Raw genomic sequence first — 72089 nt, 5'->3', positions numbered from 1 at the left:
CTATGTCTCGTCCACTGCAATACATTTACTCTCCATTCTTTCATGACCGCCACCCTGAACCTCATATCATCAGATCGTTTTCAGCTCCATTAAAATCATTTGCTCCATTCTGTGTCATAGATGTGGGATTCACTAAGACCCTCCTATGACGGATCGCTTCTTGTCGACATCAGCTCATTATCTAGGAAGTCGATCTAGGAACAACTCTTTTAGTACTTTGAAGCTTGCATGCCTCAATGGCAAGTTTCTCACTTCTGGCTATAGGTTTACATCAATGGCCTTCGATCAAAAGATTTTGCGTGGTGTTCGACGCCAAGTCCCTTATTAAAACCACATGAATTGTACTATAGTACCTTGAGGGTCATCATCATTATCGGTAATTCCTCTCGTGCCTATTAATAGCTTACATCATTGGCTGGTAATCAGGCGATGTATTTCCATGTTCGACTCCAAAACATCTCTCACATGGATCGACTTGTACTTTGAGTGAAGATCGAACGAGAATGAAGACCCCGCATCTATTTTCATCCATCCGGGCTGTGATATATATTCAAGAGAATAAAGACATCAAGTGTACATCATTGTTGCACAGATAATCATCCAATCAAAGGATGATGGCTCTACCAGAATCATCAGTCTGCACTTAGATGATTGTCTGTCTTATGTACATGAAAATGAATTTATAAAGCTGAGCATGGGAATGCTCGCCTCAGCTAGATCATGAAAGTATTATGAAGATAATGTATTGTATTGTATCTTATTACAGGTCACCTTCTAGCTCGAAAAAACTTCAGACCCTCGTGATAAATCATTTCACCCGACATCAAAAGATTAACGACCTCATGCTTTAGGGGGAAAATGTTATAGACATTTTTGGGCACTGCAACCCCAATCAATTATGTCCATAAACCAAGGGCTCCTAAGTCCCTAAAAGTGTTGTTCCATCCCCTAAAAGAATAAGGTCAGATGATTACATCATCTCCCAGAAGTTCTCCATGAAAAACTACTCAGAACTGGTCAAAACTGGACCATCTCACCTGCTCCTTGGTAAAAGTGCGTTGCATCCCACCTAATTGCACACGGGAGGTGCGATGCATACTTAAAATCCATTCTATGGGGTGTGATGGGCGAGAGTGGAAAAATGGCAGAGTCAATTTGTGAGGTGGATGATCATGGAATCTTCCAGAAACTTCTCCTGTGACACTTGCCTCTCTACATTCACTCAGGGATGAGTAAGAGATCATCAATCTCCAAGTGGAATCAAGAAATATCATAGAGAGGACACTAATAAAATCTCAGAAGCTGAATCACCCCCCTTACAAACATCTATATATGGATCCCTCATCCCAGAGATCCAGAGGCTGTAATTTTGTATCTTGTAAGGAAGTGTTGTTGGTTTCTTGGTGTAACATCATAGTGTTGGGTGATCTAATCTTTTCATGAGGTGAAGAAGGGCTTTCTTGCTAAGAGGATGATGCTGGGTCAAAACAATTGGTTGTAATCCTCTTTGTTATTCTTGATATTAATAAAGCTATTCAATTTTTCCTCCACATTCTTGTATGATTGATGATATATGCATTTGTGTGGTTAATATATATCTGGTCCTATATTTTTTATGATAGTAGATCTCTTTTATTGGATAGTTTTATGTTGCTTTGATTCCATAGGTGCTCTTTGAAACTGGGTAGACGAGGAAGCGAGTGGTAAATATCTATCAGAAAGGAAAGGAATCAAGTAAGGAACCAAGCGCAAGACAGAGGTTGGTCTCCTTTGTTCCCCTCTTATCTACTTCTCATAAAGGAAAACAAAAGTAGTTTTAGTTTGTTTGTTTCTAAGATAGCTACCAATATTAGTGGGACTAGCAGCTCTACATAGACACTAGATTTCCTGATAACAAGTGCTCAACCTAGAGTGGATGATGACTGTGAGAATGGATGATTAGTTGGGTAGTTTATAAAGGAATTCACATGCAAAGAAAGCTCATGCATGCTTTCCACTTGTCAAGAAATGAGTGAGTAAGTTAATTGAAGTGAAGTGGCCTCCTATTTTCTAGGAGTGTGATCACCATGCAAACAAGAAGGGAGCATGCAATACAAAAAAGAGGACACAGTCACAGATAACAAGGAGTGCGATGGAGCTAAATACTACTAGGGCACAATCACTGATAACAATATGTGTGCTCTCCTAGTCGACTAGGAGTGAACTCTATTGATTTAAGGGAGTGCACTCCACGGAGAGTTAAGAGTGTTCTCATGCCTAGGAGGGTGCATTTTCCTCCAACAGTGGCTTTGCGAATGCCGCATTTTGAGAGTGCACTTTCTCTTAGAGAAAATATGTTCTTTTTTTCTTTTGTGTGTTAAAATTTTTAAGTGAAAGGATTTAATCACTAAGTCAATCAAAGCTATTTATTTTCCTATCTCTAGAAAGATGACACAAGCACTTCTAAAGATAATATGATGACACTTAGAAAAATTTGACCCGGGAGGAAAAGCGACACTTAGGAATAGTTGAAGGATAGTCAAAACTTAGAAAAACATGAAGAAATAACCAAAAAGCACAAGATAGCTTGAATTGATAGTTCGGGTAAGCTCCAAAATCGACCAAGGAAAATTTTTAGAGGGACATTGTCATACTGACAACACTTTGCGACACACTAGGAGATCTACAACTTCTCTATTTTGGTCTTACCTTTATGCGCAGAATCTCAACCCTTCAAGAAGTATTGATTCACTCAGTCGATTGTCTTAGATTCCTCATTTAAATTGATTATAGATATAGTTTCCTCTATTCCATGATTCAGTCAAAAACATTACCAAACTTGATAAACTATAATTATTTCGATCCAGGAGAGGGTAATATAGTAATGGTGAGTTAAAGATATTCAGAGTCTTAGTTTTGATCTCCAGTGTTGTTCCATTGCCAACAGGCATGTTCAGTACCCTGACAAAGTCACTATAGGAACACAAGCATTGATTTCCTTCCAACGAGCCTATTCAATGTCCTGATGTAGTTTCTTTCTTTACCTCTCTACGCAGGAAACAATTATTGCCTTTCACCCCTTATTTTATAAGTTCAAATACGCATTAAGAACTTGTTATTTGCTAGGGTAGAATAGGGATCCTATTTTATTGAGAGAAAGAGAGGTTTCTTCTTTGGAGAAGGGTATATACACCTCTTATACGAATTTTCTTGCTATTGGTTTTCTGCTTTCCTTCCACTATTTGATTGAATCATCAAGAAGAAGACCATTCAATTAACAAGCTGAATGTAAGAATGAAGGTACTAAATAGACCTGAGCATCATGGTTTTCCTTATGGTTTTTTTGTTGACTGGATCATATTTTCCATTTAGACATCATCAACTATAAAATATGTAAAGGCCCAAACAAAGAAGAAAAGAAACAGGCTATCCATGAATTGAACATCACTACAATTTTCCTTTCCCAAAGATTTAGCCACATCATCTCAAAGCTCATGAAACAAATTTATTCAAATAAAACAAAGACATGAAAAAGACAAGAAAACATGGCATATTAAGATGAAAAACAAATAATACAATCCAAATTAACAACATGCAACCTAACCTAACCTAAACTAAAGCTAGAAGATTTGTGTTACATAAAATGGATATTCCAATGCAACCATAGAAGCTTCTCCAGACCCTTTAGTCGAAATATATCATTGAGTAAAAGAAACATAAAATAAATTGAAGTAAGGAAGTTAAAAAACAAAAACATCTGCATAGAAACATGAAGGAATAGAGTGCAAGCACAACGATGTAAGTCCACTGACTACTCTACTTAACAAAAGGAACCACAAAAACACTTATTTGGCTCATATCCATATAAATCTTGATTAAATGCATAAAGGTACTTACTATGAGCTATATAAATCATCAAATACGACTCCTCCAACCAATCTACAGTAGGGTCATAAAAACAACGATATTGAAAACCTTGCAGAGGTAAGTTAACAATATACATATTTGCATCATATGCAAGATCAATGACATGTTGTAGATAACATGGAAATTGGCAATGGTCAGTGTTAATGTGTGTGTCAAGCTTGATAATTGATGAGGATAAAGGAACATTAGATTGAAAGATATGATAGTCATTTTCCACAATATTTGCTTCCAAATTCTAGATCAAATATTTGCAAAAGGACGATGCTTTAATTAGATTTAGTGCACCCAATCATGGATTCTATCTTAAGGGGTTAAGAATTCAACATGAACATACTGAGCATCCTTCAAGAATGAATCCATATCCCATGAAAGAATACTAATAACATAATTATGTGAGAGAATTTTAACCCGACAAAATTCTAAAGTTTCATTGGGATAGCAAGGCCCTGACATAACCATCAGTGTAGACTCAAGTGCCTCGACTTTCTGAAAATCAAGTTTCCATTGGAAGAATCCTCATTATTTACATTAAAAAATGAACCAAATCAGAGTTTCTTGAATCCAAAGTTTCATGGAATGATTGATCGAGACATTGACATACATCTTTAATAATTAACATATCATGTTCTTGACTAGGGATGAATATACCTAAAAGAAATCCTTCAATGATGAAATTTAACTCCAATTGAAAACATGCAAATATTAGACTTCCTAAGAAAGAAAACATTCATGCATAAAACTTGGGAAATCACTCAAACAATTAGAAACAAGATTGTCAACACAAGGTCTGTCAAGGGGTTCAATCCGATTAAAGGATTCAAGATTGACATGTTGTTTATCAATACTATGAGACGAATGATTGAAAGAATAGGGAAGATAATCATATTGGGAAAGAGAATATAGAAAGAGTGACTTCGCATCAACAAGATCATCAGCATTAGGAAGATTTGTTGAACTAGGTCCATTGATTTAATTTTCTAATTTCCTAATTTGAATAGGTTCAACAAAAGGTACAAGATAAGGGGGAGGACAAGGAATAAAAGGAACAATAGGTTCCCCCTCTAAATTTATAGATTCTTCTTGGAAAGGATTATTAGGTAGATCAGTTTGAAAATATTTCCTTGAAATCCTTACGAAGAACCAAAAATTCTCATCCAAAGACTCCCAATGTATGTCCCCATTAGGAAATTCATAAAAAAGGTGAATAAATCAATTGGAAAATACTTCTAAAGATTCATTTGATTCCATCCTAAGCTGATCGATTCTACTATAAAAATATTGATAATTGTACTTGTCAAAAACCTGACGAGTGCATTAACCAGTTGTTTAAAAGAATGGATAGAAGTAGTAAGTAGAGAATAACACCATTGCTTGGCACGATCATCCAATGTAAGGGTAAAAACCTAGAAAGAATATCTTAAGAATAAAATATGCTTGAAAAAAAAAATTAAAAAAATTCAATCACATAATCAAGAAGGGTTGTATGACCCTTTCCATCAAACTTTAAATGCAACAAGTTATGAAGAAATTTCACAGGGATTGAAAGATATAAAGCATTTAAAAATAACCTAAGGGTAATGATTCAAGATTAAGCCATTTAAGATAAGAGATTAAACTATACTTAGTGGGCTCAACTCGTCATCTAGCTCTCCTTCTAATTCCAAGATGCTGATGGCATTGGATGCCTCCAACATACATTGGTGTCCCTGATGTGGAGTCCGAATTAGACCTCACACCGTTTGGTGTAGGAGCCCCATTTGGATATAATGTTCAACCACCATTGCAAGTGATCTTAAAAGGAAGCCTTAGCTACACAACACACAAAAGATATCATAAACAGAAATTTGGGGTAGAAAGTACGTAAGCTTTGTGAGGCATCAAATGTAAGGTGTAAAAGGATCTTCCATGGGAAAGATGAGAGATGGGCCTCTAATATGAAAGTAATAGTACTATCCTAAGAGAGACACATGAGAAAATGAAAAGATTTGTTGATTAACTTTAAAATTAGTTCACAAGATAAGAATGATCACATTAACACATAACAACACCCGTTCAACAAGATTCATATCTAAAGCAACGAAATAGTTCATTATCTTTAGTATGTATAACACAATATATATCAGAAACATCTAAAGAGTAGTCTTACGACATTTATGATACATGCATGAAAGAGTGTTGGCTCAAAGAACTTCCGATTATTAATGAAAGATCTAAGTACATTGTTACATTGATGACACACTAGCTCCAACAGTGGAACATGAAGCTACAAATTTCTTCTCCAAAAGAATGATCTTCTCCCTTATGCCAACTAGAGAAGCCGAGGCCCAATCTCTAAAATTCTAAGACCTTTTCTTGAGTTATGAGGACCTATTTATAATAAATTCTAGCAAATATTTAGTTTCCTCATGACTCTTTGACTTCCAAAACCTATGGACTTCCGTGTGACTCTTCATATCCCACATGTGACTCTTGAAATTCTTTATGTTGGATTCATTATTCATAAAAGAAAAATACATACAAATGGTGGCTATATAGTGCAAAACTATATTAGGAAAAAACTATTACGAGGAAAGCATCCTCATGTAGAAGAAAGAGACAAATTAGTAGTTGGAGCAGGGAGTTCATTTGTGATGAAGGAATTCCATGCTCTAAATTTTTTTGTGATGATTTTAACTCTGATTGGTAGATCTGCAATATATCACATCTTCACCTCAAAAGAATATGACAATATGGATTTGGAGCTTTCGTGTTTGCTATTCCACAACTATGATAACTTCATATGAAGTTTAGCTAGTCCAATTTCATAATGTATAATGAAATTCTTGGTGATCTCCAAGCCTTCTTTATTTTTCAATTCCTTGATTTGTTCAATAAATTGTTTAATATCCTTCATATGGACATCCATGTCTCTTATTTCTCGTAGAGCTCCCATGGAAGGAATTTTTTGTTTCTATGTCAGGGACTCTAAGCCACTATATAGTCAAGCATAAGAAACTATGTTATTGGTCACCTATTCACTAAGTTGGGTGTAGTTATGAGTATGAATTCTTAACTATGCTCTGTCCACCTCGGTAGCTAATCGGTCTTTCTTGAACAACCATTCTGGAACATCTAGATATTTGACACCACATTCCTGTATCAAGTCTACAACTTTATTTGTAACTTTCAGAAGCTTCAGGATATTTTGAGATTTCTTATAAATATTGACCAGGGGTGCCATCAAATCATGCAAGAGAATCATCTCAATATATATATGTTGTGTGGTGTCTTCCATTGGCTTTAATTTTTCAAAAATGGTTGACTTGAGCTCCACCATGTTGATACTAGTAGAAGACATCCATTGATTCTCTATAGTAAGGCCATCAACATGTTTCTTTGTAGTAGCTAGCTCTCTTCTCAATGATGCATTCTTGCTCCTAAGATATTTTGTATTGTCTTAAGCTACTACTGCAAAGGATAAATTAGTTGCCATGACACCATGAGGATTTCTCCTAGTGTTACCTGCTATCAACCGTCTTTGTGGATACAGATACCGGATTAGCAAGATAATTAGGAAAATACCTTCACCACTCTTGTACAATCTTCCTCTTTAGTTGGTCAAAGTTAAAAATGGAGCGATCCATAACCCTATCATATATTGGAAGAATAATTCTTTTTTCATCAAATGAGAGATGGGCACTAGTGAGAGAAGGCTCTGATGGAGTATTAGGATCATCTGCCATGGGTTTAATGGAATTATCCTCCTCCACCAACTCTGCTTCTATTTCATGGGCCAACTATTCTTCCTCTATTATATGTGTGGCTTTTTACTCATGTGATCACTTTGTTATTCTTCTTCCTCTATTCTTTTCCTTTCCTCTTCTGCTTATTGTTGCTTCAGGAAGTCATCTTGCTTCCTCTTTTCTTCCTCTTCCTTCTGTAAGTGCTCCTCCTCTCTTCTGCGCTTTTCTTCCATCTATTTTTCTTATTCTAACCTCCTCTTATTCTCTTGTTGTTTCTTTTCTTGTTCTACCTCAATTGTGCCTTTACACATAAAATCAAATTTGAATTTATTATTGGTCACTACCACTTGATATTGTTTTATCCTCTTTCTAGGTACTATAATGTTCACTTGGGTAGTTTTTGTTAATTTTTCGTAGGGTTACATTGTTCTTTGCTTTGATAATTGCATTTCTTCATTAATACATTAAGTTCACTTCATATGATCATTACAGTATTCATATCTACACCATTATTCATCAGCATGTGAAATTATGTAGAAAGGACAACATCATCATCATCATCAATGGAAAGGAACATAATGGAACAATAGAAGAAACACATGCACACACATAGAGACACTGGGATTGGTCTGAGACCAGGGAAAAACCCACTATGGGGAAAACCCTTGCAAATATTATTCTTAGATCATCATCAAATGATTCAGCGAAAGAGAGTACAATTATCCATAAATTTATTTATGCAACAAAACAACTATGATATCCATGAAATTAATCTAATCATGCTTATAATCAAAACCATGAATCTGAGGACTATAATGTGTTGTCACTGATTGTAGTCAACTATGGGATACTTCTATCACTGAGCCAAACACTGCAAAACAAGGTTGCACACTGATAACTCATCTTTATGTCCTAGGCACATGAATAAGGATTTGTTCGAGTGTCTAAGACAAATCTGGACGCTCTTAGGAGAACTAGATGAATGAATATAGGGCTAATCTTGATGCTCCCAAGTGAACTATGTACAGGCATCCGAGGACCAACCATACCCAAATCTACCTCAAAAACTAGACTCTCTATTTAGGCTTTTGTTTAAGCATCTATGGAAGCCTAGACACTCCCTTGAGGCTACTATTCTAGCATCTATGGAAGCTTGGATTCTCCCTAGGCTATTTTGTTCATGCGTTCGGGATCCAAACTGAACTACGAAAATCCTAACCTCCTGGACGCTCCCTTAGATACTGTGGACGAGAATGCAAGACTTACCATATGTTATCTTGACCATATTGTGCCATTTTCCAAGGATGAAAATCTATATTTATGAGCCAGCATCCAAGATCTAGAAACCCTAGAGACGTGCAAGCTTTTACCTTATAGTTTTGGACCCTTTGCATGAGTTTTTCTTCGACAAAACTATTTGAACCAAGACAGTAAGAGAAGAGAATATGACTTGATCAAATATGTCGAAATGAGCTTGAGGTATCTTCTATTTACAGGCTTTCATGAAGGTCCAATTGGGGTTGAGGCCGACCTATACAATTGTACATGTGCTTAGGGCCGACCCAATCAGATATACATGAATAAATAAATAAATTTAAAAACAAACTTTGGCTTGTCCAAATAAGGTTATCTTTAGCTTGATTTTGGTCCTCTCAAAAAGAGGAATATATTGCAATTATTATCTTCATCATATGTGTTGTCCAAATTGGAATTTGACCACAATTTCAAAAATTAACACTCCCTCTCAACCAGGGAGAATTTCACCTACCAATATCTATCCATCGATCAATATACCATTATGCAATCTTCAAGTGGCATAACATATGAGAATTGATCATCTCTATCATGTAGTCATCATGCCATAACCACCTCAAGTATCTCATAATCACAAATCATCAATATACATCTTGATCGATCCCTTACTTATTCCTGCTTATCTTTTGATTATTCTTGCTCATATGTTGAACATTCTCAAATCTAGAAGAAGAATAGTTTGTTACCATAGGGGAGCTTAAGCTACCATCCTATATCCATCAAGCTACTATCCATAATTTCTGCCAGCGAGCTACTACCTGGAATATCATCATCAATCATGATCAAAGAGCATATGATCAATGAGCACATCTCAACCTGGAACCACATCTTGAACCATAATATCATGGGGGAGATATATGTACAACCCCATATCGAGAAATAGTATATCCAAATACACAAGCGAGCACATCTCCATCCTGGGATCACATCAGGGAGCTCAATCTCAATCGAAAACCGTATAGGGTTATCTGAACCCATCCTATTGCCTACTGATATTCCCATTGATGAACCTGAATAGTCATGTGGTAGAACACCTACATAATAATAGACTTCGGTTTTGCACCCCAAGAACACTATCAAATCGTTGGCCAAAGGAGGAGTGGTATTCCTGACAAGCATTTCTTATCGGTATGATGCTAACATTGGGTATACTCTACAACAACCAAACATGGGAGTAGCATTCTCCGAACTTATGAAGATAGGGGAGTAACATCTCCAACCCTATGGGTAATATATAGAGGTGATAATCTATTGTACAAAGTTCCCTCAACCCCAAGAGCCCTCTATCTTAATTCCTCACCCTGGGAGCTCAGACAGGGAGGGAAAGTTGGCTCATTGTCCTCGATCAGCGCTGCTCTCCTCATATTAAAATATGGTATATTCTTATATTAATAGAAGTTTTTTCCTATTGATTCAAGACATCAAATCAAATATCGTGTTAGATCATAAATAATCATATAATTCAAAAAAGGATACCATCATCATCCTCCCTCTAAAGGAGGTTTAAATCACAAGCGTAATCTTTCCTCAAACAACTGCATTGACTCAATATATGAAAGTATCTCAATCCCAACAATATATATGGGATTCTCTTTCAATCAAAAAGTATCCATGTCATATCCAAATCATGCTCAAACAACTCGCTAAGGAGCTTCTACATCCTGCCTCACACCTAGCCATGCTAGCAACATCATATTTAACCTTAGTCATGTTATGAACCTCTCATCCAACATATCATGGAAGATATCATACTAAAGAAACATCCAAATGTGCTCATTAATAATAATATCAAATATCAACAATACATCCATGCAGTCACATATCATTAAAGAAATATCTCAGCCTAAAAATAGAACATCTCATGTAGATATTTCAAAGGATGCTCAGTGGAAATTCTATGTGAATGAAGTAGCTCGCTCATGAATTTATTAAGGTTCTATGCACATCATATCTATACAGATGGACTTTCAAAATGTAACATCAATGCTTCAATAAATTGATGGTTACCAAGTTGTTACACTAAAAAATGTCACCATGACTACTTACAGTTAGTATGGCTCAAATCAACAGTCATGCTACCCTCTTAGGCAAGCCTTATGCCTCTGCTATCCATCTCAAACTCAAAGAAGAGAGAAAGTCTTGTAAAAAATGTGTTTATCTCTGGGGTCGCAGGTTCTCTCAAGCCTTACCTGCGGGGACGCTCACAATGTTCACAAAGTCTGCGTCTTTGGACGCTCTGTATGTCAAAGGACAGGTGCGTCCTTCTGTAAAAGGCAAAATGCGCAAGTTTCATCTTAAAAAAGTTACTTGTGGTTACTTCTAGAACTTTCTAGAGGTCGGTTTGATGAAATGGATGCGCCTCCAGTTGGTTCATGTATCTCTATTAAGGAGGAACTTATCCCATCAATAAGGGAGCTATCCCACCCAAAGAGGGGGATTATCCCATTGATGGTGGACCTGAATAACCTCTTTACAGCACTATAAATAAAGACCTTGGGCCAGAAGGAGGAGAGGTTGGAGCTATACATTTTCTTTGGGTAAATGCTGTAGGATTTAGGACTCCCATTTAGAACCTTCTGAGGAGAGATTGTCTTTGCTTGATTCTACTTGGAAGTGGGTGAGCTTTGTCAAAGTAGAGGAAAACCCTTGATGGACCCTGGGAGGAACTTGCACAACACCAAGGCCAAGTTGTAAGAGTTTCTTTGTTTCGTTATTAATACAAACTGGTTTATTTTTCTCAATAGCTTGTGTTAATGAGTTATTTCATGTGTTCCTTGGTCTGCATGTTGAATATATGTTTCATTATATGAAATGCAAGTGCTTGGTAATTGTTTGATTGTTTGTGGTTGCAGGAATTGATGTGAAGGAGGAGCTCATCCGGATCGGCAAGGACGGACTACAACAACAGCGTTTTGGAATAAGGTAAGCCTAAACACTTGTAGTTTTCATGTTTTAAAAGGTATATTTAGAGAAAGATCACTCCATTTTGTCTTGTTTGTCGCTAGAGAGTTTAGACTCCTAGGGAGGTCAGTTGTGTCCGCACAAACGACTTTTTCCGCCACGACAAATTGGCGACTCCGCTGGGGAAATCACACATCAATGAGAAAGTCTTTTCCTTTGTGTGAACTTTGCTCTGAGAAAATCATTTTTATTTTCTGGTTTTTGACTGTGAGAATTAGTATTTGGGTGGCTTAGCTTTAGATTTAGTTAGATTTGGTTTTTCTTAACTTTTCCCGAAGGACGCACCCTCTGAGTATTGCACAGTGCGTCTTTGGACGCGCTGTTGCCGTTTGCACAGAGCGGGCCCGCGCCTGTGATAACGGGTTGCCTGCGTCCTCCTGTAAAATTTAGGAAAATTCCATTTTTTGCTATAATTGCTTTTAGATTTTGATTTTTCTTAGTATTTTCTGCCCAGATCCTTTAGTACCCTATCGAAAATTTTCACCTGAACTTGTTTTGTGAGCTTTGAGTGTTTTAGTGGATTTCAACGAAGTTTAGGCCTAGGGTTTGATTTTGGGATAGGTCCTGTAGTGACTTTGACGATAGAAAGTTGTCCAGCCTTAGATCTCTCTGGTTTGTCAGCCTTCTTAGAAGTCGGGCCTGTCGTAAAGTCTCCTTGTGTGAGCAGCTTGCCATTTAAGTTGTTTTGGGTCAAATTTCGAATTACTTGTTTATAAAGTGTTGATTTCCATTTTACAAAAGAACAAAAAGATTAGAGTTTTGTTTTGGCTAGTTTTTGATTCTGCAATAAGCTAGTCCTTGATTTGATTGTGATCAAGTAAAACACCTTAGAATAATCATTGTTGGTTTTGGCCTCGTTAAGATTGCTTAGCGTAAATTTACCTTTTAGTTTGCTTGTGAGTGAATTTTCATAGATTTTAATAGTTGTTAAGACTGATTTTTGTTACCTTAGATTTATTTGCTTTATTAAAAGAAAAATACAAAAACATCTTCTTTAAAAGTCTTGTTTCAAGTAGCTTTTGTTTTTGAAAGAGAAAAAGAGTTTTTTCGTGCATGTAAAGAGCGGTCATGTTTTTATGCTTGGAAAAGACAAACGAATTGTTTCTTTGATTGTCTTCAATTAAGAAGTTGCTTTTATAAAGATTGCATTCTCTCAACTTTTTAGTTAAGCAATTCATCGAAAAGTAAAGTAGTGGGTAAATCATCCTAGGTGCATTTTGTAGTGGTTTCGAGTCGAGTCAACACACCACTGGTTTCACTTCCATCACCTTTTGACTTAAGAAACAACCTTAAAAGTAACGCTTAAATTAAAATCAATCTAGTAATTTTTATTTTTCTAGGGCTCTGAAACACCAACATAGCTTAGGCTAAGGTCTTGGAGTAGGTGAGTACTTAACTCTCCAAGACTACAAAACCAAACAGATAGTTTATCTTGAGTAGAATAAATCCAATTGTTTCAGTTGCACTCTGGGAAAGCTCCTCTTAAAGGAGAAGCACGAGCTCGTGTCCGAACCAGTGAGGGGATCATTCCCCCCTCGTTGGGAACGACGCCAGACAGTACGTATTACAAACGGTAAACCTCGGATTAACCATTGTCGAGGAGCCAGGGGTCACTTATCGGTAAACCTTGGATTATTGTCAAGGAGCCGGTAAGGGGATTGAGCTTGTTACTCTGCCCTTGCGTGCTGTCGGAGTTTAGACTGTTCCCCCAGGTGTAATTGTTGTGATTTGTAACTTTAGTGACTATAATCTTTAGGGTTCTACCGAGGTGACGGTGGAGGGAAGGTCCCACTATACCTGGAGTAGACGTCGGTTATACTCACTTGGATTTTCCGGGGGGTTCACTTCACTTCGAGACGGTTAAAGTGGAGGAACTTGTGCCGGTCTATTCATTAAGCAGGTTGCCGGGGTAACTATTCCACCCGCCATTTCTGTACTGAATCCTGCGAGGTTGGGCCTAATCACCAACTAGCGCTTTTGGTCCGGAAGACTACTGTTTGTGTTTGGTTTGACGCTCTAGATTATTTAGGCGTGTGCTTCACATTTGTTTGCTTCTTTAGAAGACTTTAGGTGGTTTGATTTGAAATTTTTACTTTGTTTTCGTGTGTTGTAGTTAAAAATCTTTAATTGTGGCGGAATTACCGAGACAGTCCCGTAGACTTCGGGGCAAGTCTCCTGAGATTGTTACCGGAATAGATTTGTTAAGAAAACTCCGTAAATCGCGGGGTGAATCTCCTGAAGACATTCCGGGTCAGTACGAAGGGTTAAAGGTCCTTGTAACTCCTCCTAGTGACAGTAGAGTAGGTTCACCTGAAGAAGGAGAATCTTCCTTGGTAGTCCATCCAGATTACCAAAGTTTAGAAACAGGTTACAATCCCGAAACTGTTACAGTTTCCGAGCTTGCTGGTAGTTTTTCATCTGCCAGTGAAACAGGCGAAGAACCTGAAATTTCCGAACCTGTTACTCCAACTTCTAGTGTCCCTGATTCACCGAGAATAGAAAGAATTATCACCGAAAATCTTCCTTCTGGTTTGATTGCTATAGAAGAACTTGCTCCAGAAGAAGATATAGGTGTCTCTCACCTTGAAGGTCAACTTACTATTGATCTAAGGGAGCGTGAATCCATCTTTTACAGTCCTCCTAGAAGTACTTCTTGGTACCTTGCATTAACCAATTTGTTAGACAACTCAGTAGGTTTTTCTACACCTCGTACTCCTTTTCCACCTGGAGGTAGTTATACTCCTGTAAATATGTCTGGTCAGTCGTCCGTGTTTACTCAAAGTCCTGAATCTTTTTTACACGGCGGTCCTTCTGTTCCCACTGGGTATCAGTCACTTTCTGGTACCTTTGCGGGGGCATCTCCTCAACCCATTGATCATGGGTTATTTGCTGGAAATAGTGGTAATATACCATTGGGTGTAGGAGACATTTACATGATGTCAGGTTCAGTTCCCGTTTCCCAACCTCAAGGTGGCCAATTACCGCCTGGGGGGCAACCTCAAGGTACACAAATCGTGTCTGGGGGGCAACCTCAAAGTCAGTATGTACCTATGGTGCAATACGTGCCTCAAGGTCAACCTCAGCCTCAATATGTACCCCAAGGTCAACCTCAGTATCAATATCAACCTCAAGGATGGCAACCCCAAGGATGGCAACCTCAAGGGTATCAACCCCAAGGTTATCAACCTCAAGGGTACCAACCTCAAGGTCAAGGTCAACCCCAGTATCAGTATTTACCTCAAGGTTATCAACCTCAAGGTCAATACTCAAGTCAAGGTTATCAACCGCCTCAAGGTCAGTCATATGTTCCAAGTATAGGAACTGCACCTTACAATTATCAATCCTACCCTCAATCTGGTTATGGGTCTCAGTATCCTCAACCTGTTACGGGTCAATACCCTGGAATGTTAGTGTGGGATCCATCACAGGGTCAACAGGTGTTGCAGCCAAGTGTACAGATGGTTCCTCAAGCTGGACAACCCGTAGTTTCTGGTCCAACCCAGCAACCGCAACCTGTCCAGCCAAATGTTCAAACTTCTGTAACCTCGGTAGTTACTCAGCCGTCAATTGCACCTAGTACTCCATCTCAAACGGCTGCTGCAACTACCGCTACATCTACCATACTTACTTCTGGAGTATCGACGGCTCCAGTTTCTACTATCCCTGTTACCACACCTCAGACATCTTTACCGTTGTCTAGATCTACGATTCAAACCACGGTCCAGATGCCTGTAGGTCAGCCTGGTATAAGTACGGTTGTCACTACTCAACCTCAATTTGTTCAACCTCCGTACCAGGGACAGTACCAACATGGGCAAGCTGTCCAACAACCGGTTTACCAGTATCAACCGTATCCTGGGTACACTTATCAACAACCTCAACAACCCCAGTACGGTCCGGTTAATCCTGGTTTTCCAGGAGGATATAATATCCCAAATGCGACTCCTGTTCCTAGTTATCCTGGATATCCTCCTCCTAGGGCTGGTATTGTGACCCAGAGTTTTAGAGATCCTAACCGGCAGTTACCGTTTATCGCAACTTTGGATTTACCCGACTTGACGCGCCTAACTAATGATCCAATTCAATATCTTCAGTTCTGGCCGCCAATGCCAAATAAGTTGCCCAGCGATATACCCAAGTTCGAAGGTAAGTCTGGAGAGGATCCGTCCAATCATGTGATGACTTACCACCTCTGGTGTGCTTCGAATTCTATCTCAGATGATTCCATCCACTTACGTCTTTTTCATCGTACACTCATTGGTCTCGCGGCCAAGTGGTACATTGAGTTACCACGGGCCTCTTTTTACAACTTTAGCCAGTTAGCTACCTCGTTCTTAACTCACTTTCAGTTGCCGGTCAGATATGATAACGGCACAGAGTTATTAACTTCGCTAAAACAATCGACGTCCACGTACATTTCTGATCACATCCATGAGTGGAGACGTCGTAGGAGGTTAGTGAAAGTTTTTATCCCGGACCAAATCTTAGCTGAATGGTTTGTTAAATCATTATTACCAAAGATTACTGAAGATGTAGCTAAGGCCGGAGTAGTTACTGAGGAGCAAGTCATTGCTCAAGCGCAATACCTTGACTTAGTTTACACTCAGTCGGGTACGTTACACGAGAAGATTCCGGATCTTCCAAAGTCGAACCAAATCACTGCTGCTCCTTCGGGATCTCATGCCGCTGATGGTATGATTGGTATAGTGACTACGAAGAGTAAGAAGAAGTCTTCCAAGGCTTCCAGTACTCCAATTATCACTTTGCCCGATTCTCCGACAGGAGAGTCTTCTCCTCCTGAACTTACCGGCGACATTCACGCTGTAGAGTCATCTACGGCCAAATCAAAAAATGGTGGAAAGAAGAAAGGAAAGAAGAAGGCTAAAGCAGACAAGGCTCCAAAGGAGAAAACTGAAAAGTCGGAAACCAATGACGAAAAACGCAAACCTCGATATCCTTGTCTTATTTGTGAACAGGATCATTTTACGAGAGATTGCCCTCATCGGGCCGAGGTTGTGAAAATAGTCAAAGGTTCGCCCACTCCTGCTGTGTTAAAGAATCCATTTCCGGAGCAGGAGAATAAGATGATAGGTTCTTCTTCGAATGCCAGTGAAGAACCCATTTTGATGATGTCTCATGTGAGGATTGCGACTCGATCGCAAGATTATGGTAGTAAGGCTCCTGTTGATGGTAAGGAAGCAGAATCTTCTCACTCTAACCCATCAACCTCAGCTCCTGGTTCCGATCCACTACAGATCGAAAAACCTAACCCAGACTTAGTGATTAAGCCGCCCGCCAAGGGTGTACTTCGAAGGTCTGCTTTCAATCCACATGCGAGAGCAGCCCAGAATTACAACATTGTTGAGGATTTAGCTATTTCACCTTCAGCAATGTCGGCGCTCGAAGTGCTGCAATCATGCCCGGCACAACGGAAATTGCTTTTGTCAGCTATCGGAGCTGTCGATGTTCAGGACCCGAACCTAATGATCTTTGATCTAGAAAATAGTACGCCACGTCTCCCCCATCAAATGGCTTTCCAAATTCCAGTGATAGTCAAAAACAGGCCTATTCATCGGACTGTGATTGATGAGGGAGCCTCAACATGTATTATGTCGATTCAATGTTGGAGATCCCTTGGTTCTCCTCCGCTGAACCAATCCCCCACCATCCTTAAGGCCTTTGATGGCCGTGGGTTCCGTCCATTTGGTATTTTACAAGAATTGCCTATAGGGGTAGAAGGTAAAACCGTTAGTCTAGATGTGGAAGTGGTTGATGCCCCTCTAGACTACAACCTTCTTTTGGGTCGAAGTTGGTCATATGCTATGACAGCGGTCATTTCATCGGTCTTCAGAGTAATTAAGTTTCCATATAACGGTAAGATCGTAACTATTGATCAGCTGACATACTTTTCATCCGACCCAGCCTCTTCAGAGAGTATCCAGCATGTCGGTAAAACGACAATCCCTTATAGGGACGTTGGTGTAGGTTTAGTTAAGGATTCCGGTTTACTGGGAACTTTTCCTCTCCCTCCACTTAACGCAGACCCTTCATTTGCAACAATTCATATGATTACATCAGAAAACATTATTTATGACGATCCTTGGATTGTCCCATCTGACTCTGAGATAGACTCATTCGGTGATGTTATGCCTTTGAGTCCGTATGAAATTGCTTATGAAGCTGTCGTGTCTTTTACCGACTCGCATTCAACCGAAATCGACCAAATGAATGTGGTCAGTGAAGAATCACTTTTCACCTCAACCTTAGAACGGATAGCGTTTCCTGAAGTCGTGTCATCTGACGAACAGCTTCGCGAAATCCTAAGTGTAGATGATCTACCATGGGAGGATCTCCATCACAGATCTTCGTTTTTACCTAAGGATGATGCATTTGAAAATGATTTTTCATCTATCTTTACCGCTGAATATGTCAAAGACGCTCAGGATCCAACGAAACATTCTGATTCAGAGTTGAATTTAGGGAATATTTCTTGTACTATTCCCATTGATATTTCAGTGAAGCCCGGAATCGAGGAAAACATTCATATAGGTGCCGCTTGTACAAAAGATGAAATCCAAACTTACAAGGCCCTATTCCAAGAATTCCGCGACGTGTTTGCCTGGTCTTACGAGGAAATTCCGGGAATTGATCCTGCCATTGTTGTTCATGAAATAAAGACCTACCCGGATGCTAAACCTGTCCGGCAATGGTTGCGTCAGATTCACCCTCGAAAAGCGGCTGCGATTAAAGCAGAAGTCGAAAATCTGTTGAAAGCAGGTTTCATTTATTTGATCCCGTTAACGGATTGGGTATCGAATATTGTTCCGGTTAACAAAAAACAAGGAACAATAAGAATCTGTATCGACTATAGGGATATAAATCGAGCTTGTCCAAAAGACAACTATCCTACGCCTTATATCGATCAAATTATTGATGATTGTGCCGGAAGTGAACTGTTTTCCTTTATGGATGGCTTTTCAGGCTATAATCAAATCAATATTCTACTTGCCGATCAACCAAAAACGGCATTCATTTGTCCATGGGGGACATTTGCTTATTGCAAATTACCTTTTGGGCTTAAGAATGCCGGGGCCACTTTTCAACGGGCGATGTCTTATGCATTTCATGACATCAAGCACATTGTGCAACCCTATCTCGATGATTTCCCTGCTCATTCTTTACATCGAGCTGATCACCTTGTCCACTTACGAGCAATCTTCATGCGGTGTAGGCATTATCGAATACGGTTGAATCCCCACAAGTGTGTTTTCTGTATAGAAACAGGTCGATTGCTGGGATTTGTTGTTTCAAAAACCAGTATTCGCGTCGATCCCTCGAAGGTCGAAGCTATCATCAAATTGCCTCCTCCTTCGAGTTTGCGCCAACTCCAAAGTTTGCAAGGGAAAGCGAACTTTTTACGCCGATTCATCCCGAACTACGCCGAGGTCACTAAAGGTTTTACACGGTTGTTGAAACAGAACGCACAATTCTTTTGGGACGAGATTGCCCAACAATCTTTTGATGCACTTAAACACGCGTTGACCCATGCACCGTTGTTGCATCCTCCCAACTACAACCAGGACTACTTCTTATACCTTGCAGCTTCGCATTCCACCATCGGAATGGTGTTAGTTCAAGAAGATGAGTTCGGAGCGGAACATGTGATATATTATCTTAGTAGGACCTTAAATCCCACTGAGTTAAAATATTCGCATGTGGAGAAATTGGCCCTGGCAGCCGTTCAAGCTATCCAGCGTTTCCGTCACTACATTCTTCTCCGCAAAACTACAGTTATTTCGGATTGCAACCCTATGATTTATATTTTGACAAAACAACTGCTAGGGGGCAAGTACTCTAAATGGATTGTCATCCTGCAAGAGTTCGACTTGGAGTTCGAGAAGTCCAAGTCTAAGAAATCCTTAGTTTTTGCGGAATTGATGTGTGATTTCCCGAGTGCTGACACAGAGACTGTGGCAGAGGAGTCTATTGCAGACGAATCTTTGTTTCTTATTAGCACTTTAGATCCGTGGTATGGGGATATAATCATCTATCTCCAAACCCAAACCTTTCGGCCTGAAGCTTCCAAGGAAGAACGTCGAAAAATTCGGTTTCAATCCCAGCAATACAAAATTATTGGAGATACACTTTATCGCCGGGGGGCAGACTTAGTTTTTCGACGTTGTTTAACTCACGAAGAGGCTGAGAGAGTTTTGAATGATTGTCACTCTGGAGCATGTGGCGGTCATATGTCTGGGTATGCCACAGCTCAGAAGGTGTTGCGCGCTGGCTATTTCTGGCCGTCTATGTTTAAAGATTGTATCATTGCCGTCAGGAAATGCCACAACTGTCAAGTGTTTGATCGCAAGATGCGCGCTCCACCTGCTCCTCTCCACCCTATAATTGCCGCTGGTCCATTCGCCAAATGGGGTATTGACTTTATTACTTGTAACCCTCACTCGGCCGGGGGGCATACGTATATCATCCTCGCGGTTGATTATTTTACTAAATGGGCCGAGGCGATGCCTACATTCGACGCAAGCAGCAAGACAGCTGCAGTTTTCGTATTCAATCATATCATAACTAGGTTTGGTGTCCCACAAGCAATCATTACTGACCATGGGAGCCATTTTCGAAACGTCATGATGACTGAGCTAACAAGCCAGCTTGGTTTGCGCCACGATAGCTCTACTCCTTATTATCCGCAAGCCAACGGTTTGGTTGAGTCAATCAACAAAGTTCTAGTCATCATGATTCGACGGATCATTGGTATCCATCGAACGAATTGGCACAACATGTTATTTTCGGCGCTATGGGCATATCGAACTTCAGTGAAAAATTCAACAGGGTTCACTCCTTTCCAGCTAGTTTATGGCTTAGAAGTTGTGTTACCTATTGAATGCGAAATCCCATCACTTCAAATGGCTGTCGAATTACTTCCAGCTACTTCCGAAGAGGAGAAACGGTTATTATACTTGGCTAAATTAGATGAGACTCGACGTGACGCTACATTAGCTATCGAGACTCACGCGAAACGAATGAAAGCTCAGTATGATAAAAATGTAACCCCTCGAAGTTTTTCGGAAGGAGACCTAGTATTATTATATGATCAAGCTAACGATAAGCTAGGTGCCGGAAAATTCGTTCCCATGTGGCATGGACCCTACATTGTAAAGCGAAAGCTAGCAAAAGGGGCTTATGAGCTAGTTGACTTTGATGGGGACTCTTTGGGTAAACCCAGAAATGGACTTTACCTAAAGAGGTATTATGCTTAAATGATGGGTATGGAGAAATTTTTAGATAGGTTAGATCTTCTTTTTAGCTAGCGAGTGTGTTAGTTTAGTCAGTGTGCTTAGCTTAGAGAGTGTGGTTTTTCGTCGTTATTCTGGCTTATCTTGGTTTTACTCTTGATATTGCAGATGTCGACGCCTCTCCAAACATACATTGGATTTGCTGATGGTGCTTGTCGTAGTACACGGAATATCTCTTCCGCAGCTTGGGTTATCTATTCGCCCTCTGACGAGTTAGTTTCTATGCATGGGGTAAGCCTCGCTCAAACAACAAACAACATTGCAGAATACAGTGCAGTGATTGAATTATTATCCGAATCTATTTCATTTGGAATTCGACGTTTGATAGTGAGGTTAGATTCTGAACTTGTTGTATTACAGCTTAATAGAGTTTATGCCATTAGAAATCCTGTGTTATTAAGGTTGTTTTTGAGAGTGCGTCTCTTGGAACGTGAATTTGATTACATTGAATATCAACATATTCCAAGGTCTTTGAATACATTAGCAGATGCAATTGCTTCTCGAATGTTGGACAGACATTTACAATAATCATGCAAGTAAATTTAAAAACATTTCATCACATATGTTAAACAGGATAGGCCGGTAATAGTGATATATATAGATAGAAGTGTGTCAAAAAAGATATACATCGTCTTCGACCATAGGTTGAAAACACCTTATGATCGGCAAAATGATAGTACAAAAAGTCAAAATGTCACATGTGACTACAAAAGTGACTAGTCAATCACTGGTGGTGCTCTCTGTATGACACCACTGCGCGGGCTACCTTACGCAAAAATCTCCTAAACGGTCCAGGGACTGCGACTACGAAGCGCTGAAGTCGGATAGGAATGTCGTCCATAGTAGTCTCAGGTATATCTGCCGTGAGACGCTCTAGATCATGCTCCAACTCAGCTAGTACTTCTGCAGTCGCGTCCTGTGGGACCGGTACCGGTGCAGCTGGATGTAGTCTATCAAAAGGCCGGAGGTTGGCTGGACGCTGTGGACCAACATCTGCATTTTGAAAATTTTACTGTTAGTTTTGAGACGATATATATGAAAAATAAAAAATACATAATTTGAAAACTTCTGAAAAATAAAGTACCTCTGTCATCCCATTGTTCTCCCTGTGGAAGAACCATGTTCGGATCATGTCGAAAGTCTACTCCGGCATACACAAAGTCCTGTATCGAAAAAACGTGGTCCTCTAACCAGTGAAAGTAACTATCTGGGAATCGAACCACTGTCGCACCCTCGTCAGGATGCCGGGCCATCACCGTAACCCATCGTATCAGCTTTGGCTCCCGAGGACCCAAGATATCAACAGTGAGTTGCTGAGGGATCAGCATTGGAACTCTCTCCAAGGCAAAGCTCACGACTAGAGGCCCATATCCAAAAGTCTTTAGTCGTCCGTTCTTTGCCTTGGTCAGTTGGCTCTTCATATGAGCCGACACAGCTTCACACCAGTTGAAAATGGTGCCTTGGTAACAGTCAATTGCCATCCGCATTTGGGATCCGGAAGCAATGTGTAAAGCGGCCGCACCGCAAATTCTGGTAACCGTGAATGCTATGACTTTGAGTTCACACAGAGTGATGTGTTTTATCTCTATGCCTTTCGAATGGTGAGCCCTAGGTGTGCACCACTCGTCGCGGAGACTATCAAGGGATTGGCCACCCGCCCTAGTCCCCGCAAGACTGAGTTGCTCGCCTCTGTTCGGCAAGCCAGTGAGAAAGTATATATCCGAGGGCTCTATCTCGAGCTGGTGCCCTCCTATGTAAAAGCATTGTTCTTGAACGTTCCATCGCTCAACCAGCCATTCCAAGAATCTTACCTGGCCCCTCATGCCCGGTATGGTCCAATATTTGTATAATCCGCATGCTCTTAGGGCATCCAGGGAAGGTTGATGATTTATTGCAGCTTCATCATCCTCTACATGCTCTCTTTCTCTCCAATCTAACATGGTTAATGCCCTGCACATCAGAAACAGTCATTAGAAATTGATTTGGGAATTTTTAGATGGTTTTTTGAGGGGGTTGGGGTTTTGAAATGCGCGTTTCACGGAAGACGCACCCCGACTTTACAGCACAGGGCGCCCGGACGCGGCTGCCCTGAAGGCGGGCTGCGTCTTCCAACCGTTTTCCTGTGTAGGAAAAAGTCGGGGGACGCGAGTCACCCGAAGGGCACCCGCGTCCGCCGAGAGACACATTCCAAAACCAAAACCCCCCCAAAAAATCAAACTAAAACCTAAAAATTAATTCTAAACGGATAGAAATGCAGAGTAGGATGTGTAAAATACCTGGATAAGACAGCGTTCAGTTCCGACGGTCAGATTTTCCGCAGCAACCACGGGAAGTTTCTTGTCAAAAGCCCTTTTTCAACCTCAACAGTCAAACGGTAAAAATGACATGGTAAAAAGTCTTTTTATAGGTTTTTTGGATGAATTAGTTCATTTTTTACCATAAAAAGATGATTTTCGATGTATTTTTGCCTATTTTAAACAGGTATGAGTAATGTGTTGCTTTTGTGCAGGACAAAGGGATTTCAAGGGAAATTGTCATTTTTCACAAACAAAAATATCAGAGTCATCTTTTAAGCCCTTTTCTGACTCCTAAAACATGAAAAGATCGCCGAGCGTTTCTTTTACACTCGTTAAAATGGAATTAAAAGACGGTCCCCTTTTAGCTCTTTTCTGACCGCAAAATCAGGAAAAGATTGCCGGGTTTTTGTCGTTTCAAACTCGATAAGGAAATAAAACGACGTGTCCTTGATCGCTTTTTACTTTTCAGGTCAACGACACTATTATGAAAGTACTCCTTGGTCGCAAGATCAAGCGGTTCCCCCAGGTATTATTTTATACTTTTTCGGGCTTGAGGGACACAAATGTACGAAAAAGTTCAACGTGGAGTCTCCTTTAGTTTTTTCAGACTCTCTAAAATTGAAAAACGCCGAGTTTCTCCTATACTGGGCTCGTTAAACTTTTACAGTAGAGGACCTGTTCAATTACAAACAGGAACGAACCACTCCTTCCTAGGGTTCGAATTTAAACTAGGTTGGACTCGTCCGAAGGATGAGCTTACAATCAAGCATATGTTATCCTCCTCAAGCTTGTTAAAAATAAAGAGGTACTTGCCAGAAATGGTGGGGGAAAAGAGAGAAGAATGAACCTATTTGTCACCTTTTGTCTCAAAAGAAACTTTATTACCACTCTTGAACACGACACTTTTCATTCACCTGGGTTGGAAAATCTTTTACCTCACAGTTGACCAAACCACTTTGAAAGTCTTTAGCCGGGTTTCGGGATTCACTTTGAGTTATTCGTCACCAAGCCATCTGTCGTGTCGTTATGTGTTCAAGAGGTCTGCGAGCAAAATTTTCATCTGCAAAATACTTGTCATCCATTTGACCATCCCTGAGTCAGTCCTCACAGCAACATTTCTTCAACTTGAACAATGATTTCGTGTTGTGGGCTTGCCTGCAACGAGTCGCTTTCTATCGACATCGACACATTATCTAGAAAGATGACTTAGGAATCGACAGTACCTTGAAGTCTGCATGCGTCAATGGCAGGTTTCTCGCCTTTGACGTCAGTTTACATCATTGACTTTCGATCAAAGGATTCCGTGAAGTGTTCGACATCAAAACATCTATTCACATTTCACGGGTTGTGCTTGGTACTTTGAGAACCATTGACATCACTGGTGGTCTCTCTCACGCTTGTTAACAGTTTACATCATCGACTGGTAATCAAGTGGTTTCTACCATGTTCGACATCAAATCATTTAATCACATGGCTAGAATCGTACCAATTCGGGAGGTAGAAGTGAAGACCCTGGATCTAGTTTCTACCATCCAGGCTGCGAGGAGTTTTGTATTCATTATCTATGTAGACTAATCATAAACAGATGGCTGCGTCCATACTGTGTCTACAAAAGTCTATAAAAATGATGTATTGCAAGATCATTCCTGTATCAGAGTAGTTAGTCCATTAGTTAAAGTTTTGAATCTGAGTATGGGAATGCCTACCTCAGTGATGATATAATCTTATACATGTATTTTGTTTTGAAAATTGCAGGTTCCAACCAGGTCATCCACAAGACAATCCTTGAAATGATAAAGCGCTTCACCCTTCCTCGAATTACAAACCCTAATCTATTCCAGGCTTCGCACTTTAGGGGGCAATCTGTTACACTAAAAAATGTCACCATGACTACTTACAGTTAGTATGGCTCAAATCAACAGTCATGCTACCCTCTTAGGCAAGCCTTATGCCTCTGCTATCCATCTCAAACTCAAAGAAGAGAGAAAGTCTTGTAAAAAATGTGTTTATCTCTGGGGTCGCAGGTTCTCTCAAGCCTTACCTGCGGGGACGCTCACAATGTTCACAAAGTCTGCGTCTTTGGACGCTCTGTATGTCAAAGGACAGGTGCGTCCTTCTGTAAAAGGAAAAATGCGCAAGTTTCATCTTAAAAAAGTTACTTGTGGTTACTTCTAGAACTTTCTAGAGGTCGGTTTGATGAAATGGATGCGCCTCCAGTTGGTTCATGTATCTCTATTAAGGAGGAACTTATCCCATCAATAAGGGAGCTATCCCACCCAAAGAGGGGGATTATCCCATTGATGGTGGACCTGAATAACCTCTTTACAGCACTATAAATAAAGACCTTGGGCCAGAAGGAGGAGAGGTTGGAGCTATACATTTTCTTTGGGTAAATGCTGCAGGATTTAGGACTCCCATTTAGAACCTTGTGAGGAGAGATTGTCTTTGCTTGATTCTACTTGGAAGTGGGTGAGCTTTGTCAAAGTAGAGGAAAACCCTTGATGGACCCTGGGAGGAACTTGCACAACACCAAGGCCAGGTTGTAAGAGTTTCTTTGTTTCGTTATTAATACAAACTGGTTTATTTTTCTCAATAGCTTGTGTTAATGAGTTATTTCATGTGTTCCTTGGTCTGCATGTTGAATATATGTTTTATTATATGAAATGCAAGTGCTTGGTAATTGTTTGATTGTTTGTGGTTGCAGGAATTGATGTGAAGGAGGAGCTCATCCGGATCGGCAAGGACGGACTACAACAACAGCGTTTTGGAATAAGGTAAGCCTAAACATTTGTAGTTTTCATGTTTTAAAAGGTATATTTAGAGAAAGATCACTCCATTTTGTCTTGTTTGTCGCTAGAGAGTTTAGACTCCTAGGGAGGTCAGTTGTGTCCGCACAAACGACTTTTTCTGCCACGACACAAGTGAAGTTCAACAACATCTGAAACTTGAAATTGGAGTATCTAAGGATTTTCATTTCTATTATTCAAAAACAATTTCCAATAGCCTTGCAATATAGAATTTCTTTCCTAACTTGCAGAAAATGATTTATCATGCCATGAGACATCATTTCGAGCTTCATAAGCCATCTTCCTCTTTCTTAGATCATCAAAGGCTCATCACCTGTCAAGAGTAGGCCATCAGTATGCAAAAGAAAAACTATAATCTAAATCAATGCCATACCTTGGAACTCATCATCCTTACTTCATCAGATAACCGTCAATATGGACATATCTGCAACGGGGAGCTTGCTTCATGCAATGCTCTCTGCAATCATAATAACTTACTAAGCCGACATAATAAACCTTACATAAGCCAATGTTGTACCATCACATCAACAAAGTCATAGTTTAGAATTTAGATCAAAACTATTATCATAGTCATCGATATCACAATATCAATTCTTTCAACTAGGTGATAGGTAGAGCTCATATCAAGTGTTGACTTCATTTATTATCATGGGAACAAGTTGTAATCAGACATGAAATGTGAATCCAAACTTCATCGAGTCCTAAAATGAGGCTTGGAGGCCTATTTATTATTAAGAAACAATGGAAAACCCTAAAAATCCAAAATCCTAATCCTAGGAGATGAAGTGCCAAAACTATGGGCCCCATTTGGGAAAATTGGTACATCAACTTTCTGGGGTCGTAACTTTGGCATATGATCTCTGTTTGATGCGCAAAATACTTTGCTAGAAATATTTATTCGAGGAACAAAATTTTTGAGTGGCCAACATCGGTCAAAGGTACATGTTGGGATTGGTTTTCCGAATAAAAGTTGTTTAGGGCCTCAAAATGGCTCTAGAAGTTTTGGACCCGAAAAAATGCCAAAAATAGTAAACTATGCTACAATTAAGGAAATTGAAAAAATGAAAGAGATAGTGGTGGGGAAACAAGTGGAATAGGTGGGTGGCCACCAACATTGACCCAGATTAGTCCTCCTCCTCAATGGTCCCCATTGTGTTGAGTGCTTCCATGAGACAGAGAAATTTATGCTGAACTCGGTCCCTGGTGAGCCACTTGCCTTGGTGCAAGAGTTGGCTAGCTTTTACAACCCTATATAGTTGGATCTTCTATTGGAGAGTGTTATTGACTTGTATGTGTTACACAAAATATTGTCACCATGACTATTTGCAGTCAGTATGGGTCTATCATCATTCATATTGTCCTCCTTAGCAAGTCTCAAACCTTAGCTCTTCATGTGAAGCTTTGAAAATGAGAGAAAGACCTTAAAAATCAATAAAGCTCTGGTTCCACACTTTCTCTCACTATTACCTGCGGTCCCGCACCCCTTGTTCATGTTACCTATGGGCTTGCCCACTCTGTCTCTAAAGGAGTTGGAGCGGGCCCCTGTGAAAGTAAAAAAGGCGCAAGTTTATTCTTAAAAAGTCACTTGTGGTTAATTCGGGATTATTCTAGAAGGAATCTTGACGTGGATGGTTCGCTCCTAGGTGGTTCATGCATCCCAAAACTGAAGGATCTAATCCCTTCATGAGAGGAGATTATCCCTTTGAAGGAGGACCTAGTAACTTCCCTCCAATGCACTATAAATTAAGGCACTGGGATGGTTTCTAGGGAAGTTAGAAGCTGAAGATTTTTTAGGGTAAATGTTGTTGGAATTGAGACTTCCTAGTTAAGATTGAGAGGAGAGATTACATACCTTTTGGCTTCATTGGGAAGAGAGTGAAACTTGTCAAAGTAGAGGAGACTTCTTGCTAGACCCTAGGAGGAGCTTGTACAGCATCAAAGCACCAAGGTTGTAAAATTCTTCTTTGATTTAAGTTAATACAATCAAATTCATTTTTGTCAACAAATTGTCTTATGTGATTTGTTTCATGAATTCCTTGATCATCATGATAAGTATGCTTTATTATATTGGCTTTTCAGGTGTTATTTAATGTGTGTGCTTGTTTGTGTTTGCAGCTTCTCTACAAGGGAGCTCATTTGGATCAATGGAGCAAGGCTTCCACAAACTTGCATTGGACCCAAGGTAGCCCTAAAACACTTGTTTTCCTTTATTTATAAATTTCATATTTAGAGAAAGATAGAATTTGTTTGGTTTGCTTGTTGCTAGATATCATTAGATATTAGGGAGGTCGGGCTTGTCCGCAAGAACGACTTATCCGAGCCGACAAAATGGCGACTCCTCTGGGGACTTGAATTTTTTATTTACTTTTACTTTGACTTGAGAAACTGTGTTTTTGTTTCTGTTTTTGGCTTGATGTGTGCGGGATCGGGTAGGTTTAGTAGATCTTGAATTATTTTTTGTTTTTCATACTTTTGGGAGAGGACCGCACCCTCTGCTTGTAACACAGTGCGGACCTATCCGCACTTTTTCTTTACACACAGAGCGGTACCACACCTATGTGAACTACAGGCATGCGGACCCTGTCAAAATTTTGAAAAACTTAATATTTTCTCTTCCAGTCAGCTTAGAATTTGTTTAGGTGTTTTTAGCCTCTGCCCAGATCTGCACGTGACTTGTCAGGAACTTTTCTTAGGTTAATTCCACTGGCATTAGGGTTTTAGGTGAAATTCCTAGAAGTTTTGGTTGCCGAGCTTGATTTTCATTTTGGTCTTGTAGTAGCTCAGAGCTTAGAAGCCTCAGATCACCTTGGTTTTTACTGGCCTTCTTATGAGTCTGACCGTTTGCAAAATCTGCCTTTGTTGAGGAATCCATCTTGTTTTTCTCTTTGCAAAACTTCAAAAGAACTTGTGTTAAAAGTTTTGGATTTCATTTTTAGAAAAGAAAACAAAAATTGGTTGTTTTTTGACTAATTTGTAATTCTGGACAAATTAGTCCTTAGTTTGCTTATAGCTAAGTAAAACATCCTTGAAAAGAAATATTGTAAGCTTTTACTTCAAATAGTTTTTTAGAATTTATAGATCTCAAGATTAGATTTTTCCATAGTTTTGAGTGTTTTATAAAAATAAAAAAAATATCTTTTGAAAAAGTTTGTTTTTGTAGTATTTGAGTGTTTGAAAGAAAAGGGAAATTTTTGTGAGCATAACTAGTTGTCTCGTTTTTTAGTGTATTGGAAAAGACAAAAACCTCTTCTTTTGATTTGTTTGTTAAGAAAAGATTTGTTTTAACAAGTATTTGGATTCTCAACTCTTTCTTAGCTAGAAATTCATTGAAGGGAAAATATTGCTTATCATCTTAAGTGCATTTTTTAGTGATTTGGAGTCGAGTCTTCACACCATAAGTTTCATCTCCACACCTTTTTACTTAAGAAAAATCCGATAAAAATAACGCTTAAAGTAAAATCTATCTAGTAATCTTTTTATTTCTAGGGCTCTATATCAACAACATAGCTTAGGCTAGTATCTTGGAGTAGGGAGTAATCAACTCTCCAAGATAGTAAAACAAACAAGTAGTTGTATCTTGTGGTAGGAGATAAATTCCAATTGTTACATCGATGCTCTGGGAAAGCTCCTCTTAAAGGAGAAGCACGAGATCATATCTGAACCAGTGTGGGAATCAATCCTTCCTCATTGGGAATGATAGAAGATATTCACGTATTAAAAATGGTAAACCTCGGATTAACCATTGTCGAGGAGCCTGAGGTCACTTGTTGGTAAACCTTGGATTATGTCAAGGAGCCTTCAAGGGGATTAAGCTTGTTACTCTACCCTTTCTTGTGTATCGGATCGTAGACTCTTCCCCTATGTATATTTGTTTCCATTCGTAACCTTAGTGACCATATTCTATAGGATTCTTTCCTAAGGTTACGGTGATGGGAAGATCCCACTGTACTTGGAGCAAATGTCGGCTAGACTCACTTGGATTTTCTAGGGGGTTCTCTTCACTTGAGACGGTTTAGTGGAGAAACTTGTGCCAATCTATTCATTAAGTAGGTTTCCGGGGTAACTGTTCCAACTACCATTTCTGTATTGAATTCTGCGACGTTGGATTTCATCACCAACTATTGTTTTTGGTACAGAAAGTTACTGTTTGTGTGTGGTTTGACCTCCTAGATTCTTTAGGCATGTGATTCAAATTTGTTTGGTTATTAGAGGCTTTAGGTGGTTTTCATTAAGATTTTTCTTTGTTTTCGTGTGAAGTAGTTAAAATATTTAATCGTGGCTGAATTACCGAGGAAGTCTCGTAGACTTCGGGGCCAACCTCCTGAGTTTTCACCGAGCTAGCCTGAAGGGCTATTGTAACTCCTAGAGATAGTAGAGTTGGGTCATCTGAAGAAGGAGAGTCTTCATTGGTTGTACATCCTGATTATCAAGCTCCAGTAACAAATTATAATCAACAATCTATTTCATTTTCTGAAGTTACTGGTAGTTTTTCATCTACTAGTGATTTAGCTGAGAACCAGAAATATCTGAACCTGAAATTGAATTTTCTGCTACTCCAACATCAGGATTTGTCTCTCCAACTTCCAGTGGTCCTAGTTCGCCCAGGATAGAAAGAGTCATTACCCAAAATATTCCTTCTCGACTTATTACTATTGAAGAACTTGTTACTCCGGAAGGAAGTATCCCTATCCCTGAAAATCAACCAGCTATAGAACTTAGGGAGCGTGAATCGATCTTTTATAGTCCACCTAGGAGCAACGCTTGGTATCTTTCATTGACCAATTTTTTGGAAAACCCGGGACTAAGTTTTTCACCAACTCGGTTTCCTTTTCACCCAACACCTAGGGGTTATTATCCTCCGTTAAATATGTCAAGACAGTCGTCCATGTTTTCTCAATCTCCAGAAACCTTTTTATACGGCGGTCCTTCTGTTCCCTCTGGGTATCAGTCACTTACTGTTACTTTTTCGAGAGCATCTCCTCAACCTATTGAACAAGGGTTATTAACTGGTAATAATGGAACTAAGTCGTTGAGTGTAGAAGATATTCTTATGATGTCAGGTACTATTCCTAATCCGTAACCTCAAGGTGGCTAGTTACCGCCTGGGCGGCAACCTCAAAGTCCTCAATCATCGCCTGGGGGGAAACCTCAAGGTACCCAATTTCTGCCTAGGGGGCAACCTCAAGGACAATACATACGTATGGGACAGTACATTCCTCAAGGTCAACGCGAGACTCAGTATGTACCTCAAGGTCAACCCCAGTATCAATATGTACCTCAAGTTCAACCCCAGTATCAGTACATGCCTTGAGGTTATCAACCTCAAGGTTAGTACCCAACCCAAGGTTTCCAACCACCTTCTGGTCAATCATTTGTCCAAGGAGCTGGAAATGTACCTTTGAATTATCAACCCTACCCTCAACCCGGTTATGGTCCTCAATATTCTCAACCTGCTATGGGTCCGTACCCCGGAATGAACTTAGTGTGGGATCCATCTCAATCTCAACAGATCTTGCAACCGAATGTGCAGTTGTCATCTCAATCTGGACAACCCTTGGTTTCTGGTTCACCCCAGCAACCTGTCCAGTCTACTATTCAAACTTCTGCACCTTTTGTAGTTTCTCAGCCTGGGCCTAGTACGCCTCATACTCCACCTCAAACGACTGCTTCAACTACTGCAACATTTGTTGAATCTACCCAGCCTACCTCTGGAATATCGACAGCTCCGGTTTCTATTGTTCCTGTATCAACTCCTCAGACATCTTTACCTTAGTTTGGATCCACAATTCAGACTTCGGTTCAAATGCCTGTAGGAAAACCTGGTCCAAGTACGGTTGTCATAAGTCAACCTCAATTTACTTATCAATTGTACCAGGGACAGTACCAATTTGGTCCTGTTGTGCAACAGCCATTCTATCAGTATCAATCGTACCCTGGATATACATATCAACAACCTCAACAACCCCAGTATGGTCCGGTTAATCCTGGTTTTCCGGGAGGATATAATATCCCAAATGCAATTCCAATTCCTACTTATCGTGGATATCCTCCTCTTGGGGTTGGTCTCATGACCCAGGGTTTCAGGGACCCTAATTGTCAGTTACCGTTCATTGCAACTTTGAACTTGCCTGACTTGTCGCACCTTAGGAATGATCCAATTAACTATCTTCCATTTTGGCCGCCAATGCCGAATAAGTTTCCTAGTGAAATTCCTAAGTTTGAAGGCAAATCAAGAGAGGAGCCATCGAACCATGTGATGACTTATCACCTCTGGTGTGCGTCTAATTCCATTTCAGATGATTCAATCCGTTTAAGGCTTTTTCAACGCACTCTAATTGGTCTTGCGGCCAAGTGGTACATTGAGTTACCGTGAGCCACTTTTTATAGCTTTAGTCAGTTAGCTACTTCGTTTTTAACTCATTTTCAGTTACCAGTCAGATATGACAATGGCACAAAATTATTGACTTCATTAAAACAGTCAACGTCCACTCACATTTCAGATCACAATCATGAATGGAGACGTCGGCGACATTTAGTGAAAGTTTTTATTCCGAATCAAATCTTAGCTGAATGGTTTGTAAAATCTTTATTACCGAAGATGACTGAGGATGTAGCTAAGGCAGGAGTCGTTACTTAAGAGCAAGTAATTGCTCAAGCTTAGTACCTTGACTTAGTTTATACGTAGTCAGGTACGTTACACGAGAAAATCCCCGACCTTCCTAAACAAAATCAAATAACTGTAGCTCCTTCAGGGTCTCATGCCGCTGATGGTATGATTGGTACGGTTAATACCAAAAGTAAGAAGAAATCTTCCAAGAATTCTTTCAAACATAGTTTTGAGTGTTTTATAAAAATAAAAAAAATATCTTTTGAAATTTTTTTTTTTGTAGTACTTGAGTGTTTGAAAGAAAAGGGAAATTTTTGTGAGCATAACTAGTTGTCTCTTTTTTTAGTGTATTGGAAAAGACAAAAAGCTCTTCTTTTGATTTGTTTGTTAAGAAAAGATTTGTTTTTACAAGTATTTTGATTCTCAACTCTTTATTCGCTATAAATTCATTGAAGGGAAAATATTTCTTATCATCTTAAGTGCATTTTTTAGTGATTTGGAGTCGAGTCTTCACACCATAAGTTTCATCTCCACACCTTTTGACTTAAGAAAAAACCAATAAAAATAACGCTTAAAGTAAAATCTATCTAGTAATCTTTTTATTTCTAGGGCTCTATATCACCAACATAGCTTAGGCTAGTATCTTGGAGTAGGGAGTAATCAACTCTCCAAGATAGTAAAACAAACAAGTAGTTGTATCTTGCGGTAGGAGATAAATTCCAATTGTTACATCTATGCTCTGGGAAAGCTCCTCTTAAAGGAGAAGCACGAGATCATATCTAAACCAGTGTGGGAATCAATCCTTCCTCATTGGGAATGATAGAAGATATTCACGTATTAAAAATGGTAAACCTCGGATTAACCATTGTCGAGGAGCTTGGGTTCACTTGTTGGTAAACCTTGGATTATGTCAAGGAGCCTTCCAGGGGATTGAGCTTGTTACTCTACCCTTGCGTGTGTATCGGATCCTAGACTGTTCCCCCAGGTATATTTGTTTCTGTTGGTAACCATAGTGACCATATTTTATAGGATTCTTTCCTAAGGTGACGGTGGTGGGAAGATCCCACTGTACCTGGAGCAAACGTCGACTAGACTCACTTGGATTTTCTAGGGGGTTCACTTCACTCGAGACGGTTTAGTGGAGAAACTTGTGCCAGTCTATTCATTAAGCAGGTTTCCGGGGTAACTGTTCCAACCACCATTTCTGTATTGAATTCTGCGACGTTGGATTTCATCACCAACTATTGTTTTCGGTACGGAAAGTTACTGTTTGTGTGTGGTTTGACCTCCTAGATTTTTTAGGCATGTGATTCAAATTTGTTTGGTTCTTTAGAGGCTTTAGGTGGTTTTCATTGATATTTTTCTTTGTTTGCGGTGAAGTAGTTACAATATTTAATATTGGCTGAATTACTGAGGAAGTCCCGTAGACTTTCAGGCCAACCTCCTGAGTTTTCACCGAGCTAGCCTGAAGGGCTATGATCCCTTGTAACTCCTAGAGACAGTAGAGTTGGGTCACCTGAAGAAGGAGAGTCTTCATTGGTTTTATATCTTGATTATCAAGCTCCAGTAACAGATTATAATCCACAATCTATTTCATTTTCCGAAGTTACTGGTAGTTTTTCATCTACTAGTGACTTAGCTGAGGACCCTGAAATATCTGAACCTGAAACTGAATTTTCTACTACTCCAACATCAGGATTTTCCTCTCCAACTTCCAGTGGTCCTGGCTCACCCAGGATAGAAAGAGTCATTACCCAAAATCTTCCTTCTGGACTTATTGCTATTAAAGAACTTGTTACTCTGGAAGAAAGTATCCCTATCCCTAAAAATCAACCAGCTATAGAACTTAGGGAGCGTGAATCGATCTTTTATAGTCCACCTAGGAGCAACACTTGGTATCTTTCATTGACCAATTTTTTGGAAAACCCAGGACTAATTTTTTCACCACCTCACATTCCTTTTCACCCAACACCTAGGGGTTATTATCCTCCATTAAATATGTCAAGACAGTCGTCCATGTTTTCTCAATCTCCAGAAACCTTTTTATACCGCGGTCCTTCTGTTCCCTCTGGGTATCAGTCAATTACTGGTACTTTTTCGGGAGCATCTCCTCAACCTATTGAACAAGGGTTATTAACTGGTAATAACGGAACTAATTTGTTGAGTGTAAAAGATATTCTTATGATGTCATGTACTATTCCTAATCCGCAACCTCAACATGGCCAGTTACCGCCTGGGGGGCAACCTCAAAGTCCTCAATTATCACCTGGGGGTCAACCTCAAGGTACCCAATTTCTGCCTGGGGGGCAACCTCAAGGACAATACATACCTACGGGACAATACATTCCTCAAGGTCAACCCCAGACTCAGTATGTACCTCAAGGTCAACCCCATTATCAATATGTACCTCAAGGTCAACCCCAGTATCAGTACGTGCCTCAAGGTTATCAACCTCAAGGTTAGTACCCAACCCAAGGTTTCCAACCACCTTTCGGTCAATCATTTGTCCAAGGAGCTGGAAATGTACCTTTTAATTATCAACCCGGTTATGGTCCTCAATATTCTCAACCTGCTATGGGTCCGTACCCCGTAATGAACTTAGTGTGGGATCCATCTCAATCTCAACAGATCTTGCAACCGAATGTGCAGTTGTCATCTCAATCTGGACAACCCTTGGTTTCTGGTTCACCACAACAACCTGTCCAGTCTACTATTCAAACTTCTGCACCTTCTGTAGTTTCTCAGCCTGGGCCTAGTATGCCTCGTACTCCGCCTCAAATGACTGCCGCAACTGTTGCAACATCTGTTCAATCTACCCAACCTACTTCTGGAGTATCGACAACTCCGGTTTCTATTGTTCCTGTATCAACTCCTTAGACATGTTTACCTTAGTTTGGATCTTCTAGCTCATTAAAGCGACCGGAAGTGCTATCCCTCCTCTAGATTTTAATCTTTTTGGACCTGAGGGATTATTGCACAAAAAGATCGAGCGCTTGTTTTGTTCGGCTCATTAAAACTATAAAAAATTCATCCCTTCTGTATTGTTTTATACTTTTTCGGACTTAAGGGATTAGATGACGAAAAAGGAATTTCGGAGTTACCTTTACGTACCTTTTCAGACTCTCTAAAAATGAAAAGGACCGAGTTATCTTTGTCGTTAAACTCGTTAAAAAGATTAATAGCGACAAACTTGTCTTTAGACGAGAACGAGTTTCACTATCGCTAGGCTCGTTAAAACATAGCGATGGGTTTGCCCGAAGGGCAAATTATAGAACAAGCATATGTTATCCTCCTCAAGCTTGGCAAAAATAAAGAGGTACTGATCAGCAATGACTGGGGAAAAATTGGGAAAAACTCAAAGAATCTTTATTGGTAGCAAGTCGCTCTTGAACATGACACTTCCACTCCGTGCCTGAGTCGGGTTGGGTTGTTTCATTCACCGGTCACATCACCATGGTCACACCATACCATCCACATTTGGGGTAAATGCTACCAATCCATCATATAAGTGTCACCGACATGTTCAAGAGAAGTCATCCGTGTCCCATCCACTACCATACATTATACTTCATTCCTTCATGACTGCCATCCTGAACCATATATCATCAGATCATTTTCACCTCCATCAAAATCATTTGCTCCGTTCCATGTCATTGATGTGGGATTCATCAAGGCCCTCCTTTGATGGATCGCTTATTTTCGACATCAGCTTATTATCCAAGAAGTTGATCTAGGAACACCCCATTCAGTACTTTGAAGCTTGCATGCCTCAATGGCAAGTTTCTCCCTTCCGGCGACAGGTATACATCAATGACCTTCGACCGAAAGATTTTGTGTGGTGTTCGATGCCAAGTCCTTTATTCGTACCACGCGAATTGTACTACAGTACCTTGAGGGTCATCATCCTTATCGGTGATTCCTCTCGCGCTTGTTAACAGTTTACATCATTGACTGGTAATCAAGCGATGTCTTTCCATGTTCGACTTCAAAACATTTTTCACATGGATCGACTTGTACTTCGAGTGAAGATCGGACGAGATTGAAGACCCCGGATCTAGTTTCATCCATCCAGGCTGCGATATATATTCAGGAAAAATAAAGACATTGACATGTACAGCATTGCAGCACAGATAATCATCCTACCAAAAGGATGATGACTTCATCAAAATCATCAGTCTACCATCAGACGATTGTTTGTCCTGTGTACATAAAGATGAATTTATAAAGCTGAGCATGGGAATGCCCGCCTCAACTAGATCATGAAAACAATATGAAAATAATGTATTGTATTGTATCTTATTACAGATCTCCTCCCAGCATTGAAAGAACTTCGGATCCTCCTAATAAAGCATTTCACCCGATAAACGGCCTCATACTTTAGGGGGAAACTGTTATAGACATTTTTGTGCCTTACAACTCTAAGCATGAAATGTCCATAAACCAAGGGATCCTAAGTCCATAAAAGTGTTGTTCCTACCCCTAGAGTAACAAGGTCAATCAATTACAGCTTCTCCCAGAATTTCTCCACCAGAAACTGTTCAGAAACAGTCAAATCAGGATCATTTCAGCTGCTCCACTAGCTACCTGCGTTGCATAGCACCCAAGTACACTAGCTAGGTGCGTTGCAACGCACCTAAATGCACTACCATGGTGCGCTGAGTGGGAAATGATAAATGGCAGTGCGATTCCGCGAGGTGGAAAGACAATGGAAGCTTCCAGAATCTTCCCCCATGACACTTGCCTCACTGAGTTTGACCAAGGATGAGTAAGAGGCTCTCAGGCTCCAAGTGGAAGCAAGAACTGACAGAGAGAAGCCACAAGTCAAATCATAAGCTGACTCATCCTCTCTGCATACATCTATATATGGATCCCTCATCCCAAAGATCCAGGAGGCTGGAATTTTGTACTTTGCAGAGAATTGTTGTTGGTTTTGAGATTGAGATTAGTGCATTGGGTAATTTATGCTTTGTTGGAGATGAAGAAGGGATTCCTTTGCTGGGAGGTTGATGCTGGATCGGGACTCACTTGGTTGTATCTCCTCCTGGATTTTCTTGTGATATCAATAAAACTATTTGAGTTTCTCCTACATGCTTGTGTATTAATGATGTTTTGTTATATTTGCATGTTTAGCTTAAATCTGATCCTAAGCTATTTATGAATGTAAATCTATGTCTTTGTGTAGTTTTCCTCTTCTGTGATCTTGCAGGAACTTGGTGAAGCTAGGAAAGTAAAGGAGCAGGTAGCTGGAAGCTGTCAAAGAGAAGAGAGATTGGATCAAAGGACTAGCGAAAGACACAGGTTGGTTCATCCTATTCCTCTTCGTTTACAATTCATAAAGAAGAATACGAAAGTAGTTTTCTTTGTTTGTTGCTAAGGCACTATCACACCTTAGTGGGATAGGGGCATTCTGAGTAGACACTTTTCCCAACAACACTTCCCATTGAAGCCTTTTTATACTTCTTCCAAAGTAGTTTTTTAGTTGGGAATTCATTGGGAACAGTTGGGCCACGTGCAATAATAGGTAATCAATAGGTAAAACCTATGATCTCTGCCAAAATTAAGGAGATTTTTTTTTTTTTTTAAGTGTTTTAAGACATATACATGGGTTGGGTATACACAAACCCACATACACATGTGTTTAGCTCAGGGAAATATCGCGTATAGGGAGTAAAACATTGTTTTTAAGTATTTGGACTAGGTCTGGAAGGAGGGGTTGCCTTAGGCAATGAGTGCAGCATCACAAACATCAAGAGTGAGACTTGGAGCTATAAGAGATGCCCCCTAATATATGGGGTCAGAAGGGGTACAGGATGGCCGAAATGTATTAAGTAAGTGCATGGAAAGGAAACCTGTCAAAAACTGAGAAGGACATCACCAGAGCTCAGCCTGCTAAGCCACAAAAGGAGATTAGAAAGAAACACTATCTGAGGCAGGCATAGCCATGCTCAGAGAAAGTAAAGCATGTCCACATATCAAGTAGAAGCGGATCCACTAAGTATACAAGTATAAAAGATTGGAAAGTACATAATGGATCATCTGATCACGATCGAACAAGTACATGTCTAAATATCACATATAAGAATGTCAATGATGCTGAAGGATGAAATAGATCACTGATATCAAAGACTGATCCCAAAAGTACCAAATGAACATGGAGTAAGATGGTACTACACTACAAACTCAAGTTCTAGCATATAGAATGTCGCCATGAATGACTAAAACATATAAAGTGGAGTGGTATCAACTAGCAGCAACAGGAGCAACTGTCAAGTGAACCAATGAATGCTGATGCAACCTGAGCTATTCACCGACTGTCGTGGTAGATTTCTACAATATGGGAATAAATGATCTGAATTTGACCATGTGAGAAATCGTTTGATTACAGGTCATTGATGTATATCGTTAACAAATGTGAGACTACTCACCAATAATGATAATGAGTGTCAAGGTACCCAGTACAATCTAACAAGTGTGAATAGATGAGCTGGAGTTGAACACCTGTAAGAATCTATCAATCAGGAGATAATGATGGTTTCCCACTATCGATAGCGAAGGATCTGCCACTAATGACTACAAACCCGAAGGTATTGCCAAATGGACTCTAGATCTTTGCCCCAGAGCAATGAGTCGTAGTCGATAGGGAAAGATCCACTAGAATGAAGGCATTAAGGCATCCTTCATCAATCTAGTGCGAGTGTAACCCGTAGGCCAATAATGTGGAAGGAATTGAACGAAAAAGATGTAGTAACCAGACCGAAGCACATTTCTGGCATACACAAGATGTGGCTAGCGCACGACATAAACCCTATGAACCAACCAATAATGAAAGCTAACACAAAGGTGAGGTATCCACCAATAGGGTCAAATGGAAACCAAGGTACTGCATGAATCCCAATGTGTGATAGTGTAAGCTGATGTCGAACACGAGGGAAACCACTCAATCAAAGACCCATGATACTAATCGATGTTGAGCACAAGATGACCTATCAATAATGAAAATAGGGCCAGGGTGCAGCTCTAGGCCTATCCTCAAAGCAAGATGTTGTCGTCGATAAGGACAAGACCCACTAGCAAGAAGTCAGTGGAGACCTTCTCAAACCGGCACGAGTAAAGGACCAATATAACTGATGTGATGATAGACAAGACACTGACAGCTAGGGATGGCTGACTGAAAAATGAGTCAAGAGACATCGTAGAGAGGTTGACTCGGGCTAACTTACCTTGAACAAAAGCATGACTCAATGTGACTATGTGGCAGCATATGATGACTCTGTATAAGTTTGTCATGTGAGAGGCATGAATGAACCCTCCTTATGATTGGAAGAGATAACCAATTGCGGGAGAACTGACTCAATAAAAAGGTTAAGGCATACCTAAGTCAAACTAAATCCTGCCCAAATAGAGGAGACTTTGTTTTGAGTGCTTTATTCAAGGGAGACACGACTGACTCTAGCTACCAACAATAAGTGGAAATATTGTTCCATTCCCGCTCCTTTTTGGAATATATAGTTTTCTTTTTCTTTTTCTTTAAGCTGGAAAAAGAATAAAAGAATGCTATAGTATAGTGGAAAGAACGAGTGTCGGTGAAATAGATGATCTAGTTCCTAGGATTGGAACAATCCTATGCTCAATGCAGGGAGGTGAAAACTGGTCAAAAATACTCAAAGGTGTGTTCCTTCCACGGGTCAAGGTGTCTCGAGTTGCAAAATTCAAGGGCATGCAAGTTTGATTTTGCAGTCGACATGGTCAAAAGTTGGCTTAAACACGAGTCCAAGTGAAGCCAGCTCAAGGCCAAAAGGTGCAAATGGTCAAAATGCAATGCAGTGTTACAACTCAACACAAAAGAGCCTTTAGGGTATAAGGCCAAAATGAAGCGAAGAAGCAAAGAGGAATGAGTCTTCATCATATAAGTCATGGTGGGACTATAGAGGACTCCCGAGCCTACTAAGATCAAAGCAGCATGGGCAACAAATGTCAATGAGGTGCTAACTACAATGCCCATGAAAAGAATTGCTCTACCATCATGTCATGATTTTAAAATTGGCGAGTGAAGATGGTTTACAAACCATAACACGATGGGATCGACCCTATGGCAAGTGTATTGACCAATGGAGGGTAGTATGCATAATGCATTGGAAAAAATGACTTCCCTAACCTATATGCCAGTGAGAAAAAGATACCTGCGATGACGGGTCAACAGTCATGGAACCGTCTCGAAACTGTCGAAAAAGCATCCAAAATGTCCTGAAAATAAAACCATTCTCGACATTCCAAGCTCCCATGTTAAAAGTTACATGAGACAAAACAAAATAAAGTTTTGAAAAAAAAATTCATTTTCAAAGCTTATAAAATAGTTTTTTGACTCAACATTATCACGGTTTGATTTGAGAGCAAAGGAGTGAAGCAAAAGGAGCAAGAATTACCATTCGCCAAATCTGACCATTCAAATCTTCCCAAAATCACCAAGTAACCCTTAAATTTATCATACATTCAATTTTGATTGGTTTTATAATTTTTAATTCAAGTTTCACCATTGAATTATTTCCAAAAAAAAAATCGCGGCGTATACGCAGGTTGGCTATGTGCAACCCGCGTATACGCAGTCCCTAGACAAGACTATGTATGAAACGAACCTGCGTCTACGTCGCAAAAACTTCAAAACAAAAATCTAACAGCCCAAATTTATTTTTTCTTCAGGATGCCAGTCACTTAGAGAGAAAAAGAGCCTGCCTTAGTGGATGATGAGGATATGAATGATCCTAATGCCCTGGATGCCTTAAGAGGATGTGGTTTTCTAAAGTTCTTTAAAATGCCAAACATGAAAGCAAACACTCGCCTGCTCGAAATGCTCATTCACTACTGGAGCATCGAGGATGACTCGTTTATGATTGATCAGATGCCACTCAAGATAGAGGTTGAGGATATTTATTTCATCACATGCCTTTCTTGGAGGGGAGAGGCAGTACATTCCATGGGTAGATCATGAGGCAGTCTCTCTATCAGGGACTACGTGCATGTTTATTGCTTGGGTCATCCAGAAAAGGTTGGAATTCAAATTCCAATCAAGCATGTGGAGAGTTTATCATTGAGGATGCTCACTATAGCCAAAGTAAACGGATCAGCTTCCTTGCACCAGGCTTCACGGCTAGCCATGAGCTTGGTGGCAGACTATCTCACCACCATATTTCATTGATGTACTCCTCTTCTCGCCAACCAGAAAGGACAACTTACTTGTATCAAGAAGGGGTAGACCAAAAATTTTGGGTATGGAACCATTTTGTGCTCTTTCTTCTTTGAGAGGATCCCAACACTCTGTCCTAGAGTATCAGTTTCGATCAGCACCCCACGAGATCCACGAATGGGCAGGTGGGCTGACTTGATGAAATGACTAGGAGGTGGGGACGTTTCACGGACTGCTTTCGATGATGACTTCTTCTCCTAGTGGGAGCAGTAGATCATTGTCGTAGACGACTACATGAAACGACTAAGAGGTGGGGACATTTCACGGACTGCTTTCATGATGACTTCTTCTCCTGGTGGGAGTAGTAGATCATTTCCGTAGACAACTACCCTTATGCTAGGCTGGACTTTCGAGGAGATCCAGATCTAACTTTGCCACCAACCACAGCATGGGGCGATATAGGTAAATGTTTTTTAGTTTATGATTTTTATTATTTTTTTATGATTTTTCAAATATAAAAATGAATTTTGAAAAATATTTTTGATAGGATTCAAATGACTAATATGATGATCATGTTCCAGATATTAGGCCAGTGCGACCAGATGGGTTCCCACGGCATGGACGTTATGGCCGAGGTGCCGAAGAGGGAGCTGCAGAGACAGAGCGAATTCTACACACAGTTCAACGGAACTTGGTGAGACTAACTCACCGAGTATTGATGGAGGTTGTAGAGGATCTCCCTATAGATATGCAGCGTCATGTGGTTGGCATGCCACAAGACTAGGTTCGCACTCTTAGGTGTGTGGCCAAAGCAGTAGTGGCCTACTTAGCCACTCATCCTGAGTTGGGGCATTAGATGTACTGGACATGATTATCGGCATTTGAGTCCGAATTTTTGCATATTATTTTGGACACACTTATGTACACTCGAGATATTTTATGATATATATATATATATATATATATATATATATATATATATATATATATATATAGTTTGACATTTTGATGCTTGATTTTATTGTGATAAATGAATGATATGCCAGTATAATGCTTGATTAGCGATAGAATCAGCTAACCAATTATCAGATCCTGGAATGTGCAAATAATTAATGTAAGTAAATGATCTTTGCAACGACCTCACGCTCAAATACGGGTGATATAAACATGGATCCCTTACCCAATAAATGTTATTCAATTGTGACACTATCAATTGTGAATCAAAATAGACTACCAATGAATTGATTTTATAAGAAATTTCTTTGGATATTTAATTAATGACGGCAGTATACTCAGCCATATTATTTGAAGTGGGACCAATGCATACTCCCCTTAACACCATCAACTGACCAGTTGTATAGTATATTACCAAAGCTGCAGAAGCGAGGTTCTAAGTGTGCTAACTAGCACCATCGGCGAATCCAAAATAGACCAAGTCATCCATCAACACCTACCACAGCAGACCAAAAAGTGTCGATATCAAAAAACTCCCAATGAGATACATACAAACATACAAAATGTACAGAGAAGCCATTGCCTAGCTGCTAAGCAAAGTAATTCTTAAGGTAGAGCCCGTTAGGGGGCTTTGCAAGCTTGCTCCTAGAGAAGTTTATAGGTACAGTCATCAAACCGATCAATATATCACCTTCGGCAGAAAATTGTGTTGGAGCCAAAGGAACCGTACAAACATCGCTAGTAGACAAATTGGGGGACCTAGACTCAACTTCATGCAAAGAGGACGAAAATATCAATGATGATGTAAATCTTCCAAAGGTCGATCTACAATCGTCATTTCTTTGAATATTGCTTCGTCAAATGGAAAAATAATATCCGAGTGATCCAACACAGAAGTGGAATCAAGGGTCCGAGTATGAGCCACATAACCATCCAACTCCTCCCCAGAGAAAGGGGTAGAATGGTTGTCTGTAGAGTTATTGGTAGACTCACATCTAAGCTCTGTTGTAGACATACAAGATTCTATTTCACCCACCTTGTTGTCATTCGATGTGGTCACAGATGAAGATAAGGATCCAAGATCCGAAAAATTATGAGTTTGAACAAACTCTTTCTGTAAAGGCTCCTTAGAGGATGAAATTTTATCTATTATAGCTATAGGAGGTGAAAGATAAAAAGTACCCATCAAGGAAGAGTACATCCCGACTCCCAGATTCTCGATAGGTGGACGAGGGCTATCCACCATCAGAACAATAGAATCCAAAGTTGCTCGAGGATCAACTGGAGAATAATCCAATTGGTCAACCTTAACAATTTTCCCCTCATGAAGAAATAAAATGACATGAAACAAAGACGAGACAATGGCATCCACTTCATATATCCAGTTCCTTCCTAAGACGAGATTGTAATCTAGGTTAGCATCAATGAATTCTACTTCGATATTGACGACCGTTCCTCCAACACATATAGCAAAGGCCAGGATAATCCCTTATGGTCTATGAGAATGACCATCAAACATTGTCAAGAGGGTAGGTGAAGGAACAACCAAAGGCGATCCAATGGCCTTCCAACATGACATAGACATGACACAAGTGGAAGCTCCCTCATCTATAACCAACCGAAAAATATTATTTTTCCAATAAGTATACTCTATTTGGAAAGCCATATGACGAGGAAGTTTCTTTTTGACATTATGCATATCAAAAGTGAGAGCTAAGGAATCGTTTGGATCCACTGCCCCCATTGCCGAAAGCAAGGCACTTCTTTGAGCAGGTCATGACTGGAGAACCTCTAAAGTGGACATAGCACATGGACTCTGAGCCAAATCCTCAACAATGGAGTAATTTTGGGTTGCCCTAACATTAGGGTTGATAGTCGCACGTTTAGCAGAACCTTTCGGTATCAGAGGTATATTCTCGACGGAGGGTCGCTCAATATGAAGTGGGTTGGTAGTTTCGGGAATTGATTTATCCTTAGATGTTTCAGCTTCACTATAATCACATGACCGAGTGGCCACATGGACGTTAGAACCCATCATGAAAACATTTGATGATTTCTCCCCTTCCTAGTTGCCCCCTGCAGAGGTACTAGGATTTGAACTCATGCCAGCAAGTAGTTGCTACCCTTGGGGAAAAGGGTTGGTTAACACAGCTTGAGAGCTAGAAGTCCCTTGCTGCCCTAACAAGTACTGAGCATCTTGAATATTTGGGTAGAGATGAGTTAAATGGTCTCCACTGCATAGCTTGCATGGAAGCTTGACTTTCTTTCTAGACTCATTTCCACCACCACCAGCATTATTGTCGGGTTTATTTGCGTAAGTCTTCCCGTATTGACTCTTTTCCTTACCTCGTCCTTTCTTTTTCCCATTGGAATTTTGATTTCCTTTAGGGTTGGAAGATTGGACAACATTAACTGAAGAGGGTTGAGAAGATGAAGTGTTAGAGAATGTGACCTGGTTATTAGAAGCATTTTGTAAAGACGACTATTGCAATTGGCTCAATAGTTTCACCACATTTGTGTCTATGGATCCAACAATACCATTTGCATGGGGACCTAGCTTCGACTTGGCTATATCAACCTTAGTCCCAGGAGCATCTGGCAAGATTTTTTGTAGAATCCTAGACTGATAGTAAATCAATTCTAACTGTTGGGCCCTAAAAATAGCTTGCTCCTCAGAATAGACTCCGGACAAGGAGACATCCTTAGAGATTTCAGGTTGTAAAGATTTCAAAAATCATTCGAGACGGTATTCCGAAAGAATTTCAGCTTTCATGAGCCTTGTTCTTCATCTCCATTCCTAAATATGATCAGAAATGTGAGTTGTCGTGTCCTGACGAAAATTGGCCAGAAGTTCAGTTCCGGCATCATAACAGACGGGCAACTGGAAATGATTTAGGAAAATATTAGCCAAATTGGTGAAAGATGTAAAGCTACCCCTTGGCAACTCTATATACCACTTGGCCACATTACCAGTCAAGGTGCGTTGAAAAAGTCTGAACCTAACCAAGTCATTGATAAGGGATTTTGATGAGCACCACAAATGGAATGTGGTTACATGGTCACCCGGGTCTTCACCACCCTTCCCCTCAAACTTAGGAATGTCCGAAGGGAGTTTGGTTGGGACCGGAGGCTAGGCCAGATTGTATTTGATTGGATCATTTGTTAATTTCATGAGATCTGGCAAGTTCAACGTTGCTATAAAAGGAAGCCTAGGAGGACCTTGGGGATTCCACCCAGACTAGGCGGAGTTCCTAAAGTTCTAAAACGATTGGCCTAGATTTTGGAAGGCACCAAGATGCCCGAAGTAACCAGTAGAACTAGCTGAACCAAAAGGCGAACCTTGTGATCCAGCAAAACTCATAGTTTAACCAACTTTGGCCGAAAAACCTCCATAACCAGCGAATCTCCCTCCTAAAGGATTATAAGGATTTGATAACCCCTGATAAGGATTCCAAGAAAAATCTAAGGGAGGAATAATTCGAAATGAGCTAACTGTGGAGTACAGCCTATTCCCTTGTTGGCTAAAAAATGGATTCCCAGTTCCCATGCCACTAACCACAGGGTTAGTCCAACCTTGAAAGGGATTGTTTCCTTGTCCTGTAGCAGAAAAAGGAATATATCCTATCATCAGGTAGGAATGTGGTATATGACCACTTCCAAATGGAAAACGCTAAAATGAAGCCGACCCACCCATCATGGATGTGGAGGCACTAAATGGAACTGACGGAATACCCTGTGAATGGGTGCCAAATGGGAAGAATCCAGAACTAAATGCATTGGCTTGGGAATTTCCACTCGTAGAATGAATGGACATAGACCTAATTAAGGATGTGCTAGAAAAAGACCCAAATAAAGATGTAGAGGGGATGGAAATAGTTCCTCTCCCTTGTACTAATATTGGAGTCTGCATGGTTGTAGCACTTGTGTTGAAGCCATGCTTCGAGTAGTGGTGATTGAAGGTAAGTGCGTAATATGACTTGGACTTGATGGTCTATGTGTCAGAGTCCTAACGTATTGTAATACGTCTGGATGGCTAGAAGGTAGAGGAGAATTCGGAGCCACTAACGACTCTGGGAGTTCTTCTACCTCTATATTATCTTCTAATTGAAAGAGAACTCAAGAAAGAACTAGAGTGTTCCTCTTTGGTTCTGTGGAAGTACTAGGCCTATTCTAAACACTAATGCCCCCGAGGGGCGGATCAATCCTCGATGCGTCAGCTACCACGGGATGAAACCCACTAGCAGTGTTACCTCTGCACCTTCTAGGAGAAGGCTCTAAACTTGGTGGTGAAAGACCACGAAGTCTTCAAGACCGTCTAGGTGATCAGTCAGCCACTTTAAATTTTTTATTAAGATCTAACTAAATACTCGAGAAAAAATGAAAGCTAGGCCAACTAAGAGCACAGAGCACACACTAAAAAGTCCCTAAAAGATGTCAGCTAGTCAAATAACTTTCAAGTATCTCTACTCTGAGTGATGAGGATTGGACACCAAAATACAATAAAGTGAAGTAAGGGGCCTTCCCAAGATAGTTTGGGATAATTATGGTCCAATCCTACCAGTGAAGGTAACAGACGAAGTTATGTTGACCTCCTAACAACATCCTACACTGGTGCAAGCCCCCAAGCTTCGCAAGAGTGCCCTCCAGTAGTACCGTTGAGAGTGATACAATGTTGACCTCAGGTGCCATGGGATTCCCCTCCACAGCCACCTATGTAGATCCCTATGAGAAGTAACTAAGGTTACCAAATCGTGTTAGAAGCCAGGTGGAACAGTCTTGAGGTAAGATCTGACAAGTAGGAGAAGGGGTATCTCTCTTCCTTATCTTCAAAAACCCTCATGCTTAACTCCCAGATCCGGAGCTTTCCTGGTCTTCTTAACGCTATTGGATTTGCACTCAATATTCAGACTCCTATGTTCGATAGTTTAAATGGCCTTGGAGAGTTTTCTCTCCACACGCCTAATCCAAGGCCCTAAAATATCCTAAAACTTGTTGGTGTGTCTAAATTGACAATTTTAAAAAATTTCTAGTGTATTTTAATTAGTGCTTGTTTTTAAATGGGCTATTCTTTAAGTCAAGGGATAAGCAGAGATGAAACTGATGGTGTTTTGACGCAAAAGAAATTAATAAAAACCAAACTATATGCAAATGCACTCATTTTGTTCTTCAATGAAAGAAATTTCAACTAGGTTCTGAGGAACTTCTAAGAAAGCAATAATTTTTTCTTTTCTTTTCTTTTTACTCGAGCTTCACACTCACAAAAATTAACAAAACTATGGATGCCCTAAAAGATGCACAAATTTATCCTAATGTAATGAGTACATGCTGATGCAAAACTTAAGACTACTCTAAATCAAAGAACGAAAGAAACGTGTTTATCAATTCTAATTAGCCACTTAAGATGTTTAGACAGAATATAAGTTGCTAATGCTCATTTTCTTCCAAACACTAAAAGCAAATTTTAAGACAAACAAAAATGCACTTTCACTCGCACAAAGGAACTAAATCAAAACAAGGCCAAAGAAAGCAACAAAACAAGTTTTCAAGAAGTTTAATTCAAAAGAAAAAACAAAAAATGACTTTTCAAAAGTGCTCCAACTAAGACTGAAACTTTATGATCGAATAATAGGCAACAAAACATTTTGCAAGTTTACAACACAAAACGGGTGAAAACTCAACAAAAATGTGTTTCAAGATGCTCTTAACAATAAAAAAGTAGCCCAAAAAATCTTGGTGACAACGATCAAAATATCAAGAAAGACAACTCTCAAAATCATCACATAACGACTTTCAAAAAGCAAGAAAAGTAAATGGCCACAAAGATGCATTTTTGACATGCAAACAAAAAGATCACCAAAACAAGATTTGCCACAAAGATTGAGACCAATCTTTCTCCCTAGAAGACTAGAACAACCAAGATTCCCAGAAATAAATCTTGTGTGTTTAAACAAAAATGATGATGCTTGCAACAAAACAAGACAAGACCAATACTTTCCACAACTAGAGAGAGTTTGAAATCATGAACTTGTTGTAAAAATAAAGACTGACACAGAAATGTAATTGTTTAGGAAAGACCCAAACCAGTAGATAGATCTTTAGAAACAAAATTATTTGAAAAATCTTGAAAATTTTTAGGGTATACGCGATTGTGTTGATGCACAGCTACGTGTATACACTATTCAGGCCAAGGAAACCTGCGTATACGCTGGTTCAATTGAGGAAACTTGTGTATATATGCTTCTGTAAACTGGAAAAATAGCGTATACAACAGATCACAAGAAAAAAAAAAAGGTCTGAAGGAACTGATCAAACTTATATTTCTAGTTCGTACATGAATAGACTACACACTCACAATAAGCAAATAAATAGTTGAGCCTTGATTGGCTTGAATAAACCCAAACTAGGAACAACAATACTCTTTTCCCCGATGGAGTCACCAATTCTATTGAGGGACAAGGTCCCCTAGGGTCTTGGGTCATTACCCTAGCAGAGCGGGGGTTATATATAAAGAAAAGCAAGCATTCCAGACAGCCATGATGTTAATCTAAACAAACTAAGTGAAGAGAGGTGCACCTAGGGGTCCTTTGTTTGGGTAGATCTAGCCAGGGTCCAAACCCTCTTGGAGATCCTTTCGATCCTTCAACCTGGAAAACAATCAATTCAAGAAAGAATAGCAGTACATGGGCCAAGCATCATAAAGCAATCAACTCCACAGCATATTGAAAATTAGTTAGTTATACAATTGAAACAACCATTCATATGTAAATCATAACATTGATATCGTAAACATGAAGAAGATTAATATCAAGAACAAGAGAAGTGTTTCTTTTATTATAGAGAACTAAAGTATAGAAAGGAATGATTTCACCTGAGTCTTCCTTTCGCGGGCTCCAAGCAGAACCATCCTTTGGATTCATCCAATCTCAAGCCTTCAACAAGCTCCTTCCATTACTCACTCAACGATATCTCAACTAATGGAAAGACATCATAACTCAAGGAAACAAGGGTTTCCTGTAATGGGGGAAGTGCTTGAAGCACAAGGATCTTCAGACCTGGTCAAGGATAATCTCAGCAGAGTGATTTTTCTCTCTATTCTCTCCTCCTTAGGCCTTCCCATTGAAGTCTTTTTATACTTCTCCCAAAGTAGTTTTTTAGTTGGGAATTCGTTGGGAACAGTTGGGCCATGGGCACTAATAGGTAATCAACAGGTAAATCCCGTGATCTCCACCCAAAATTAAGGAGATTTAACTTTTTTAAGTGTTTTAATACATATATGTGGGTTGGGTATACACAGACCCACGTACACACGCGTTTAGCTCAGGGAAATGTCACGTATATGGAGTAAAACACTGTTTTTTAAGTATTTGGACCAGGTTCGGATGGAGGGGTTGCCCTAGGCCATGAGTGTAGCATCACAAACATCAAGTGTGAGATTTGGAGCTGTAACAGATGGTTAATTGTAGTCAAACCCCTAGACTCTCCCTTGTGTAATTATCTTCCTTAACGCTATCTTAGTCTTAGCATGACTGCATCCAGGGACAAAATGTCCTAGTTTTGTGCCTACATCCACAACAAAAACCCTAATTTATGTACAAGCTTCAAATCTGAGACTTAACTATTAGTTCAATAATGTGAGATGCACATCATGCTTTAATAGTATAGAATGCAAATAGTAATGTGAGTAAGAATATTGAGAAGAGATTCTCCCTCTGACTGGGAATCTACTTCATCCATCTTCATTCATGTCACCAACCTATCTATACTAGAGTCAGGAAACAACAAATCTATTAGATCACAAACATATATCTATCATGGTAATCAACATCATGCCATCAATAATTTAACAAAGGTTAGACTCAAAGTAGCAGATCGATGTAACATCATATCTCAGAGATTATGAACACAATAACATTTTCTATCAAGACTATTCATTAAGTTAGGGCATCCAGTTTAACTATATGCCATCAAGGCATGACCATAGGAAGTAAGAGATCTAGAATATCAATCTCATAGTTATACCTCTAGCATCAAGGTTACTGTTGGGAGTCAAATTTGCATGTTTTTACTTACCTTTTTATCCTATTTTCTTTCATATTTACACCCCTAACTAAGTCATTTTACATCCTAAATCGTGCAAGTATACCTCTAATCATGTCTTTATGAATTAATTAATCATTGAAGCATAGTTTAGGGGAATATGATCAAAGAGCTTTCTAAACTTCGTCTTATGTGCAGATTTATAAAGTCAAATGGTTAAGGTCACACGTCAGGCTAGAAGAGCTATTATCAAATTGCATCTGTAATGGCAGAACTGATCCAGAGTTCCTCTTTATATCTTTTTCATTCATTTTTGGACTTATTATAGCCTTCTTGTAAATTGTAGGTAATAGTTACCTTAATCCTAGGAACAGTTTTTTTATAAGAAAGGATAGAGAGTTTGAAACAAGGGGTTGGAGACAAGAGAATTGAGCTGTGTAATAGACACTTTTACATTAATTAAATTTACAGTTTTATGATCTTTCATTGAGTTCATGTGTTCATCACATCCCTGATTAGGGAGTTGGGCCCACTCTCCTGATCAGGTGCTACTGAGATAGTGTGTGCTAGTTTGTTTTCCCATGTATGTATTTTCCTTGTTGTGATGATTTGATATAATTGTTGTGAATCTAATTGTTGTTAGAGTGAATTATTGCTCTTGTTTCCTTTGCTATTATAGCTAATTATTGCTATTATTTCCATTGTTGTTACAGATTAGTTATTCCTATCATTTCCATTTACTGTTACAGTCATTATTATTTGTTGATGAATTCTTGACCAATTCTGGAGTGTACAATTTTTACCTGCATATATTTTGCGCATTAGCCTTGAAATAACCAGTATATCCCAGATTGATAATTAGTGTGGGAAAGGGTTGAATAGCTTTATTCACACTTGGACACCAACAATTATCATGCTTCTCATGTTCAATATGATCAAGTTAGGTCATTCAATAAAACTTTATCAAAACAACGAGAGTGTCAATCTCTCTTTCCATAATTTTATCATGCTCATCACAAGAATTGACAATAATATAATGTATAAGAATTAATGATCTAACCTTCTATGTGAAATCAATCATGTCTTATGCATGACAACTATCAAGAGTATCATCTACTAGAGTCAAGGTGCTAGCCTTCTTTATTGGAACAAGATATCCAACATACATATGTTAGCCAAATACCAAGTATATCAATGTATCAACATTAGATAGCCTCATAGAATTCAAGAAAACCATAATTTTCAACACTAGGTGCATCATTTCATCATAGGAACCATAGATCGAAGTCGCTTTCATATGCATATATGAGCCATTAAAGAAAGATACATTCTCATCATACCTTAGGGCTTACCTAGACATCAATGTTACCACTGAAATACAACATACCATGCATACCTTGTGGTATTCAAATACTTGTGCACCTTTTCATTAGAAATAGGAAACTTGAAGCACTTTGTCATCTTTTCATATAATGTCTCTTAACAGTTTCTATCTCTAGTCATCTCTCTTGCATTTCAAATGATATTCAAGAAGGATCCACTCATTACATCTCATAAAGGATGTTAGAAACATCCATATACTCAAATACATATGTAGTAAGTATAAACATAATAATTAGATCCATACGTCTAAACAAAATTAAGAGGCATCATAATTCAAGAAATACCTATCTTCAATGAGAGGTGATCCTCTCCCTCTTGAACCAGCCATCACCATCCATAGTCCACATAACAATTTTACCTTTAATAAACCAACTAGGCCTACTAGGGATTATCTCATCTAGGGCTTCATAAAATATTTCACAAGTACTTGTACCTCCTCACATTGACCATGCTATATCTCATGTCTTTTCCATAAACCAAGGTTTCCTTTCCAACCCTCCTTATAGAATCCATCAAACCCTTATAGTCAAGTTCCCTAGGGTTTTCTTTAAACCATAGAATTATTTTAGGTCTCCACCATCCTCTTCTTGCTTCCATCAAAGGTGTCATCATCGAGGTGATCTCCATGGCTTTTATTCAGCCCAACTCCGATTCCATGTTAATTTTTCATAGGGATACATTATTCTTTGCTTTGATAATTACATCTCTTTATTAAAACAATAAGTTCACCTCATATCATGATTACATTATTCATATCTACACCATTATTTATCAGCGTATGAAATTATGTAGAAAGAAAATCGTCATCATCATCAATGCAATGGAACATAACAAAAAAATAGAAGAAAAGCATGTGCACACATAGAGACACCAGGATTGGTCCGAGACCAGGGAAAAACCAACTACATGGAAAACCCTTGCAAATTTTCTTCTTCTTAGATCATCATCAAATGATTCAATGAAAGAGAGGACAATGATCCATATCTTTATCTATGAAACACAAAAACTATGATATATGTTAGGTTCATAGGTTTTTGTCATCAAATGTATTTTCCTTATCCATTGATTTTTAGTTTTTGAGCAGCAATTTAGCCTATGACTACTGTTGTTGTCATAGTCTCAAAGCCATTTTTTGACATCATTAAAATTGTGAAAAAATCTAAGTCAGTGGGAGTTATGAGGTCTCATGTTTATAAAGTCAATTCAAGTTAAAGGGGTTATGTGTCAGTCTTCTTTGATCAGAACCATTCGAAATGAATTTGTTGTATTCTAAGGGTTTATTGGTTATGATGTTTGGTCATTAATATTCTGCCAATTATTATCTATGCTTTTATTATTTCTTAATTTACCCCATTTCTTTCCTATCCTATACCCTATTTCATTTCCCTTCATATATGTTCCCATCCCATATACATTTGCATGACCCCCCCCTTTCATTTTAAACCTATTCTCTAAATTATACTACTATATTCCTACATTTTCCATCATTGTACACCCCCATACCTAATCATTCACACATGCATCACACCCCTAAACCCTAATAGTTTCCCATACTCCCTACACCCATGCCAAGTCAAGCAAGCGCTAAAGGACACATTATCACTACAGGAGGCATTAGATCGATCCACAAAAAAGATAGTGACACATAGAATAGAGATACAACCATTGTAAATTTGGGGGGATTTGCATCACCACGTGATCAGGGAAGTGTTGTTAGATGACCTCAATCACTAGTTGTCATACATCAGGAACCTATTCAAATTTCGAGTGATTATTGGAAGGTATTCAGGGCACATCCAACCTCCTCGATTGAATTTCCAATTGGAGACATTAGAGGTGATGCACCAATGAAGCCCATCCCACTAACCACTTTGCCTAAATTCCATGGGATTTCTTGAGAAGATCCAGATACATTTATGTTCTGTATGGGATCTGACTATGTGGTTGATGCCCAGAAATTGAAAATATTCTTTGCTACTCTCAGGGAGACATCTCCGCGATGGTTTATGGGTCTAGGTGGAAAATCTATCTCCTTATGCGAGGAGATGAAGAAAGATTTTCTGGAGAAGTACCAGGATTATTTTAAATCCTGGGATATAAAGGAAAAATTTATAAATTTATGCATAAGGAGGATGAGAATATGGAGGATTGTGTGGAACATTTTAAATATACCCTACATAGATCTAGTCATAGCGACCTGGATAAGGATATATAAAAAATTATTTTTCTCCAAGCCCTAAGGGAGGACTCCCTGGACCTATTGAATATAGAAGGAAAGGGTGATATATCTAACGAGGACTTTGATTCTATTTTCAAGTTACGCATTCAGTGTTCACGAGGGGTTGCAAGGAATAAGCAAGGGATTCAGACTTCCAAAACATCCAATGGAGGAATTACAAAATTAGAAATCAGGAACTTACTGGACAACCTGAAAACCAACATCCTGAGTACACTTTCCTCTCAAATGGACACATTTCAGGAAAAACAAAAGAAAATGGGGTTAGAAAGGACCATGGACATCTTCTTCCCTCAGTGCAGGAAGAAACATTCATTAAAGGAATGTCCACTAAATACTCTGGAGACATGCACAATACGTGAAAAGGCTCACTCCACCAATTCATGTCCATCTCTTCCTAGGCTAAAGGTAGTATTCCAGGGAACAAGTGAAGGAGTAGAGAAATTATGCTTTATGGGTTCCAAGAAACCATGGCAGCCATGACCACCAAATTCAAACCAAGGTATGTCTTAAGACCTTTCTCAGTATTTTAGCAATTTAAATATGGGACCTCAGTCAATACCTTTTCCACAATCATGGCCTCAATTTTATCATTATCTGCCCTAGCAGTCTTGGTTCCCTCAGTCTAGTTCGAACCCTTCACGGTCTCAGAATTGGCGATGGCCTTCCCCTCCTCTTGGTCAATTTCCTCAACCTATGAAACAACAATAGTTACAACTACCTTCCAACAATCCCTCCAATACTCCTCCTCACCCTCAGCTTCCTATCCAACCTAATCCAAATCCTAATAATAAGGGTGCTCAATAGACTGACACACTTAACCTTCCTTCATATAGCATTTCCACCGCATAATGTAATGAGATAAATCTGTAATCTGGTTAGGTGGTGAATGCTCATACTTCACCAATTATTGTTGAACATATTGATGATGAAGATCCAGAACCAGAATCCCAAGTAGTCGAGAATGATTCAAATTAGAATTTGATCAAACACCCCCTTCCTTGTTTGGGTGCTACTCAGGGCTGCCCAACTAATCTGTCTTATCCCGAGAGATTATCCTTGAGTAAAAAAAATCCTCAGCTAGAATTTGACCTTTTAGGGGAATTGTAAAACTTGTTTGTCGAAATTCCCTTACTCCAAGCTATGAAGGATGTGCCTATTTATGCTAAGACAATTAGAGAATATTGTTCTAAGAAACCTGGAATGAAAACAAAGGATCCACTTACCATTCATGTTATGGCAAAGTTATCAGACATTATGCTGGGAAAATATGTACCTATGAAATATGGAGATACAGGGAACCCAATTATGACAGTGCATATCCCGAATGTACTAGTAGATTTTGTGGTTGAAATTAATGTTATCACATCTTAAACTATGCTTACATTGGGTCTATTAAATCTAAAACCAACTCCTACTGTCCTAGAATTAACAGATGGATCTACAGTAAGGCTGCTAGGAAAATTGGAAGAAATAACAATTTCAGTAGACTCATGGCATTATCTCATTGATCTACTGGTGTTACAAACATAATCCCCAACTGGTGGTCACCCTATTATTTTAGGAAGACCTTAGCTAGCAACTACAGATGCCTATATTGGATGTATGTCAGGAAACATGGTGATATCTAATCGGGAAGATACAAAGAACCTTATTCTTTACCCCTGTGCAGAACCAAGTTCATTAGGTAAAACAAAATTCCATACCTTTAGAAGGGATTGAAGCTGAAAATGAGGAAACCAGACCAATCCTTACTATTAGTCAAGACCTTTATTTTAAAAATGAAATGGAATATGATATTATTAATACTTTTATCAATAGCCCCCATGTCGTTTCTGATACAACTCGCCAATTTCTAAAATATGTTATGAGTTGTGAAACACATGAAACTATTGAATCAGGCACTGAAGATGAAGATATTCCTGTAATGCCACCTTGTGACAATATTCCTATAGAAATTGAGCAAGGGAAGACATTGAATATTAACCCGAATCTTTCACCATCCCAGACCGAACAGCTCTTGAAAGTTCTTCGTGAACATAAGGAAGCATTCACATGGGATTACACAAACATGAAGGGTATCCCTATTGATTTTTGCACTCATCATATATACATCAAAGAAGATTTTCAGCTTGTGAGACAACCCTAGAGAAGAATGAACCCCGCTCTGAAAAACATTTTCATGGATGAACTTCAGAAGTTGTTAGATGTAGTATTTATTTACCCTATCTTGGATAGTCAATGGGTGTCTCCACTATTTATTATTCCTAAAACAAATGGTAAATGGTGGATTTGTGTGGACTATAGGGAGCTGAACAAAGCAACCTTGAAGGATCATTTCCCTTACCCTTCATTGACCAAGTCTTGGATAGCTTAGCTGGGAAGAATTTTTTCTCCTTCCTTGATGGGTTTAGTGGGTATAATTAAATCCAAATAGCTCTTGAGGATCAGGATAAAACCACTTTTACATTCCCTTGGGGGACTTTCACATACTGAGTCCTTCCATTTGGTCTTTTTAATGCCCCTGCTACCTTCCAAAGGGAAATATTAGGGATTTTATATGATCTAGTCAATGACAGTGTCGAGATTTATACGGATGATTTTACACCATATGGGGGATCATTTGAAGAAGGGTTGACAAACTTGGAAAAGGTGCTTAAAATATGCATACAAATGCATGTTTCTGTAAGTATAGTTAAGTTTCATATGATGAGAGAAGAGGGTATGGTGCTAGGACACTTGCTTTCAACTACTGGAATTCAAGTTGATCCGACCAAGGTAGAGGTAATTTTACATTTTCATGTACCAAAGACACTAACGAAGGTATGTAGTTTTATTGGTTGCGCTTGCTATTATAGATGTTCATAGAATTTTTTTCTAGAATAGCATTCCCACTTTTTTAGCTATTAAATAAAGATGCAAAAATTTTGTGGACAACTGAGTGTGAAGAGGATTTTACAAAAATCAAGGAACTAGTCTGCCAAGCTCCGATCTTGCGAGGTCCTAATTGGGAACTCCCATTTCACATCCATATTGATGCCTCTCAAACAACAATAGGGGTATTTTTGGGACAACAAGAGAACAAGCAGCCGTATGCAATATACTATGTCACCAAGAATTTGACACCTATTGAATTAAAATATACGATAGTATAAAATGAGTTATTGACTCTTATTTATGCTGTTAATAAATTTTAGCATTAAATATCCTACTTTTGTGCATACTGGCCATGTGGGAATTAGGTACTTGATGAATAAACCTGTAACTCTTGGGCGTGTCACAACGTGGTTATTATTACTTCAAGAATTTGACATTACCATCATAGATAAACCAGGCAAGGATAATGTAGTTGCTAATTTCTTGTCTAGATTAGATACTAATGATGAAGGTACACCTGTAGAAGATAATTTTTCAGATGAATATATTTTTACAATTTCTACTCACACTCTGTGGTATGCAGATATTGTTAATTATCTTGCTATAGGGAAGGTACCCAAGCATTTGTCTTACAGGGAACAACAAAAGATCATTCTTCATAATACTTGTTATTCATGGATAGCAGGATATCTATTTTATACAGGAATTGACCAGCAGATCTAACGCTCTGTAGAAAAAGATGACATCTATGATGTACTGAAGGCTTCTCATGATGGCCCCTACGGGGGACATTTTGCAAACAAATGGACTGGACATAAAGTGTTACAAATGGGATATTATTGGCCCTCCATCTTTTGGGATGTGAGAGATTATGTCCGAAGATGTGATAGCTGCCAGAAGATGGGTCAGCCTGGTTGATCAAATGAAATGCTATTACATCCTCAAGTGGTCCTTCAACCTTTTGAGAAATGGGCTATTGATTTCATTGGTTGTTGGGAACGAGATCCCCCAAGGATAGTTTTGGGGCTAAAAGACCATGTTTTGGGTTGAATTTTGTAATAATGTTGTAAAGTCTTTGTATTTTGTGGTCTTGGAGAGTGAAGGTGTCATGAGTCATAAAGGTTTTCCGCCCTTATTTCTGTAAAGTAAAGTCAGCTGTAAAGATCTACCCATGGTCCATGGACCATGGGATTGTATAAAAAGAGCTAAGTAAGTAAGCTCTAAGAAGTCATAAGAAGTTTTAGGGAAGTAAGATGATCTGAATTTAAAGAGGAACGTAAAAAATTACAGAGATAACCATAAACACATAGATGCAGTGGAAATAATACTTCATTTCATTAATGTAAAATACTGACATATGCTTACAAACAGTAATGGGAATAAGCCAGCTAGGGCAATGGTAGCTTATCTCTGAGAAGAGATGTGGCGGCTACATGCCTCTGAACTGTGTTACAATGAGGCTCATAGGCCTATTTATTGTTGAGAAACAATGGAAAACCCTTAACATTCCAAAACCTAACCCTAGAAGATGAAACGCCAAATTGTGGGCCCCGTTTGGGTAAATTGGTACATCAATTTCCTGGGGTCATAACTTTGGCATACGATCTCCGTTTGACGCATACAATAGCTCGTTAGAAAGATATATCCAAGAACTACCACTATGGGAAGGTAAACATGGGTCCATGGACTGATGTTGCCCCCAGATTTCCCAAAAAAACGTTGCTTAGGGCCTCAAAATGGCTCCGGAAGTTCATGACCCAAAAAACTGCTAAAAATAGTAAATTGTGCTACAATTACAGAAATTGAAAAAAAAAAAAAAAAAAAAAAAAAAAAGATCTAACTTAAATATGATATAGATCTAACTTACCAAGACCATTAAATAATTATCACACAACTATCTAGTATAACTAAATTCTTAGAATAATAGGGTTTGATTACCTTTACACATGGATTAATTAATATATATTATGGGATATAATAACCATCTTAATTAAAATATGTACGTTTCTTGATATTTGGGATAATAAGAATAATACACCTAATTATTTTAAATTTACCAAATGGATTCCTTTATTTACCTAAATTTAGATTTTTCGAGAAATATTAATTGAATTTTTTAGTAGTTTGACCAGGGTCTCTAGGTCAAATTAGTCGTTAGGAATTTAGCTGTTGGGATCTGTGCCCGCTCTATTTAATCACGCTAAGATGGATTGGTTCTTCAACTTGTCCTAACGATGAACCACACTGGTTGGTTCGAAACGCGTCGACAAAAGATTCGTTATGTGATTTTGCCGAAGATTATCTTACAAAAGAAGAGATAGTTTTGGGGGTCTAAATGGGAAAGGTGTGTGGCCACCAACATCCACTTAGATCATAAGAAGTCATGAGCATTAAGGAGAAAATTCTAAGTTTCAGGTCGTAGCGTAGGTAGAGGCTCTGCAGCTGAGTGCACAAAGGCCTAGGGTAGAAGTTTGCAGCTGAGTAGGCAGACCCCTACAGTTGTGTGTTCAGGGTGGATAGAGTCTGTAATCATCTGAAGATATCAATAAAGAAAACCATTCTAAAAATCTTGTGTCTTTGTTTCCTGTTAATGCATCTTGTCATATTATGTATAAATTTCAGTTATAGTGCTTATGTGATGTGCGAATGTATGTAATTACATTGGTTAATTGAATGCAAGTAAGAATATTTGTTTATGCGGTGATAACTGTGATTATTTAATAATATAAGTAAGACCCTTAAGTTAGTTTGGGAATATGCATGATACGCTGCCCTAGCAGTGCGAAAGTACCTCAACCGCAAGTTAGGGCCACATGAAGGTCAATCGTACCCCTTTGCGGAGGTACTGGAAGGCAGAATAAAGGGCTAGATAGATAGAGCCCTAGAACTTAATGACCTGCGTGAAAGAAAGAATAGAAGGAATAAACCGACATCACAACCATCTCAGGGTGCGAAAACTTGGTTCCGACATCCCCCCATACTGCTTTAGGTGATATTTTAGTCCACGATCCATGGGTTGATGCCGAAAAGGCCAGTAGTGTAGGGATTTGTTTGGCTAACTAATGTGGAACCTAGGTTAGGCCCCACCAAGCCAAAAAATGGTTCTATTGCTGAGACTGGAATCTGGATAAGGGATGTGTGATGTCGTATCACAGGAATCCAACTAAGAAAGAGATCAGAGACTGGTTGGATAGGAAGATCCATGAATTTGCTGCACATGAGAACATAAATTTGTGACTGACAAAGGAATAGTGGTTGTATAGGTACCTATACATAGAAATACAAGAGATATTTTTCTATTCCTTTCCAATTGAGCTATATTAGTGGATCGCGAAGCTAGTAGATAGCCAAGGAAGGTGGAGACTTGACGGTCCTATTGTTTGAACCCCGAAGTTAGTACAGATACTGGAAGCCTCTGAGGATAAGATTGCTCGTGCTATCGATGATTGGCTCGATCGCATCATAGGAGGATTTGTGACTAAATTCGTAGTCAATACCTCAGTTAGCTACAACGAGGAAGAGCAGCGCTTTCTCAAAGGTCTGCGAGGTAAGTAAATGAAGTATTTGAATACCTGGATTAAGATGTTATTGTGTGAAAAATGGGTTATGCAGCTACCTTGATGTTCAGAGCTACGCAAAGCATAAAAACTTACAGGAATGAAGGAAGAAAGGGTCCTCAATATAGTCCCTTGATTTCACCTCCATTCGGTGACGAAGAGGGAGTAGCACAGGCTTCTCCATGAAGTGCTACTTAGTTAATAATACAAGGATTCCTGCTACTACCACCTCCACCCACACCACCTCCAACTTCACCACCATCACCTGCGACTTCACCCATACCACCACCACCTCCACCGCAATTCAGTATCGTAAATTCAGTGAAGCTGTATTTTTTCAAAGGCTTGGGAACTGAGGACCTGAACCAGTTCTGGTTTGTCATGAAAGTTGTATGGGAAGCTCAAGGAATTATAGATGACCACATGAAAAAGGCAACACTGGTTAGTGCGTTGCAGGATCGTGTGCTAACTTGGTACATCAAATACTCTAATGATAATCCAAACGTTGGAGTGGCAGACATCCAGACCACACTGAATAAATAATTCAGTAGGCCTAGATCTGAAGCACAGTCAATTTTCGGGTTCAAGGAAATCGCAATGAAACCAAGTGAGACACCTTGGGAATTAGATCCGAGGTTGAAGTGTAAAATCTACGAAGCTAATATGAACTTAATAGATGGACAACATCGTGAATGGTTTGTGGCTTCGCTCCTGCCACACCTAAGGGTTGCATTGTAACAATAGAAGATAAAAACTCAGGAAGAGACCTTGGAGATTGCGATGAGATTGCATGAAACACTGATGCAGGATCCAAATCTGGTGGTTCAGCAGATCCATGCGTATTTTCAAAATCTTTTCCTTGAGATGCAAAGTTTGAAGCAGAACATAATAGTTCAATCAGAGGTAGGCGAGGAGATATGGTGCCTGAAGTGTAAGGGACAGGGGCATGACAAAGACCATTGCACGGTTTTTGTGAACTACATTGCAGGAGGGAGACCGATGCCTTTGAGGCTAAAATATCAAGAAGGACCAAGCATGGAGCTTGCGTTGTGGTGCGCTATATGTTAGGTAGCAGGAAAACATATGATGAATAACTATCATTTGCTGCAGAAGTTTGTATAAACACCATAGCAACTATTCTGCAACTTCTGTAGGTCGATAGGGAATGATGAGCGGAACTGCAGAAGCTATGAATTGATGATGGATATAACACCCACCTATAGGGTTCAGGAAGAGACGCAACCCCCTGATCAGAGCATGGGGATGGCACGAATGGGCTTTCAGGGACACAGATGAGGCCGAGGTGGAGGAGGACTTGACAAAGGTCAGGGATAGCTAATATGCTACAATTGTGGAGGACTAGGACACTACACCCACAATTTCACTAACCCAACACGTCCATTGTACAAATATTGCACTTTGTTTGATCATGAAATGGAGGGTTGTCTTACGCTGATAGTGAGGATACATGACAAAGGGGCACTACCACCTCATCTGACTAAAAATATGTAGATGATAAGGTCTGAGCCTCGTGAAGAGGATCCAAACATGAATATAGTGCTCCAAAGTGGAATTGCAATAGGGGATGATAAGGGGAAATAGCCTGAAGACAACTAATGGGTTCACAAAGATTCAGTGAAGGAAGCTGAATTTGATTCGGAGCGCGCTCGTGAAACATTCATGGAAGTAAGGAAGAGCTTCACTAAGGCCTCCACCTCAGGGAGCAAGGATAAGCATGACCATGAGATGGAACCTTCTATGCTTACAACCTTCCTAGAGACCTGCATGAAGTTCTTACGCGATAGCAAGGTGTGGAGGGATTACAGGAGCTTATAAATAGATGCACCGGAAATACTCTGGGTGAACCCCGTGTGGCATGAAATATTGGTAAACATAAAACTAGGATTGGATGAGAGATGAGCCTGACCATGCAAATAGGAGAATACGAAATGGATCAGGTTATTTTGGACCTAGGGTTACATGCGAACTTTCTATCGAAGCAGACATGGGAATGGATGGGAAGACCCATGCTGCAGTGGTCTTTGATTCAGTTAAGGATGGAAAATTAGCAAAATATCATCCCCATGGGGCAACTGCAAGGTTTGACTATAGATATTGAAGGCGCGAGCGCATTGGCTGACTTTGAGGTAATACAAATTGTAGATGACAGCAACCCCTACTGTGCCCTCCTTGGAATTGATTGGGATACTGATATAAATGGTGTAATCAACCTACAGAAGTGAAAGATGATATTTGAGAAGAAATTGCTCCGCGTAATAGTGCCCCTAAATCCTACTGAAGGATCACACTATACTGAACTAGTCTGCAATTATGAGAGAGATGACGATTTGGACTATATTTATAAGATAATAGTGCAAGAGAAATATTGGGTGAATCCAACAGTAGATGGACGAATTGCATGGGATCACGAGAGTTCCTGCACCTAAAACTCTTACGAATAATTAGAGTGCTGGCAGAGTCAGTTACATGAAGTAACCACACTAAGTTGTAACATGATGACCCAGTCGCTACACTGTGTGTCATCAGAGGTAAGAAATCTAACCACTTATGATGGCCTAAATGATTTAGATATATGTTTGGATGCATTTGAGAGGGATTTAACAGAGAAGCAGTGCTTCTAGGCTTTCGACTGGGCACTGTGCGCTATGCCTGCAAGGTGGTGGGGTATGGAAAAGGGTAGCTTTAATGATTGGCATGAGTGTAGAAGGATGATGAGAACATGCTTTGGGAAGTCGAAGATACGAATCATGGACAAGTATGACGGGAAGGATGATCCGCATGTGCACTTAGCCAAATGGGTTGAAGCTTATGGAGTGAGGCCCCAACCTGAATGGGTGCACTTGTTTTGTCACACCCTCGATGTCATCCCGATGAACTAGTACTTAGAAATAGAGCTCTACCATGGCACAGGTGAATGGGATATCCTGTGCAAAGGATTCATAATGACATTCAACTTTGAAGACGAGTTTTACTGTATTGACGAAGCTCTACAAGAAGTGAGAGCAACAATCTTTAGGATACCGCAGAATCCTTTGGACTTGATTCAACCCGATTAGAATACTCAGCTGATTCACATGCCATAATTTTATAACATAACCACTAAAGAAAAAGATGAGGATATGCAAAAGATTAAAATCCCTGAAAGAAAATGTCACTGCGAGGTTGAAGGACCGCAAGTTGAGAATCATGATATAACCGCGCCACTAAAAACAAAACAAGTAAATATTGGTACAGAGGTAGAGCCCAAATTCATGAATATTTGAGATTACTGGGACAACGTGATGGTGGATAAAGTCACTAAATTTCTCTACGAATACTAGTATTTTTTCCCTACCAAGTTTATGTATTTAAAAGGGATAATAGGAGACCTAGGTGTTATGAAGATCACGTTGAAACCCGACGTGAAGCCAGTTAAGAAAATACCCTACCATCTCAATCCGAAGTATAAGGAGAAGGTCTTCTTAGAGCTAGACAAGATGTTGATGGTAGGCATCATTGAGCCCATAAAAGAATCTGATTGGGTAAGCCCAATGGTGGTCCAAGAGAAGAAGCAAAAGGATGAAATAAGGATATGCGTGGATCTCCAAAAGTTGAATGATGCCTATGTACATGATCCTTTACCGACATCATTTAGTGATTAAGTGTTGGACAATGTCGGTGGCCAGGAAGCATATTCCTTCACTGATGGTTCTCTAGGTACCATCAAATCAAAATCACACCGGAGGATAGGAGCAAGATGACATTCATGACTAAGTGGAGGTGTTTTTAGTACATTGTAATGCCTTTCAGATTGAAGAATGCACCTGCAATTTTCTCGCGCGTAGTCATTGCTATGTTCAAGGAATTTATTCATAAGTTCCTGGAAGTGTACTTTGATGACTGGTCTATGTTTGGGCTAGTAAAATTCCACGTCGCAAGTTTGCGCCTAATGCTATATACCTGTCGAAGATACCAGATTGCGCTCAATCTAAAGAAGTGCCTATTTTGTATTCCTTTGGTACTGTGCTAGGTCATCTGGCTTGTAGATAGGGACTGATGGTAGATCATGTGAAGATAGAGGTGATACTTAACTTAGAAGTGCCGAGGAGTGTGAAACAGCTACGCACTAACCTAGGACATACAGGATATTATAGAAATTTCATCAAGGGCTACGCCCAAATCGCTGCACCTATGGAGAAGTTGCTGAAAAAGGATGTCACATTCTGCTGGAATGAGGACTGTAAGAAAAGTTTGGATGTATTGAAAGAAAAGGTGGTCACTGCGTTGTCTTTATTCTTTCCGAACTGGAAGAAGGAGTTTCATGTACATGTCGACGCGTCATGTATAGCGTTGGGAGTAGTATTGACACAGGCTGGCGGAGGAGACTTGGACCATCCTATAGCATTCACAAGAAGAAGGCTATCCAAGGTGGAGAAGAAATATCCCACCACCCAGCGTGAAGGGTTAGCCATGGTAGATGTGCTCCAGAGGTTTAGACACTATTTTCTGAGTGGCCATTTTAAGATGTATATGGATCATTCCACGTTGAAATAATTGGTCAATAAGCCTGTGTTGGGGGCGGAAATTGCAGGTGGTTGTTATTGTTCCAAGAGTATGATTTTGAAGTTATTGTGAAGCCTGGACGTCCGAACATGGGACTAGACCACCTGTCACACATCAAAACAGGGGAAGAACACACTAATTTGGAGGAGGGATTACCTAATGTGCAAGTATTTGTAGTGCACGTTGTGGATGGTCATTTTGAAGATATCATACACTTCCTAATGATGGGAGTTGCCCTGAAACGATACACCGTCTAGCAGAAGGAGCTAGTGGTGCGTGCATCAGACTTTAATGTCAGTGTTGGGCATCTGTACAAAATGGGGTCTGATAACATATTGTGACGATATGTATCGATTTTGAAAGGAGAAGTATCCTCGCAGACACCCATGGGGGTGTCGCAGGAGGGAAATTATGGAGTAAGAGAAACCGCGTAGAAGATGCTACATGCAGGGTTGTGGTGGCCAACCCTCCATCAGGATTCAAAAGATTACTGCAAAGCGTGTGATGTGTGTCAAAGGACTGGTAGGCCATCGCAAAGGGATGAGCTGCCTTTGAATCCACAGATGACGTTACTACCCTTTGAAAAATGGGCAATAGATTTTGTGGGACCCATTCAACCCCAAGGGAATAAGACGGGAACGAGGTACATTATCATCGTGATAGAGTATTTAACTCAATGGTAGGAAGCACAACCTATGAAGGATTGCACAAGCATGGCTGCTACAAAGTTTCTCTTTGAGTATGTACTAGCGCAATTTGGTTATCCAAATATTTTAATGAGTGATCACGTTACACACTTTCTGAATGAGACGATCAACGCACTGACGGAGGAATTTCAGGTATATCACTAGAAAATCACACCTTATCACCCATAGGCTAATGGAACGGTGGAAGCATTTAATACATTTCTGGAGAACGTGGTGACCAAGGTTTGCAATTCTCAGCGAAGTGATTGGGACCTACGCATACCCACAGTACTATGGGCCTATCAGACGACATTCAAGAAACTGACTGGACAAACACCCTTTAGGATTTTATATGGTGTTGAAGTAGCAATTCCCATGGAATAAATAGTGCCTAGTCTACGCATAGTGTAAATCACGGGTATGACAGATCGCAGAGCCCTGGAAGAGAGGCTCATGTAGCTGTCTAAGCTTGAGGAAGAAATATTTCTAGCTGGATTTCACCAACAGGTCCAAAAGTAGCGCAAAAAAGCATGGCATGATCAGCACATTAAGCTACACACCTTTAAGATAAATGTCTTGGTTTTGTTATATGGCAGCAAGTTTGATAAGTTTCCAGGGAAATTCAGAATGCACTGGTTAGAGCCCTATGTCATTAAGGATATTACCGATGGAGGAGCGGTTCAGTTGGTTAAATTGAATGGAGATCCCTTCCCAGGAAAGGTGAATGGCAGTCAATTAAATCCATACACCATTGGTCTGGGCATGTGACTATATGAAGGTAGCATAGTCTTAGTGCCCTAGGTAGCTGAAAGGAGGTACGAGACTATAAACCACACTACCCAGGTCGGGGAGCTGTGGGATTGGAGGATTGTACGAAGCAAGGAAGTGTCACAGGGTTCATCAAAATGTGAAGGAAGTTGCGCTACCCAAGGAGAAATCACGTAGGTCGGCCAGAAAGTGACCGTTAAAGTCATTGTTCATGATTTGACAGTAGAAATGCAGCCAAATGAAGCGGGCGGCTAACATTTAAGACAGAATTTATGGGTCATATCCTTGAAAATATTCCGCAAATCCCACATTAATGAGCTGAATTTGAGGGGTGTGGTCAGATTTGACTTCAAAATTCCCTATAAATTATAGGTGGTTGCCCAGCGAAAAACACTTGGCATTTTGAGAATTGAGTTTTTAAGCTCTCAGGAACACATGAACCGAGAATTACTTGAGGCTCTGGTAGCAAGTTCAGCATTTGAGAACTTATCAGAGATGTCACGCGCACTGTTGGAAAGTTCTATGTCGACACCTGCAACAACTATAGGTACCGAAGAAGTGATAGTAGAGAAGTCAGTGCCGAAAATTGTTATGGAAGAAGTTGCTCCAAAGGTTGCCAAAGTATTAGTGGAAGTCCCCAAATCACCAAGGACACCAAGACCAAAGCCCACCACAGCCAAGGAGAGCATGAAGGATAAAAAGGGAAAGTAGCTTGTGATACTGGTGTGCGCATCGCCAAGAAGAAACCCACCGAAGCCTACCACATAGGAAAAGGGCAAAGCCATCAATGTGGAGTCAGAGGAGGAAGAAATTGATGACATCCCGATGGATGATGAGGATGTGAGGATAGACATGGAGGAAGTTGAAGCCCAGGGTGCTAACCCTATCCCTCAATTTCTTGAGTATGTCCCTCCGCACAAGGGCAAGAACAAGGTGCCGAAAGATATAGATGACATCAAGGTCCCTTGCAAAACCCTCTGCTGCCAGATGAAATTTTTTTTGAAGGAGCGCACTTGGGGCATGTTCCTCTGTTAAAAATTGAAGACTGGGACTTGGCTGACCATGAGAAGTTCCCACACTTGGTGGTTGAGTAGCTGTTGTGTCACATTATTGATACAACCACCGGAATGACCACATTGGAGCCATGGAAGTGGCTCTGAAGAGTAGAAAAGGCAGGTTTTCTCAACCTGCTATGGGTTCCACACTACAACCACACCCCGGTTATAGTATTGGTCATCAAGAAGCTGGTATGCTTGGTGCATGATGGGTGTCTATAGCTATAGGAGCCAATACCGATCACTGACAAATTGATCCACAGGATCACGAGGTTGCCCCAAACTGGAGAAAATTCAGCCATGATATTTGGTGGAAAATGTGGTGAGTAGGCCCTTGTGAAGGCCATGAAAGACAAGTTTAATATGCTGAAGAGGCTGCGCAGATATGCCATATCCAGCATCTGCAACCCTGCTGTAAAGGTGGCTATGTAGATTTTAGCAAGGAAAGTGATGAGGAAGTGCCACACCGATGAGGTGTCGGCACCTATTGTCATGCTAGCAGCCTAGTGCGTCGAAGGAGTCTAGTTCAATTGGGCAGACTATCTCCATGGTGAGTTCCTTGTGAACTATCGTGAGGCACAAGAGCTCAACAAGATGTTCCACTATGCGTGGCTCTTGCTATCTATTGTGTTGGTAGCATGGGAGCTACCAGAGGATAACCAATTCCCTTCAGTCGCACCAGACCTACCAAAAGCAGTGAAGTATGCTTCACTATGGGCGACCAAGGATGTGCAACGCATCAAGGAAAACAAGATCTTCTAGATCTTGATGGAGATGAACATCTACATGGCCATCAATCACAAGTTGTGGTTGTCACCTACGGTGTTTTTCAACCTACAGGGCTACGCAGAGTTTAAATCAGATTCTCACCATGTGTCCATCAGGGTGCGGAAGGACCCTATGCAGACATGGTATGACTTGCCTTACCTAGCAACAGATGATGCTATTGATGCAGTACTTTATCGATGTATGACAGAATGGCACACTACAATAGATGTGGTAGTGGGAGGGAGCAAGTCCACCACCCAGTGCAAGAAGGAGTAGGCCAAGCTTAAGATGATGCAGCTGGCTAAGAAGATGAAGAAGGAGGTCACTGACAAGGCCCAGGCAGAGTGTGATGTTGCTTAGTAGACAGAGAAGCAAACAGGTGTAATAGAGAGGGGATCCGACAAAGGTGTGTGGTCATCTTCACTTGAGAGAGAGGAAGAGACAGACAAATAGATAAAACAACATGATGTAGACCCACAAGCAACATCCACCAGTATCAAACGTCTAAGGGAGCAAGAGAAAGGAGGGTCTAGGAAGAAATCCAAGGCTATTAAGACATCGCTGGACCCAATCACCCTCACTGAGGGTGATTTGCATGACATTGATGACACGGTGTGAGATGTCACAATGTAGGCCCTCCAACAGTTTAAGCAGTAGTAGCGACTAGTATTGGGGCCTATCCAGACAATTCTACAGGAGCTATAGATCCACGCATCACAGGATGGCATGATGTCTACTAGTCTTGCTATCAGTACTTAAGAAGCAACCGAGATGTTGCGCGCGAAAGCCTCCAGTACGATAGTGTTTCCTGATGGAGCAATAACCACGGAGAATGAAGATGACAGGTCCACTATCAGCACCCTCAAGGGAGTTGGGTTGAACCTATCAGTGCTCCCTGGTGAAGCGCTCCACCTCTTACAGGATGGAGTGATTGTAGAGATGAGGGCCTGTGAGCACCGTGCCCTCCACGTGATTAGTGAGCAGTGGATTAACAATGAGTAGATGACACTACAGTGAGACTCTTCCATTGCCACTATGATCGAGGCAACCAACCAAAACAAGCATAAAATGCAGGTCATCGAGGAGGCATGCCAAATGGTCCTAGAGTTGGCCATTCTTGAGGAAGAAATAATAGCGGTGCACGTCCACAAGATGGCTAAGGGGATTAGTGACACAGGTACAGAAGTGGCGAGGGTTCACTTGGAGTTGAACTGGCAGATCACCAAGTTACAATTAAAGGCTCAGCCTTCAACCCCACCAAAAGTAAAGGAGCAGTGGGTGACCACTGTCACAGGGGCAATAACGACGATTGACAGTGTAGTAGCAAACTACATGCAACATTTTGAGCAATCGTTCGAGGTCCTAACAAGCTTGCAGGAGGACCCCAATGTACAATGACTAGAGATAGAAGCGCATGAGCTACAACAACGCTATGATGAGGTCAAAGGCATAGCATGAACCATCATGCTCACATAGAAACTGGCAAAGTTGCAGGAGGCCAAGCAACTAAAAGAAAAGGTGGATGCAATGATGCACAAGGAAGTAGTGCTGAAGGCACGACTGAAGCCCTAGCTAGATGAGGCTTACACAGTTACAGCCTCAATTGAAGGAAATATTGTGACTCTGCAAGAAACTTAAAAAAAGCTTCAGGCCAACAGTTCAGGAGCAGTGACTGAGTAGATGCTTGAAGACATGAAGTAGACGGCCACATAGTGCACTACCGAGGTTGCGGTCACATGGGTCGAGCTGGAAGGTCTTCACGCTAAGATCTCTGCACCTACTAAGTGAGTCAAGTACTAGTCAAGATGTTTGTGTTGGCGGCTTGTCGGGAACGAGATCCCCCAATGATAGTTTTGGGGCTAAAATCCCATGTTTTGGGTCGAAATTTGTAATAAATTTGTAAAGTATCTGCATTATGTCTAAAGATATGATAGCTACCAGCGGATGGGTCAGCCTGGTTGATTATATGAAATTTTGTTTGATGAGCTTCATCATTGGGTAATTATATGGGTTTTAATTCACCTCCTAGCTTAGTCAATATAACTTTTATCATAACTTATTACATGTTTTTTATTATATTTTGTTTATGAGGTGAGTTAGAGTTGGATATTATACTTTGTGGACTAATATGCATAGAGTGGAGGATTAAAGGAGAAAATCAAGGAATTTTGGCAAAGACTAAGGTCAAAACTCAAATGGGCCAAGGGAGAGGGATTTTAGGAGGTAAATCCTCCTCATTTACTACTCCTCCATTCGAATATTCCTCCATTCATCACATCAGCTCAAAGTGCAAATAACCAAATCATGAGGACTAGAAGGCAGCTAAGAAAGTGAGGGACAAAGCACCAATTTATCTTGATTTTGGGAGCCGATCCTCCCTAATTTTAAGGAAGTCATTGGCGACTTCAGATGCATAAGTAGAGAGGCCTAGGACCTTAGTAGGATTTAGATTTTTATTGTAAAACCCTAAGCTATTTTCGAGTTGCAATACTTGTGAAAGTTCTCTTGATGTAATTTGTTGTTTTGGTAATAAGAATGAGTTTTTTTTTGAGCCAGCACTGAGTTAACTCAGAGGGCTAGCTATTGGGTTAGGGCCTAGCCCTAGGAGCTAAGGCTCCTCTTTATTGTACATGTATGTTTACTGTAGATTCATAGCTTCATTGTTAATTTTCTTTTTAGATGCATCTCCATTACAAGTACTGTAGATTAGATTGGTTGTTTAATAGTTTTCTTCCATTTGTGCCTTATTTCAAGTAGCAGGTTAGCAAGGAGAAAAAGGATGACCTGTTACACAGTAATTTGTCATTGTTTGTCACCGTCCCTGTTACCCCTCACCCACACACTGGAGGACTCATTCCGGGACCTGTGAGAAGTGACATGACCTGAAACCACTTGCATCATATTCCTCTAAGTATGAGCTTCATATGCCCTGAAGACATCTCCTGCAGAATACCCATGAAAACAATGCTTTTTGCATTAGCGTTGGTCCACAGTTCACTACCCACGCCAATGAGGGAAATCCTCTAAAGAGGGCGTGCCATTTGTGCTCTGTCTCAGAGTCGCACTCGCGCCAACTGAATTGAGTAAAGTTTTCAACAAACA

Source organism: Pinus tabuliformis, chromosome 1_1, assembly GCF_031772625.1.
Source record: "Pinus tabuliformis cultivar Carrire ecotype Pingquan chromosome 1_1, CPIR1, whole genome shotgun sequence".
NCBI lineage: Eukaryota > Viridiplantae > Streptophyta > Pinopsida > Pinales > Pinaceae > Pinus > Pinus tabuliformis.
The sequence above is the reverse complement of the archived record's forward strand: the minus strand, read 5'-3'. Positions refer to the sequence as shown.